Here is a 65097-nt window from a genome sequence, read left to right as displayed (position 1 = left end):
GCGGGTGGCGTCTTCGTTTTCACTTTGTGCCACCAGCGCTACAATTATCGTAGTGAATAAGACAAGGAAACCGTTATTTGAGAACGCTGCACTACTCTCCTTACGGTAAGCGCCGCCTATAACGGGCGTTTACATTCACTTTATGTGGATTGCGATTAGTATCTGCTGCCATATGGTCAAAGGGGGCGTTCGAGCATCGTTTCCATCATGATACCATTCTGTTTGAATTTGGCCACCTCCATTGGCACTTTACATACATATATTTTTTTATCACAAAGCGATGGTTGTAGACGGCAAGAGGTTCAGCTGTGTAGTGGCGTTTGAGAATAGTTATTGACAAAAAAAGGCAATTTTTCCCAGTGAAGACTGCTCTTTTCATTGTATGTTACGAAATGAGCAAGCATAAATGTGGTTCACAGCCCGTGTTTATTCAGCATCCGAGGAAATTCATTCCTTGCTAGCCTTATCTTCCGCCCTCCCCAGAGCCTTGCTGATAGCATCTATAACGAATGGAGCCGCCTCTGCTCCATTGGGCGCCATAGTCAGCAGAGCTGAAAAAAAGACCACAGATATGGTGAGGAAGTTTGCATGGACGTGTTTTAAACATAGCTGCTGTGTTCTGGCCGTTCATAGGAGCGCACTTGCGTCATAAGTTTAATGAGAGTCTTCCTTAGGATGAAATGCATGCATTTGAAATGATCCGCGATGAAAATGTGACTGTGTTGGGAACAATGTTAAATAGGAAAATTTTCAGGACGCAGTTGCTTCCAATAATTTTGATTTTGAACCTATCAGTATACACACTTCTAGTATAGAAGGCCATGAAACAAAGTGTCGAAAGTTGAAACTAATGAGAGGACCCTGATTAGTCCTGCGATTAGGCTAATCGGGGCCACTCTCAATAATTTCAACTTTCGACAGTTTACTAGATAATCTTCTAATCCGGATATGCTGATAGGTTTATAATCGACTTTGTAGAAGTATTTTCGTGGTGAAAATTTTCTTTTTTATTTGATTGCTAGGGAAATCTGCATTCAAGCTTGTTGGTTAGTTGGATGCGAGTGTAGTTCACTGCCGCGCCGATATATAGAAAGGATATATCAGTAGCGGTGCGCTTTTTGAGAAAAAAAAATTAGCTGACGATTTCTCATGTGAAGTTTTTTCACGATGATAGGCCTGGGCAATGGGATTGGGTAAACTAGAGCAGTTAAGGCCTTTTCTTCCGCGACTGTGGCAATGATGGTCGTTTACTGACAGAAGGAGGAGAGACGGGTGGGAAAGAGTCGGAAACTCCTCCAACCTTGACTACTGTTCAGAAGGGTGCCGTTTTCGCCAAAGGCAGCTAACGTAACAACAGCGGCAGCGGGAACTGGTAATTTGAGAAAGCTTCGGTGAAGTTTTCGCCGCGGTTACACGATTGTGTGCCCCCTATCTTGCGAAAGTGATAGTACCACGTATTTCACATCTAAAATTTTAATTTCTTAAACTTACCCAGCATGGTGGCCACCAAAGCCAGAAGGTTGACTGCAAAGATGTTGGACATGTTGGCTTTACCTGCAAAATAATAATTTGACTGTAGCTTAAAGTGCGGAAAAATAATCTAGGCTTGTACACTCGTTCGCGACGATGACGATGAAGTAATTCATCTTTTGTAGTATTTTTTACAACCTCGCTGTTAGGAATAGTTGCTTCAGGGTCCATTGGACATTGGCCGTGGGTTTAATTCTACTCTGAACTTTCTGATGTACTGACATGAAAGGCAAAGTTTCGAAAGTTTCAACATGTGCCCCTGCGATTTGTTCGCTTTTGTTAAGTAATGAGAATGTCACTTGCAAGCCATTCGCATAATACATGTCATGGCTGAAATATAAATGAAATGAACAAACGCATATTAAATCCTACGCCCCATACCACATGCTTCAGCATCTGCGCTACTCACAGGCTGCAGTGCGCACAAACGCACTCCTTTGAAGTTTGAATGAAAAGGATAAGCACCAGGATAGAGGCTTAGATAAGAAGAACTGAAAAGGTTACAACTCAAGAATTCTAGACACAGTAGCATGCACGGTTTCCAATCAAATCCAAAGAGAAACGTGCGAATTGCTTTATGTAGTGTTGTGTCTAATTGCAAGAAATATTATATTTATGACTGCAAGGACGCTGCTTTATACTCTGCCTTAAATACAGCATATTAAGCAATCTAAGAGGCAAACAACAACCGCGGTCATCATGCAGCGAGCTATAGTTTTGGACGAAATGTTTTTGGGCTAGGTGTGGCGCTGCCTTTTTGATGGAACCTGCAGCCGTCGCTCATTGCTAAGGCGCTGAGTCGCTGAGTCCAGCCCACCGTAGTAAATCAAGCGCAATAGGCACTGCTGAGTATGAGGGCATATTTTGGAACAGAAGTTTGTAATAGGCCTGCAGACCGGTACTCTCGTTCTTTTACTCGCGGAGGGAGGACTATAGGAGCAGTTTCGCAACAATTGCTGAGGTTTTTCTTCTTTGCAAAAAATTTTTACATCGAGTTTGGAGTTAAAGTGAAAGATAATTTATTATCCTCGTGGTCGGTTCGGTCCTGTGGGCAGCTAGGAATCCCAGGCGTAGAGGAGAGTTTCTTTTTTTCAGTCGAGCTTGAAGTGTATCAAATACTACGATTACCGAAATAAAGATGTTGAGAAGTTTCCGGCGAGGAGATTTTCCTGGCCAGGATTTGGGTGCCAGCACATAGTGCACTGCTCTGTCGGCATATCGCTGTAGGCTTGTTTGCTTAGAAGTCGCACTTTGCGGCCGCGACCTTTACCAAATGTAGCTTTACAAGTAGGAATGAGCCTTAAACGTCGGGGCTGCTCTCTGAAGCCCAATTACGCAACAGCCTTAGCGCAACCCCAACATTCATCTCAGATATGAGAAATGTAAGAAATAAAACTCCGAATTGAGAAAGTACAGAATGTGCAGTGAATGTGCAGTGAAGGTTGGCATTGTTTTACATACCACTCTATAGTCTTCAGGTAAGATAGAAAGAAGCTGTGCCAGTTGTACCAGTTATGAATCAGAAGCCTGCCGTTTATAGCTTATATAGTGCGAGAAAAATGCAGCGGAGGAATTATCGAGCGAGTGTGAAGCGAAACAACTAGCAAAGAACAACTACAGTGACGAGCTGTTTGGCCTTGTCATAGATGCCTGAGAAGATGGAAGACAGAAATGTCGAACAAATTGTTTTTCGAACATTTCAAAAACATCGCATCGCTGAGATATATTGCAGGAGACATAGGTGAGCGTAATTTTTACTGCAGTGATATGAAATACCACAAACGACGTTTTGGACGCCATGGGAAATGGAGTTCGTCATGTCGTGCAGATTCCTTGTTGTGATGGACACTTTGGTTTGTCTTGAACGAAAACACGTTGTGCCCTTGTCGATCTGCCAATCCCGTGATTCGAAAAGAGGACAAGGCTATCCCATTGACCTGAGCGAAATTCCTCGTGCTGCTCCCATTTGCAAGAGTATTATCGGTGGCATTTCTAGGTCGCTATAGGAAATAAGCCTCATGACGCGATGCATTCCAATTCCAGACCCAGCGTATGTGCTCAAGAGCTGATGCTTTGTTTGCGTATTCGTATCTAATTAGCTGCGAGAATGGTGGTTATTTGAAGAGATTTATTTACCACTTTTATTAGAGTCTAGACGATAGTTCTTTAAAAACACGAGTAATGAAACTATTAGGTAGGTTTAGATTCCAGGATTTCGACGTTGTGTCTTTAAAATATTACTACGTATAAAAACAAAAAAAGTAGCACACAGGTAGAGGCTGCACAAAACGCCAGCAGACGATAAAAATAGATCCGTTACTATCAGAAACTGGTACCAAAAAGAGCACACACGAGCATTGGTTGCCTTTTTAACCTCGTTTTCGCTTCGTGTTATGGCGTGAACACATTTCCGTTGTAGTGGAAGCTCTTCACACGTGGCTTTCCGCTGACAACGTGGCAACAAGGAGAAGGTGTCATTACAGTGCCACCTAAAATTGAAAAGTCGCGCAGGGTAACAGCAGTCTCCAAACCTGTTAGCCCGTCGGGACTTATAAATGTACGAAAATAATTTTCGAAGTTGGAGAGGCAGAGTAATTATGCTACCCAAATAGCAACGAATACGGCCTTTAGGGGGCCGAAGAAAAGCCGCCATCAAGAACTGGGGTGAGAATTGGCTGAAATTGTGAAATCGCAGCCTCTAACACACACACACACACACACACACACACACACACACACACACACACACACACACACACACACACACACACACACACACACACACACACACACACACACACACACACACACACACACACACACACACACACACACACACACACACACACACACACACACACACACACACACATATATATATATATATATATATATATATATATATATATATATATATATATATATATATATATATATATACTTGTTTTGAGAAGTGCGCAGACAGAGCTCCGGCTGTTGCCTTTGTCCCTTTATACGATTTATGGGCATAATAACCCGTCTCTTTGTATGGAATTTATGTATGTGAAAGCGTTTTTGCACGCTCTGCTTGTACGAGTATCTGAAAACCAGCCCAGGAGGGCTTCCTTCAAAAAAAAAATTAAATTACTCTAATTTCATGCACCTTTTAAATTATAAAAAGCGCTTTTTTGCTTCACTCTAGAGAATTCACTGCCACACTACGCAGTGGGTGTCTGCTTAATGGAGATCCTAAATCAAGCGTACTTAGTGCAAGTGCTTTCCCTAAGCCGACATTGTGAGCAATTTTTGCAAGGTGCAGAAACAAAGCATTGGCCTCGTAATTTACAATTATAAGTTGCGCAAGCGTGAAATATTAGGCCGCCGCTACATACACGCACGCGATCACGCGGTAAGAGATTCGTACGCTTCCATACGTTGTTCCCTGCGATCGCACCTTCCCCTGTGTTTTCCGATTTGCTTTTTCCTTCCCTTTCTGCAGATCGTGATGTTTCAAAATGTTGTTTTTTGGGCATGTTATTGTTTTGTTGCGTAATTTGCACTGAGGGCCTTAGCTCTTGCTGACTTTACCTATTTGCTCGCAAATTATTTTTTTTTGCTTTCGAACATTACCTTTATTGATGAAAGGCATCGGAAATACTTGTGAGCTACAATTCAACACGGTTTTGTTTGTTTTAGCTTTTTGCATGAAACTTCCACACCAACAAAAAGTTGGAAGATTCTTCGACGACCAGCGAATTAATCTACTGACGAATGGTGTTAGACGGATGTTAACCTAGCTTGTGTGCCACATGTTCCGTATGTAATACTATGATAGTGCGCGAATTTGCTTGCATATCATTTTATTCATTGTTTTATGCTTTCGTTATTTCATCATATCATTTTAAGGCATCATGAACTGAAGTCGTTTTGGTGAAATTCATCTCTAAGCTCCACGTCTTTCGCTGCAAAGTTTTCGGTCGCCGGATATGATGCTTTGCAAGAGTACTTTGACGCTTCCGCGTTTTCCACGCCCTTGCCTTCAAAACTGCTTATGACTCATTCTCTAAGAATTCCTAACCTCTTTAACATGTTTCGGCCCCATCGCCTCTCTTTTTTGAAGTCTCGTATCTCCCCAACTCATCTCCCAGACGTGCCATTTTCAGGGCAGCACGCTAACCCACTGCCCCGCGAAGCACTCTTTTTTTGCTCGCTTTCTCCTAGCTGTTTCTTCCGTGCGCCTTTCGTGCTCTTCCCTTACCTCTCCCCCCAAGATCTTTCTTTCTCTACCTTGCCGCTAGAAACTATTTTTCCGACCACAAAAAATGTGTAAAAAATAATGACTCTAACCCCTGCCGCCATCACCTCTCCCTAACCTACCATCGTCGGGTCCCCTGCCACTCCTCACAGCGCTATGCGTCGCCATGACACATTCTTGACTGGACGAGCCCTGCCTTGCCTGGCACAGTGGCGCCCAACCGAAGAACGAACGCCACGAAAGAGCATGAAAGAGGACCTGGCCTGCAATACTTTATTCGTAAAAAACGACAAATATTTTATCTTGAGATACGTTCGAAAACAAATGTAATTTTGGGAGTAAGTGTTGCTTTGACTACATGCAGCTTTAATTTTTCCTGCAGGAAAAGAGAACGAGTCAAAGCACGAGGACTCTTCAAAGTACGTACTCTTATTGCCAAATGTTTGGCTTGACGTCGTGCGCAGTGCGGATCTGCCCGAATGGTAAGAATTTCATTTTTCGTGTTTGGTGCAATGAATTCAGCAAACATTCACAACTTCCTCGAACACCGGGTTTGAGTTCAAGTGACCTGGCATACGATGCATTCAAGGATACGTTTGTCATGTACAGCTTATGGAGGATAGGAATCGGAACTGCTTTGTGTACCACTACAGACCAGTCGGTAAGGAGATGTGTACTACTTCCGCGTTGTTTTTTTTTGGATAACACACTTGCAGGTGCAATAGAAAATCCGCAATTTATGGTTAAAGCTTTTGCCAAGTTATCTCTCAATGAAAAAAAAGGCAATCCATCTGGATTGTCAGGCGGATGTTTTGTGTGGTCTTCAAGTCAGTTTCGAATCTGTATTGCATCCATTGGAAGCGACTCTGATAAACTGTTAAATTTCAAAAAAGAATTAAGTTCTTCTGAGTTTTTTTTCGTCTAGAATATTTATTTCTATCTCCATCCAAAAAAACAAGCTTTGCTCAAAACTGTTGTTTTCACGTTCATATAGAAGAGATGCTTCAACCTCTGCATATTTACCTGAATAAAAAATGCGCTCTCAATTTGGAGTTACATAGATATGATATTAAAACAAAATAACACATTATTTCCTTTCAATATCACATTGATTTGTTATTTTCACATTGAATATCTTCACTGGATGTGCGAAACGGCTCATTAAATTAAAAATAACCAATTTGGTACAATGCAATATAAATTTCACTTTATGCAAAAATTCTGTGTTGCTTGTTAGAAATTATCCTGTAAAATGTGTGTCGAGTGTTTTCACGCCGACTGTGCCTAACAAAATTCAGTGTTATTTATTCATTTCTCTTTCTCCTGCGACGGCCATATTTATGTTGATCATAAGAACATGTCTCTCTTTGCAGGCTCGACGCATTGTGAGGTCATCGCGCAAGAGCTGGGCGAGGAATTTGACTGGAGTTCAAGAATCCTCTCGCAAGAGGAATGCAACGATCACTTCAAATATGACTGATCAGCTCACAGGAGGACAGCTCCGTTAAGAACTTTATAGATGTTTTAACTGTGCTACAACAGCTTGCCGAGCGGCGTTGTCCAACCGAATCGTCGACACGCAGCAAACTTGAAAATAAATGATTATCCCAGAGCCTCTGGCACCATGGTCTTGGGTCCTTCTTTCCTTTAATTCCCAGGATGACTGGTAGCAGCGTTAGCCATTCTGCGTGCACTAGAAGTGTGATCTTTGTAACTCGATGCAATAAACCGGACGTTTTTCTGAATTTTTAGGCATCGTCATTCATGAATATTAGCTAGGTTCAATGATACATGCACAGTTCCAGTCATTGGGCAGTGGGTTATGTTGCATATGCCAAATTTCGAAAGCAGGATTCCAGCGTTTGAACGCTGGCTATTAATGATTGAAAGCTGGATACCAATCTTCGAAAGCTGGATGACAGTTTTCGAAAGCTGAAAAGCTAATCTGAGGCCTTTACTGGCCATGTCGCAGAACGAACCCCAGGCCTGCGTTGGCCGCTCGATCGGCCGAACGTTAACCCAAAACTGGCCTGAAAGTGGGGACAATGTGTCAAAGTGGTAGCGCTTAGCCTAAATGCCAATGTAGGACCACCGTTCATGCAACTTTTTTCCAATGATCGCCCAGTGTTCGCCCAATACTGTTGTGCTGCCTGGGTAGCCGTCTGTTCTGAGACAACACGACTTTCTTAGCTCCTTAGATCTTTCCTTCGCTATAATCTCATAAGCCACAAAACTTTTGTCTCTCACTCCACTCCGATTCATCGTCTGCTTACGGGCATATTACCGACTAATTATGAAAGAAAAACGAGTCTTATGATAGAAATTTGTCTGCGTCGATTATCACAGTGAAGCTTAAGTGGTGAAGGTGAGAGGAAATTGGTTTACCTGGGTTTTTTCTCCTTGAAGCCCACGCAGAACCATGAGTGGTAAAGGTATTCACAGCTTGTGCTTAGATATAATTTTTTTAATGCCGGACTTCCGATTCTTGTATACCTCAGCGCCTTTGCCAAGCTCCTGTTGTTGTAATTCGAATATTGCACTGACTGTCTTCCTACACGAATACTCTCTAGTGCTTGCTACTGATGAAAAGCGTCCAGTTTTGCAATAGGTCGACTCAAAACATATCAGGCCGCTGTGGCAGCAAAGCATGAATTCAAAAAACTAGTGCCCACAAGCAAAAGAATGTTAAAGATTATGAAAGTTAATGTCTTAGCACCTAGCGAAGAGATTTACTATTGTTTGGGTCATTTTGGTACAAAATACGATAGCATGCCAACCGAGCATGTATTAGTTGCCTGCAATGAAATCGTACTAATAGGTGGAAAAATCGAATCGAGCTAGTATCATCCATGGCGTGTTGCAGCACGTACTGGTTGGTTTGAAAAACCCTGCAATTCTTGATGCAGCATAATTTCAATGCGATGAGTCTCTCTATTTTCGAATTTACTTGCCTCTTGCTGACAGACTTCAGCCTCTGGTCATGCCTGTTGCAGCGTACTTCGCTCATTTCTCAGACACAGCTCAGTTTCGGTTTTAAGAATAGTTTGCTTCATCTCCAAACACTATGTTTTGTTTCTGGCTCCAGACTGGAGAGTGAACGCTCATAGTTAACGAGTTTTTTTCCTAGACTCGTTCTGTTGTTGTTAACCTCGCCTTGGAAGCTTTTTATTTCTGGTACAGTAAGAAAGGTATCGCCGCTCTCTCTGATGACACATTCTAATTTCTAATTTTGAAAGCAGTGCTCAAAAATTTTGCTTAGCCCGAGCGAAGTGACCTCTCTATAGCTGAAAGGATTTTGTGCTCTTCTTTTATGCTATCTTAAATGTTTGTTGAGAGAAACGCAACTTTACCCGGACCTCGCAAAGATGTGCACAATTTATGTCATCTTTTCAAGCTCCTGTGCATCCGACGCGATTCCGTACATTGCACTGAGCTCTTGACCGTCCGTCCAGAAGGAAATATTTTTTGACATTTCACATGGCTAAGATTCTATTTCGTTTTCTTAATACACAAATTCAGAGAGAATAATAGAGGTGTACATTTGTGTGAAGCAACGGCTAAGGTGGCGTCATGATTCACAGTAAAGGGTTGGAAATGGCTTTACATTAGACACTGCTCTAAAGCTGGTAAACTTCATGAAACCTATTTTTTTAAGGAACGTAGGACAACTTTTTTGGGTGAAAAAAGGCGGACACTGTGTTCGTTGATTGCTAACGGGTGCTTCAATGCCGCACGAATGTGCACGTAATAAAGGTGTGTTCGTAATGCAATTCTGGCGTGTTTTTTTCTCGCTTTAATTGCTTCGTTTTTATACAACAGTTCATGTTCTCTTTAATACAGAAAAAAATATGTCCGCAACAATAAGTATTAGGATATCAAGAAAATGCAACTAGGAGTAGAGAAACTTCTGCCTTTGACTTTCAGAAAATTCCCAAGTGAAACTGAAACCTGTGGTTTCGGTTAAGACCAATGCAAAAGCAACTGACGTAAGGGATGTTGGATGTTAAGGTGCAATTTTAACCAGCACGATATTCAACTTTAATTGTGAAAATATAAGTTTTATTTAAATAGTATACTTGGAATAATCTAAGGTGTATTCATACAATTAACCTCTTTTATATGTTATAAATCAACTTATGGTGACAAATACACACTTGTAGTTAACATAATCAATGGTTCGACGAAAATTCGTCTGGTCAGGCATTGTGTTAAAGAAAAAGGAATGCGGGCACTGACCATGTCATGAAATTCAAAGACGTTTCGGAACCTCGTACGAGGTTCCGAAACGTCTTTGAATTTCATGACATGGTCAGTGACCGCATTCCTTTTTCTTTAAATACACACTTGTAAAAAACAGAAAACTTTGATGAAAGCATGGCTTCCCGCCTGCTGAGCACCTGGCTTATGGACGCCACTACCGCGCTTTCACAGGTGCTTCAGAAGGGCTGGTACAAATAAAGAGCTTCGAATACTTAATTGGAGGCAGAGTACACAGCACAGAGAAAAAGCTCGAGCGGGAAACTTAAACGGCTGTCTTCTGAAAATGAGCCACGATGCTTTTTTTCTTTATTTCCTTGTCTATCCGCTGTGGTTACTCAGTGCTTATGATGCCCGTGTGCTGAAGGGAAAGGCGTGAGTTGGACGCCGGCCACGGCGTTGCATTTCGATGGAGGGGCGCGTTACGGTGCGATGTTAGCTCACTTTAAAAACCTCAGGTGCTCAGAATTAAACGGGGCCCTCCACTACTGTTTCCTTCAAAATCTGAGTCAACTTGGGACCTTAAATCCCTAAAATAATCTTCATTCTCATGGCAACGAAAGAGAAATCATAACGCCACATCAAAAGGCTGCCAAGAAATGCTAGCAAATTCTCTGTGGTATTATTTCTTTGAATGAAATATTGTAAAACATTTGATATCCTTCCACTCTCGTTACAAGCTTTAAATTTTTAATTGACCTACGCGGAGACGATTACCCAATTGTGAATGATTTTATGGAAGGCATCTAGTCCAAAAAATAATGCTATTTTTAACATGACAAAAAATATCTGTCCACAGAATGTCTTTTGAGACATAGGCCCAAATACCCAGATTGCTCTTTCCAAGGAAAACCACGTCGCGACGCATATAGTGGCGAAATCAATTAGGTTGATCTTTGCACAAGCGCGAAATAAAACCAGTGTGGCGAAGCATGCATGTAATAGAGAGTACAGGACCTCTATAGTCACCTGTTACCAGAAAAAATATGCCTTGAACTTTGTATTTGAGCGTAATTTATTACTTTGCTATATGATTGCTGGTGACTGTGAACTGTGAAATAGGCTGTCGTACAAGTGTCTGCAGCTGGGTTTCTCATCAGTTTTATTATAATCTTCTATTTGGCTTTTTCGTCATCTTTGTCTAAGCTTTTGCTACTCTAGAATTATTTTTGTTCTTAGAAACTGTGTACATACAGGTTTTGTTGCTAGTGCCACTGAAGCAACGTTCGAACCCTGGACATTGTGTATCAAGCGAACATTAGAGCCCTTAAGTCGATTTTTAGTACCCCCTGGAGTTCATAAGATCACTATAATATTACAATGCAGACAAGACCTTCTGCTAATTGTACTACTGAGATAAAATGGTGTCTACTTAATACTTTCGTGTTCGAATACATGAGGGGTTTTTTTTGTTTTCTACCCTACCAAATCTGAAGCTCTGTAGAAAAAAAATGTCATTTTTTCGAGATGAGCTAAATGAGAAAGAAAGTGAGGATATATAATAGCTCGTATTAGTTTTCAAGTTATCTTGCTGGATCGCAGCGACCGGACATTCAAAACGGAGATTTGTGTGCGGTACACTTTGAAGAGCCACGCAAAGAGGTATTCAACCCACTTGTCGCGCACTGTCGAAAACGAATCCGCATATTATGGGGAACTCACGGCTCTTTTGTTCTTACTGTGAAATGCGAAAGAGCAAGAAGTCCAAGCTTTTCTGCTCCCGATGGTGATACAGCAGCAAATGCATCCAGATGGGGTATATAAACTTGTAGCAGGGACATTGTGCCCTACATGTCTGCTATTAATGTCACAACAAACGACGATAAAGCAGCGCATTTCTGACAGTCAATATATTCAGTAGCGGTTTCCATTAGGACGCAAAGCTGAAATAACAAGAAAAAAGGCAGCCAACTACGAGGAAAGAAGGAGTGAAGAGCAGGATAGATCAGAATGTCGGAAAGCCTGTGAGCCAGTGCTTGACTGACAGGGATTCTATTGCTCGTCAGATTGTAATTAGCACACAAAGCTGAAGCATATAAGCAAAGTCGAGCAGTGTGGGCTTAAAAGACGCTAGCACTACCCGCCGAGCGCAATAATATACGAAATTTTAATAGAAGATACGAAAGATTGAAACTCTGAATAAACGGCTAAACTCGCAAGAAACTGCACATATGATCTGCTGCTTTTCTCTATTCTTAAACTCCGCATAATTCCCGCTTTAGAGTTTTAAACATAAAGGCATATATATTGAATATTTTCCTGCAAATAGAAAATAAAATTGAATTAAAAGCTATTTTGCTATCTTTGAGTACATCATGACAAAATAATGTCCGCTTGAACCGAGAAGTTGTTGGAGCATATATATTTGCCTGCAGTTCATCTTTCACTTGTGTTTTTTCGTGGAAGCTTTCAGTTACGTAAATTCCGCGTCTTTTCACGATTATTATCAACTTGGAGTCATTTTCAAGTGAAGTATTGTGAGGTTGCATATTTTTATAGCAATGGGTAGGCTGTGAGGTTAACCTATTGCCAACAGGACTGCCTAAATGGCAATAAACCACGGGCTCAACTACGGGATTAAACCCCCATCTGTTTCATTTCATTTCCTGCTTGCACAAATCACACCTTCACAGTATTTAAACAGATGTGGGCTTATAGTTGGTTTTGCCTTTCAATCGTCTCAGGAGAACGCCAAATTGTCGAGGAAGACTTAGTTCACGTGAGCCTTAAAAACCATAAATGCGGACACTTGTCAACTAGCCCAAATTTCCGCTTTACTCGATGTCTTCTACAGACATTTCGAAAATTGGGGCTCCTATAAATCTATAGAATCCCTCGAAGGGCTGTGAGGCGTAATGTGAAATAAGCTGAGCTAAACCACAGGAGTCGAGATCTAAACCAGCATATGTGTGAACTTAATTTGGCTTCTAGGATGATGTAAGTTTTTCAGAACCTGGTTTGAATGGGTGGCGAGCAGAAACGAGTGCTTCGACTAGACTAATCGAAGTTGTTTTCGTAAGGCATTCATGAGATTTCTTCAATATGTCGCCCGAAACGTAAATATTATAGATCTCATCAACTTTGCTTTGGAAACCAGGGCCTATTCACCAATTCTGGTGTTTGGCTCTGTGAATTTATCTAAGGTAATATGAGCTAAGAGGTTTATCAGGCCATTCTTGAAAAGAGTGTGCTCCTATATGTGTACAGGAATCTGTGTTCTGCATATGCGTATGGACAGAATTATGCGTGAAAGACCTGAGAGCGCGAAAATGGCAACACGGCAGAGTGAGAGAACAGGACGAGCGCTGCACTTTCAACAGGCTTTATTCAAGAAAGAGCGTTTATATAACACCTTCCCTTATCCATGCTCTTAATCGCAGTTGACAAACAATCGCCTCTCACAGATGTGCATCAGGAAACAGCATTTCCCTGTGGCGAAGAACAACTGACGTCTCACTGATGCAATAATCACCTCGCTTCTTGATATAGAAGGCTTCTACGAGCTCGCGTTCTGTCTTATCTCGGCTTTTCAAGTGCACGTTTCATTCCGTTTGTCGAGGCTTGCAGGCTATACGCTTCTCTTTCGAGCAGGCTCGGCTGTGGTCAGACAGATAGGCACCTTTCTTGTTAAATGAATTCTTGTGTTCAAGCAGGCGCTCGTTAAGACACCGTGCGGTTTGTCCAACGTACACTTTTCTGCCTGTAAGCGCGAACTCGTATACCAAACCTTTCTTGCAACCAACATGTGGAGTTCGGTGTCTGATGGCGCTCTCTTGCACTTTATTTCTCCCAATGCGAGAACACAATCCAGCGAATATTTGAGGCGCTGAAAATACCACGTTGACGCCGTATTTATTGCCCACCTTCTTGAGGTTATAAGATTTGAGGGGCAAGTAAGTAAAACTTCCGGCCTTGCCAGCTTTTTATCTTGAGGTCGGTTGTTTTCATTGCTGCCCTTCAGCTTTTCAGCAAGGTCTGCGTCACGGAGAGAACCAGGGAAGCCGGAAAGCCTGCTTTCTGCAGTCTGGACACCTGAGATGCAAAGGCGGCGTCCATGGCATGGTGACAGGAATTCTTTAGCGCGGACGCTAAGACTGTTAAGAGGGCTATCGCTTACCAGTGCATAGCGTCCGCACTAAAGAAGTTTTACTTTACTGCGCACTGACATCGCACTAACATTTCATGAGTAAAAACATTTTTGCCTGAAACTGAGAATCCCGGTTGGCACTTTTTAAGAGAACTGTCAGTAATTCTTGAGAAGCTTGAAGATTCTAAAGAGCGGCTTGTAGCGTTAAGGCTCACACATTGGGGTTCGCTCGCGCCTTTTGTTTCATAACGGCTAGTGCCTTCTAAGAAAAATTTAAAATTGGTATAGATTCGATGAAATGAAAGGCGCCGTGTCTAATCATGACAAGATGGAGCCCTTTAACCTGTCTGCGGAAAATGAAGTATGGTGGGAGTGAAATAAAAGCGGGGGAAAAAGGAGTAGAGTATAAAAGAGCCGAGGAATGATTTCGATTGCCTAGGGATCTTAAGCATGTACTTAATTTGCAGAGCACATGGGCGCCTTCTAGGAACACAGATACATATCTGGTGCTGTGTCAACACCTTACTTGGTTGTCCATGCCAGTTACCGAGTTTTCACCACAAGATACAAGGGAAGCCGCTATAAATAGACTTTGCGACGCAGCAACATAGCCGAATGATTGCGGCGTCAATAGAAAATCTCATATTCTCCGCTACATCGTACACGCATGCTTACTCTCCTTTCAGTGTCAGAATAGGCTCTTTGTTTTAACAATTATAAGTGAAAGCATTTCTATTCCCATTACAAATAAAGCCGGCGGCGTGTGTGCCTGTAAAATCGCAGATGGTGCAGAAAACCCGTGCGATGGCCAAAACAAAATAAAGTTACCTCATCAAGCGGCCGTATGGCGCGCAGAGAAAGCCGTGCACCACCACTACAATAATACTATACATGTCATTTGTCCATACGCACTCGACACTGGTCCTCTTTCGTGTGGTGGCATTATTCTCCACATTTGTACACAAACTGCGACACAAAAATTTGTTGTACAAAGTTCCTCGTGACGTCGCACGAATTCTCGTTACTTACAGCTTACATGTGCTAGTTAAGTTTGGGGTTATTTTTCTACAGGGATTCGAATCAACCACATATGCTATTTCTGTTGTATGCATTCGTAGAGATTCGCATCTAAAGTGTATTGTACCCGTTCACCACACAGCGTTCCGGGTGGTGCCATACAGCTCCATACCAACACGAGAACACAAACTCGTAGAAAAAACCTAATTTCTATGTATCGTGAACCAGTATGAGGCCGGGAAGAAACAAATATCGGCTGATTTATAGGCTGTTGGGCCAGGGTTCGATCTACCCCTTTCAGCTAGCCGGACCGACTCACGCGAGGGTCCTAGGCGAGGAGGTTGGCAAACCATGATGTTCCTCGGTGTCGTCTTCATCACCGCCAGCTGCCGCCTGTGGTGGGTAAGACAGGTTGTGTTGCTGCAGCAGACCCCCCCCCCCCCCGCCCTCGCCCCCCCCCCCCCCCCCGCTTGTGAAGAAGCAACTGCATAGCAAGAGGTACTGGGGCAGTACGACCTGTATAAAAGCTGGCTTAGGGCTGTAGATAGAAATAGAGTCAGGTCGGTCGGGAACGTCCACGATGAAAATCTTCGACTGTCCTCCGAATACGCGGAAAGGGCCATTGTAAAGTTGCTGAATTGGTTTGCGGACAGTCTCGCTGAACGAAAACGTGAGTTAACTTCTAAAGCTCAGGAGGAACGTGCGAAGGTGGACGACTCTGGTGTCGAGTTGCAGGAGCTCGGAGATGTCGGCTAAATCTGCGAAGCTGGACCCCATAATGGTTGGATTAATGGAGGCTTGGAGCGGAAATAGTTATGTCTAAAAATTCGAGACGAAGACTGAGGGGCATGCCGACGACAAATTCTGCCGGGGCGCAGCGGAGATCTTGTGTCAATGTAACCGACAGGCTAAGCAGAACAAGTGGTAGGGATATAGTCCAGTGAGTGCCATTGAGTTGTGCTTTGAGGGTTGCCTTTACCGAAATTCGGAACCTTTCAATCCTGCCTTTGAAGAAGGGATGGTAAGTGGTACTGCGAGTTCGAGAACTTCCAAGCAGAGTCATACGATTCTTGAACAGTGAATATTCAATCTGAGGGGAACTGTCGGTGGTGACAGTAGATGGAGCCCCGTATCTTGACACCTATCCGGCGACCAAAATTCTGGCGATGGTGTCACTAGTTGCATCGGAGAGACTGAAAGCTTCCGGCCAGCGAATAAAACGGTCGATGCACGTAATCAGATAGCAATATACTGCAGACGGGGGCCAAGGGATCATGACATCGCTGTGGACAGTGTCGAAGCGTGCTGATCTCGAATGGACCAAGCCGAAAAGTGATTTCGTGATCGCTGTGTTTTATACTGCCGACATGCCAGGCACTTTTGGGGCCAGGCGCGACTATCCTTGCTGATACCAGGCCGTACGTAACGCTGCGAAATGAGGTAATGCGTGGTGCAAATTCCAGGACGAGAGAGACCATGGAGGGCGTTGAAAACTAGGCAACGAAACGCAGAGGGGAACAAAGGGCAGGAAGTGCCTGCCGCAGTATTGCAAATTATGAGGACGGAGCACGAATAGAGAACTTCACGGACCAATGATCAACCTCACGGTCCAGTGAGTGGCCTCCAGTTGTGCTTTGAGGGTTGTCTTTACCGAACGGCTTCAATCATGCCGTTGACGAAGGTAAGCGGTAGTGTGAGTTCGAGAACTTCCAAGCAGAGCCATAGGATTCTTGAACAGAGACTATTCAAACTGAGGGGAACTATCGGTGGTGACAGTTGAGGTAGCCCCGTATCTTGACACCTACTCTGCGACCAAAATATTGGTTGGCGATGGTGTCACTAGATGCATCAGGGAGAGGGAAATAGGCGGGCCAGTGAATGAAATGGTCGATGCACGTACGCAGATAGCAGTATACTGCATACGGGGTATAAGGGGCGATGACATCGCTGTGGACATTGTCGAAGCGTGCTGATCGCGGATAGACCAAGCCGAAAGGAGATGTGATCGAAGTGTTTTATACTGCCGGCAGGCCAGGCAGGCTTGGGCCCAGGAGTGAATGTCTTTGTTCATACCATGCCATACGTAACGCTGCGAAAGAGATACTGCGTGGTGCGAATTCCAGGACGATAGACACCGTGGAGGGCGTTGAAAACTAGGCAACGAAACGAAGAGGGGACCAAAGAGCAGGGAGTGCCTGTCGCAGTATTGCAAATGATGAGGACGGGGCACGATTAGAGGAAACCTTAACGGAGGACTAATGAGCCGGGGACCTTAGGATGGTCATTATATCCGCGCCTTGGTTCTGTGCTCTGGCGAGGGCGCCCAAGTCGAGGTTAGCTTACCAGGCGCCAGTAGTAGGGAAGAGGTGCCACGTGGGTGTGCAGCAGCTGGGGCGTTGTCAAGGTCCTGTACATGTCTATTACCTGCAGTGAAATCCGTCACGTACTAGAGGTGACGGATTTCACATGGCAAGAATTTACTGCTCCTAGACTTGATGGCAAGAGAGTGTATTATGGTCGTCGGCAACGAGCAGCTGCCGACTTTCGAGGAGGTGCTTGAAATAGCGAACCAACGTCAACGTCATCAGCATGACTACGCCCACTTCAGGGCAAAGGCTTTTTCTATGTCTCTCTAATAAGCTCAGTACTTTGGTAGCTGCGGCCGCCGTAACCCCGCGAACTTCTAATATCATCCGCTTTCCAGGCTTTCTGTCATTCACTGCTACGCTCGCGTTCTCTTGGAATCCACTCCGTTACCCTTAATGAACAACGGTTACCGTGCCTTCACCCTGCGTGTCCTGCCCAAGACCATTATTTCCTCTTGGAGTTAGAATAGGATGCCATACCCTCGTTTATTCTCTCATCAATTCCACCCGCTTCCGTTCTGTTACGTACACCTGTATTTTTTCCCATAGTTTGCAGCTTTGTCCTTAAGCTGAACTTATTTCGTTAGCATCCACCCTTCTCCCCATAGGTGAATACCGGTAACATGAATGTAGATGTCTAAAAGTTCACGGCCAGATGTACTGTAGCGGCTTTCTGCGGAGTAAAAGTTTCGTTACTAAGAAGACAGAAGGCTCCTGGCACCTTCTATGAGCTCGTCGGGTACATTTCCAACACGGTGTCAGAACTGTCATTCATGAGGCGTATAGGTGCATCATGACGGGGGTGGGCCAGGAGAAGGACATCGAATAGCTTGATTCTGGCGGATTCGGAACACTCTAGAGCGGCGGAAGACCATGTAAATTGTGTACAGTTGGCTTTCTCGCTTTGAATGGTTGGAGGGGGGGCTGCACAGTCAGCAGTAAAGCGGCGGCAAAATTTTCAAGGTCAAGAATATTGTGGATGGTGCGGAGTAAAGTATGCTGCAAAAATTCTTGAATGACCTTGACTTTAGATAGAAGAGGAGGATACCCGAATGGTCAACACGGTGGCCGAAAACGTCCAGCTTCGAATTTCCCAAGCCACACTTGGCACCAGTGATGAAGAGACAATAGTTGGAGAGGCGCTGGAAAAACTAGCGGAGGTGTTTCAAGCGCTGGTCAGCATCGCCGCTGAAGACGAGGAGATCATCGGTGTACGCCGTGCCAAAGAGTGCACCCCGAAAGAGGATCTCCACAAAGCGTTGAATTGTTTGTATAAAGTTACAGAGGCCAACTGGCATGCGGATGTATTCGAAGAGTCCGAATTGTGTAATGATGGCAGTGTTGGTTTATCCGATGGTTCCAAGAAGATTTGGTGGGCTGGTGATGAGCTTATAACAAGGACGGGTAATACGGCGTGGAACTGTTCACGGACGCTCTGGAGTTCCAATCGGGAGGGAAGAGATGACGGCTGGGAGGAGGCGCGACACAGCGCCGAGAAAAACCGGCGTACAGCATATGCCCATGACGGAATGCGCAAGCTCAGCGCGCTAGTGCAAAGACAAACCAAGTGCGGTGATGACCACCGTGCGGATTAACGAGAGTATGCGTTCAAGAAACAGTCCACTCAGGAAGGCTCGGGTGATGGTGGCAGTCTTGCCGCCTGAGCTTTGGGAGCCGCTGCAGCAACTGGGTAGGTTTGCGGTCCCGCAGTTCTTCAGAAGACATTACTTGTTGTGGGAGGCGATGGTCTGTCTGTCTTATTCGCTTCATGAGTGCTGCAGCCAACGTTTAAAACAGTCCCGAGGCGGGTGGCGTTAAAAGAACATCGAGTATCTCGGCGGTAACCTCGGGAGTAAGCGACGCAGCGACGAGGTGAAACTTCTTGTCTGCGAGGTGATGCGCACCTGAGAACTGGCTGCTTACTTAGGCGAGCCACAGCTGAGGATCGGGAGCCGAGAACGGGTTAAGGCGCAGAGAGAGCGTAGAGGCATCGCTAGAGGCGTCTTCACCGGAGAAGGCGGAGGCGTTGCCGTCGGCGTTGGCCATGCAGGGTTAGTGATTTCTAGCTGATGTCCGGAGTCACCATTTTGTTGCACCATCGAGAACGAGGCCGGGGTGTGGCAAACATCGGCTGAGTTATAGACAGTAGTAGCAGGGTTTGATGCGCTGCATGAAGCCAGCTGGAACAGACTCGCGTGAGGCTCCAGCGGAAGGAGGAGGTCCAACCGGGATGCTGACAATCATGATTTCCTCAGGCTTAGTGACCAACGCCCTTGATGGAGGATTGGATGCTCCTTGGTGTCGTCTTCATCGGCGCCCACTGCCACGTGTGCTGGGTGAGACGGCTTGTGCTGCCACACATGTACACACACAGTAGCATAAAAAAGACACCCAGGAACAATACTGCTTTCGAATTCCCACACGTAAGCAGTTCAAGCGTCTCTGCCAACATTTGGTTTCTATTAGCAGGCTATTGCGACGCCCAGTGCAGCTTACTGGCCTGGCTCTCGAGACATCCTCTTAATTCTGAGTGACTGTGGTACACGTCTCTCAGACATGCAGCGATTAGAGATGCATTATTAGGCGATTAGGCGATAGCGTTAAGGACTCCGTTTTTCAGAAAATCTGGCGTCGGCATTGTCGGCGTTCGCATTGTGAGCGAAACATCGCGGGCATGGAAAGCAGCCAATTCGAGTTTCTTTGTAAGTAAATAGAGTTGTCTGCAGGACCTCCATACTGCAGCCCCAATGACCCGTATTTTGAGAAAGCCGCAACTTTTGCATCCTCAGGAAATGGCAGCAGTGGTTTGTGCAATTGCAAGCTCAATAAATTTAATTTTGGCTGCCAAAAATAATTTATTCTAAGCACATTGCTGTTTCATCTCGTGAAAAAGGATCATAATAATGAGTATGCTGCACCAAGGACTATCTGAATGCGTTACGAACGAAATATCTGTCTTGTGGTTGGTTGGCGATGGCTGTTGTGAGCGTCACCAATCAAAAAGGTTTTCTCTTAATAGTCGGCGAAGACTTATGAAAAATTCCGTGTTATTATTAAGAAAACATCGCTTACAGTGAATATATCCTCTGGGACAAAATAAAATGCCGCAAAACACGAGAGTAGCAGGTGTACGAATGGACCGACAGAAACGATCTAGTGATAAACTGTGCAAACGAGTTGGCTTCGCCGCAATGCATGGAGGCTTTTCAACCATGTGATCGCGTTCATCCAATAGACTCGTGAGCGGCGTAGGGACAGCATACCTGCAGCTCTTCTAGAGTTTCTATACAGTAACTCTTCAACCTAGGAGTCAGGTTGGCTACGTGGCCTTGCGGCGTCATCACGTGTTCACAGGATAGTTAGCAAACTCGCTACCGTGGCAGGTGGCAGTTAATTTAATGATTGGTCTCGAAGGAAGAGGAAACTAGAACGCACAAAGCTAAGCACTCGGAGCACCTGCAATCGCAGGTGAAGCATCACCCAACCGCTGCACCAGTGCGTCAGCAAGGGTATGAGGAGGACTACGAGTGATCTATGAATGTCGAGTACATCTGGGAATATATGGGATACATGAGAATTCGCTCGTTACACTATCGCATTGTAGCAGTAATAAGTAGCTGCCCAGAGATATATTCGCCAGAGATTTTAGCTGAAATCTTAACAGTATGCAGAGATGTAGGCGCTGCCGGAAATATACCTAAGAAAGAAAATCGCTTTTGCTGCATCTAAGAGGAACATATAATAGTTTGTAAGCAACATGACTTCTTTGAGGGGCTAGAATGCGTTATCGCTCTTTTTATGTAGCATGAAGCAAGTCGTTAATAACGACTTTTTTGAGATACGTACGATCCTTATTGTTACTTTCAAAACACCGGTGTTTACTTTTATGAATTTCTAGAAGCATGGTAACTGAGCAAAATTTTGGTGCTGTGAAGAATTTTATACGATTGCAGTTCGAGAAGAATTGAACTGATGCTCCATGCACTTGGAGTATTTTTCTGAAACACCAAAATCGACCTGGAAGCGAATTGGCGTCATATTTTTCTTTTCCTTATGTAAAACGTCATATCAGAATTCTCAGGTTAGTTTTGAGCTCTCAGTGTATTCTCTTTTTTCAATTAGACACACAAAACTTTCAGGATAATTTTGAGCTGAAAGTGCATTCTCTTTTTCAATTAGACAAACCAAACTTTAGTCAGTATAGCAGTCATTTTAATGCATTTAGGGTTGGAAGCATGACTGACAGGAAGCGCTATAAGAGCGTCTCTTCGAAACGACTGACCGCAAAAACTGCCACAAAATTTATCTTTTATTTTTGCAGTCTTATTTTGTCTAATTAGGAGCTCATGTCATTGACGGCAAACTGAAACAAAACTTCAGCCGTACTCGTAATGACCTAATCATCATGAGGCAATCATGCTTCACCGGGACAGATCCGTGCAAATTTAAATAGGCAAGCCCTATCCATTTCCTCTCTTTATGACATTTTTTCTCGATCATAGGCTTCAAAAAACAGTCTTTTGACATGGAATTATTTTCCTCCGTGACATATCAGAACAGCAAGGAAATATGGCCATCAACCGAATTATTTTGTTATTGTTTTCAAAATTAAAGCAATAATAACTAACTGATACCCTTCCAAGCGCGGCCTCAGGCTACAAGGAAATGAGTAGAGCTATCTCTGGAAGATTGCAGTTAACGATAGTTTTGTTCTGGTCTGTGACACACACTCACGGTTATCGCCTACCAGAAGATGGAGAGAGGTTTAAACGGGCGAGGCCTCTTTAGTAATAAACTGACCACTAGCGAAACGGCACTTTTGAATTTGATTAGAGAAAACGAGTTTAAAATAATAATCGTACCAGGATATCACACAAATGGGAAAGTAAGTACTTTATATTATATTAGGGGCTCCATCTACTGTTCAAAACTACTAAAAATGATTATTAAAATAGATTATATGAATACTTATCGGGCGGCGTTTAAGCACGGCAATAAATCTATCTGGTCGAAGATAATGTTTTTTATTTATATTTATTTATATTCACACTGTCAACGAATACCAACACCGAAGTTCGCTTTATATACGTAAGAAAATACAAAGAAACAATGCAAACAGTCATAAACGACATTGAAGTTAGGCACAAACCAAGCAAATGATTAAGCAGCTCATTACACATCAATCAGTATCAAAACACAATGTATCAAAGCACACACAGCGTAATTCACTATAGTGAAAAATATCAAATCGGTGAACTTTACTATAGTACTCTAAATACACAATGTTATTTAAAACAATTATAACAAGAGAAGTAACAAGCGACAAAGAAGACAAAATATCAGTACATGCGAAGCAATAAGAAGACAAATCCAATAAGTTATAGATATTTGATCGGGGCTTTTTGAAGATTTTCGCTATCAGAGCACTGTACGATGTCTTTTGTAAAGGTGATCTACTCATCTGTCAGTCGGACTAAAGAGACTCTGTTATAAAATTCAGTGGGGTTGTTTCGTATGTTTCCCTATGATAGTAGCACAATTCTGTAATGCAATTTATGTTTATAGATTGAATTTATAATCAACTTTTAATAAGGAAAAAGGATTTGCAGACTCTAAAGTCACGATTTCTGTTTCACGAAGCGTATAGATTGAAAAGAAAGTTGAAAACCATTCACAGATTTCGTGCTAAATGGTTCAGTGCTGCTTTTTCTTTATAAATTGCATGATATTTCAACTGCCCGTGTAGGAGGTAGGCTGCTGCTACAAATATTTTTGCTGAGTCGAACAGAGGTTTAGAGCCATCTCTAAGAAAAGGAGCCGTTAATCTTTTCCTTTGCATATATTGCATTGTCCAATATAAATTTTGCAATTAGGATATTGGCGCCTTAATTTTTCATCTAACTAGCCATAAAATATTTACATAAACAGTATCTTGAGCACGGTGTCAAAAGCGCTTTGTTTCGTGAGGCGCAAGGTTCATTAGTCAGTAGAAGAACTAGACATGCGCCTCGCACTAAATTATTTCACTCCGTAATATTATACGCATATGTTATATGGAATCTGTATCAGGCGTATCTAATAAATGAAGCTCAATTAGTTGTAAACAATGTTGACCGGCTCATTTCAAACATCTCTCCCGTGCATCTATAGTAATTGGAATAAAAATTTATTAATATAACCTTCTGAGAATCGTAGGTTGCCTAAATTCGTGTCGTTGTTTCAAAAGCTTTGCCATACTCGTTCATGCTCTTCGACACGGTTGTTTAAAAAAGCCAATCAAAACGTTTTGCGTTTGCATCTTCAGCACGACGTAAACAGCCCATTTTCGCACCTGAAATTTTTTTTCTCACACCGACTGTTCTTGCCATCTATTACCACTAGCCATGAATCATTTCTTGGCAGTCTTGTGTGATCCCTGAGGATGTGAATGCTTCAGAAGTCAAACGCTTTTCCCTGTAAAGGCGTTCATCTTCATGTTCTGATTCACATTGCTTGCGGGCTTCAATCTTCTCAAATTTCTTTTTATGTTCCGCCATTACAACCTGTCACCGCTTTCAACCAGTGCAGCGTCCACCTCCCGGTACCCTTCTACTAATTTCTGTCTGTTATGCTACTTTATACTGTGAAACTAATTGCACCAGTCTATGTAGCGCACATGTGGGCCTCTAGGCTAGTTGAATAGAAGAGCGATTTCTAATTTCCCGGAGCTCAAATGTTTGTCAACACCTTTAATGACCAGCCGATATCTCTCATTTCTTGAATTATTCCTGGCTCTTATCCATATTCATCAGAGTAATTTTAAATTTAGGGCAAATGAGCTGAACATGCCGTTTGCGTTGTCTCGGTAGCCGCATGTTTAGAACGAGTTTTTCTGCGAACAACAACGAATGCATTTAATTTCAATATGTTTTGAGCAAGATTGTTCATGGGAATGACACCCTAGCAAGTTCTAGCTTAAGAGGTTACCTGTGCAGAAGTCACCGCTACATGGCGGCCTACGCCACAGATAGGACTCGTGCGTAAAACTCCGAAATGGCTTGTTAACTGCTAAATGAACGGAAGGAGCGAACGCTGAAGTCTGGGCACCTTTAAAAAATAAGGTCCTTTCGACAACCGTAATACTTGATAAACTACTCAAACGAGCCAACAAAGAACAGTACCAACTGACAGTTGTCTCAAATAACCAGCGACAATGCCGGAACGTAATGGACACACGCTGTTAAATTGATGCACCAGTTATTTGGTAACTTTATAAAAAAAAATGGCACAGTTGTTAATTTTGTAATATCGCGTAAACGAATGTCTCGATATTACAAAATTACAGACCAAACAATTCATGCGACGCTCTTCATGCAATCGTCAACAAAAGATATCATATAAAGATCCCTGGAATTTAACTTTTTGTATCGGGGTAAAAAATGCGCACGGCGGTGGTGGTACTGCGATTTCTGTTTTTTGTGCACAAAAGAAGCTAATAGCCTACTAAGGAGCAATTTCTTTTGAGGTCAATTGTAATGTAGAAGTCCTTTCTGCGCTCCTTGAAAGACTGACTAATATAAGTTTCGTTATTAAAGGTACGGAGTAACAATTTAAAGAATAACGCAAAGCCAAAGCGTGGTGCCCATGAAGCTTTCAAAAATGTCTAGATTATGTGTGCCCACTTTCGCAGCATTTGTTCGACTTTCTGCGTGCCAAAAATTACTTCTGTTTTCTCTGACGACGTGCGATGCTCATCCAACGATGTTCAATTGAAATCATATCATCAGCCATGCCTCTCCACTTCATAAGAACCACCGGTCCACTTTTTGCCTTCAATTTTCCACAAGCCTAGAACGATACCTCAGAACTTAATTCTGTCCATACGCATATACACAACACAGAAGATTGCGTGAATATAGAAGCATATTTTTTTCAAGAATGCCTCGAAAAACATATTTGCTTATAGCACATTGAATCTAGTCAAAGTGACAAACTCCACGAGTGCAGACCCAACCTTGGCCTACAAAGAAAACATCATGATGAGATAAATATCTGCGTTTGGGGCAACATATTGAAGAAATCCTATCAATTCCTTGAAAAGACGACTTCAGTTCGTCTAGTCACATTACTCGCTTCTGTTCGCCACCTATTCATACCAGGTGTTGATGACCTTACGTCATTTTAGAAGCCCAATTATCCATGAGGGACAAAAAAATCCAATGGTGTTTTTATATTTTTGCACATAAAGACTCTTATTGCGCAAAACAGATTTCTGAAATTTCGAAAAAATTCCTTTACTGGTTTCGAAGTTAGAGGCGTAACACCGCTGTTGTTTCTCTAATTTGAGCACGAAAATTTCTCTTTTGTGAAAAAAATCTTGAGAGACGAGTGAGCCTGCGAACGCCTGGTTGCGGCATCTCGAGACGTAGATAATGAAGAGTAGCCCTTCTGTTGGTACATTATCTAGGCGCCCACATCGACTCCTGTCATGCCAGTATAGTAAAGAGAAAAAAAAAATTTACCGTCAAAAGTGCATTTTCGTGCGCTGTGGGCGACCACCGCTTTTCTAAACATGTTGTCTCAATGCTGTGATAATTGCAAATCATAGTTACCGCCCTGTGGTACTCAGACTTCACGGAAAACGGGTGACCTACGCGATTGATAGAAAAGCTAAATTCTCCTCGCTGTTTTCATACCATATTTTTCTTTAAGGCCCCGTGGACACTTCCTAAGTCGGTTTTCGCGAACGGTTCCTGTAGCCCGCAATCCCTGCCAGCAGTGTGTTAAAATGTCTTGACTGGTAAAAACAAAAAGTTTCCCAAAATGAAGATATGGTCACTAGGGGTTGAAAACATCTCAGGAAATGATAAGAAAACACGCGCTTCCAAAGGTTTCTTTACTGAACTGGAGGAATCTCTGCTGTTTTACAGTATGTGCCAAATGCATAACCGCATCCGATTGCACTACTCCGCATGCAGTTCTTATAACCAAATATTCATTACAAGTGATTAAAGCCACATCCACATGTTATTCAGGATAGCTAGCTACTGGCGAAACAAGCTTTAAGGCCTCCTTGTTCGAAAAAAGAACGGTTTCTTTACACGAAAATGCGAAAACTATAAGATCTATGACCTGGAACAGATATACGGCACTGTGCACGAAGGAAGACACATCCCACTATAAAAAGTACAGCAGCAGGTACTTCATCATAGTGCAAGAGAATTGAAAGATGAGGGGAATTCAAAGCATCCACTATTCACTTTTGTCTTTCGCGCTGCTGTATACTTAATACTATGATGATATGTACATGATCGCGGATGCAAGAAAAATGTAAGCAAGCGACTACCGCTGTAGTTGGTGCAAAACAACTTTCCTGAACTTGCTCCACGGAGGGATGACACACTGAGGGCAAGAAACACACATTCATAGTTGAGGGGCTTCATCCTACCTCTGGTGGCAAACGCTTGAGCCACTTGAAAAGCAACTATTAATCGTTGGCCTGAAATCTTTCAAAACTAAACTGTACATTAAAAAGTACGATCGTCTCTAATAGGTTAAGTTCACAGATGTGCTGGTCTTCAGCTCGAATCCTGAGGATTAGTTCAGCATATTTCACATTACGTCTCACAATCCTTCGAGTAATGATAGAGACTGATAGGAGGCCCAATTATCGCAAACGTCCATATAAAACATCAAGTAAAGCGCAAATTTGGGGGAGTTGGTAAGTGTTCATTTTTGCTCAGAGCATACAGTTTTCAAGGCTTACGCGAAATACGTCTTCCTCGAGAACCGGGTTGGGCGTTCTGCCGTTCTCCTGAGATGATTGAAAACAAACTAACTCTAAAGCTATATCTGTTCAGATCGTGTGAAGGTGTGGATTGTGCAAGTATGAAATCAAGTGAAACCTGATGGTGAATATATCCATATTTGAGGCACGGCTTATTGCCAGTTGAGCAGTCCTGATGACATTATGATAACCTTGCACTCGATCAATTGCTTCGAGAAATATAGAGTAATACATGCAAGCGCAAAATATCCCGGCTGAAAATGGCAGTAAGTTGAAAATAATTCAACACAGACGATAAATGAGCGCAGTGGAAAGCGTCCATGCAAGAACACAAATGAAAGACGAACTGCAGGCGAACATTATTCCCCAACAAGAGCTCTGGGGAAAAGGACATCATTGCGTCATAATATACTCATAAATTGTACAAGTTTTTTAAATCAACTGTAATTTCAGATCACACAAAAACATTGGAAATAATAAATCTTTATGTTTGCTACTGCGCTTCTCAATAAATAAGAGAAAGACAGAGCAAGAAGAAGTGCGAATCGTGCGAACACCAGAAATGAATAGAAAGTGCAGACCATATGCGCAGTTTCTTGCGAGTCTGCATGTTTAATTAGATGTTAAAATTTTCGTATCTTAATTAAATATTTTTATATTGTTGCGGTCCGTGTGTAGAGCTGACGTCATTTACGGCCAAATTGTCCGACTGTGCTGTTTTCTTCAGCTTTGTGTGGTAATTAAAATCTGGCGAGCAATAAAACTCCTGTCATTCAAACACTGCTTTCATTAATGGCTTTCCGACATTCTGGTCAGTACTGCTCTTCACTTGGTCCTTCCTCGGAGTTAACAGCTTTTTTTCTTTTTATTTCAGCTGTGCGTGCTAATGGAAATCCGCCGCTGATTAAATTGCCTGTCATGAATGGGCTGCTTTATCGTGAAAATTTGTGACATTCGAAGCAAAAAAATAGGGCACTTCGTCCCTGCTACAAGTATATATACCCCATCTGGATGCATTTGCTGCTATCACCATCGGGAGCAGAAAAGCTTTGACTGTATTCTGAGGCATTTAACGGTAAGTACCCGAAGGCCATGAGTTCCCCGTAATATGTGAATTCTTTTTCGACACGGCACAATAAGTGGATTTAATGCTTATTTGCGTGGCTGATCAAAGTGTACCGCATACAAATCCCCGTTTTGAATGTCCGGTAGCAGCGATGCTCCTAGATAACGTTAATCATTTTACGAGCGATTATAACTGTCGAATTTGTTCTCATTTAGCGACTCATTTCGAAAAGCTCTTTTTTTTTCTACAGTGATTTAGATTTGGTAGGGTAGATAACAAACCGAAAAATCTCTTCATGCATTCGAACACGAAAGTAACAAGTAGACACAGCATATTTTTCTCAGTAGTATAATAGCAATACTAGCTGTTGATCTTATGAACTTAAGGGGATACCGAAATTGCCTCAACGGCTATAATGTTTGGTCGATGCACAATGTCAAGGATCCGATCGTTGCCGCAGAGGCACTTGCAAGCAAACACGAATGTACATCAGTTTATATGAACAAAAATAAATCGACAGTAGTGAAGGCTTAGAAAAATTCAGAGGAAAATAAATAGAAAATATAATAAAACTTATGAGAATCCCAGCTGCAGAGCCTTCTACGACAGCCTTTCTCAGAGTGCACAGTGACAAGTAATCATATCGCGAGCCATTAAATTACGTTGAAATAGAAAGTTGAAGGCATCAGGTTTTCAGTAAAAGCTATCCATAGAGGTCCTGTACTGTTATTTCTATGCATGCTTCGCCAGGCTACTTTTCTTTTGTGCTTCTGCGAAGACCACCCTAACCGATTTCACCACTATCTGTGTCGCGACGCGGTATTCCTTGGGGTGAACAATATGGGTTTTTGGGTCTAGGGCTCAAAAGACATTCTGTGGACATACATTTTCTGTCAAGTTTAAAAAAGCAATAATCATTCTGGGCTACACGCCTTCCTTAAAGTCAGCGACAATTTTATAATCATGTCCTCGTAGGCCTATTGAAACTTAAAAGCATGTAACAGAAGTGTACTTATATAAAATGTTTTACGATGTTTCCCTTCAAAGAAATATTAGCACAAAAAGTTTGCAACTTTCATTGGCATCCTGTCAATGTGACGCTATGATTTTTTTCTTCCTTTCCATTAAAATGAAGCTCATTTTGGATTCTTTAGGAGGTTTAGCACGCCACCATAGCCGTTGCGTTCGCACAAATGAAGGCCTTCGCTATTTTTTGTGATTTTTTGCATTGAGAAAACTAAATGAAATTTTAGGCGTGTGAATTATCAAAAAATATTTCCTGCCGGACGGACGGCCAGGAGATCAGTGCAATGTCCGGAATCGCGTCGGATGCGCTGGACCTAGACAAGGTGACATATATTGTGCACATCTTTGCGAAGTCTGGGTAAAGTAGTGATTATCTCAAGAAACATTCAAGATGGCGTAAATGAAGTGCACGAAATCTTCTCATTAATAAAGAGGCTACTTAGTCTGGGGTAAGCAAAATTTTTGAGCACAGCCTTCTAATTTAGAACTTAGAATATTTCGCCAGAGAGAGCGACGATACCTTTTTTACTGTACCAGAAATAAAAAGCTTGCAAGGCGAGGCTAACAGGAACAGAAAGAGGTCTAGCAAAAATATCCTGAGAGATAAGCGTTCAGTGTCCAGTCTGGAGCTAGAAACAAAAGACAGTGTTCGGAGATGAAGCAAGCTATGCTTAAAAACCGGAACTGGGGTCTCTGAAAAATTATCGAAGGCCGATGCGACAGGCATGTGCATAGGCTGAACGCTGTCAGCAACAGGAAAGAATATTCCAGAATAGAGAGATCATCGCATTAAAATTACGCCGCATGAAGAGTGCCATGCTTGTTCAATACCAACCAGTACCTGCTGCAAAACGCCAGGGTTGATAATACCTCAATTCACTTTTGGCACTCAATGTATGGTTTGATTGAAAGCAAGTAATTATTGTTTGGTTCACATGCTCTCGTGTTCTGTACGCAAAAAGCCCAAATAACAGCAAATCTCGTCGTTGTTGTTAAGACATCAACTTTACTTATTTTTAATATTCGTTTCCTTGTGGGCACTAATTTTGGAATTCATTCTTTGCTGCCACAGCGGCCTGATATGTTCTGGGTTGAACAATTGGCCAGTTGTCTCAGAGCATGCCGCTATAAAATAGACTCGTTCAGTCCCGCTCTAAAATACAAGCAAGACGTTTGAGTGTCTCTTGGTCTTGGATCCAGGTTTGCTTTCTAACGAAGTTGATAATTGATTCACAGCTCCTAATGAGCGCGGAATTGACTTGGAGTGTAAGGCTGCGAACAAAAATTGATGCGAATCTTGTCCCGCCAAGATTTTAAGGCCAGAACGGAAAGTTAATTGCCAAAGAGAAAACATTTCTCGAGCACAAGCCGGACGAATTTTCAAGTGAGAGCGACAGCAGAGACAACACGCTAAAGAAACATCGCTGACCTCATTATCACTGCCCTCTTCATACAGTTCCCAATCTTCTGCGCCATCAAACACACTCTAAATGTTGAAGTTTCGGAGCAAGCGCTCAACCAAGTTTTGAGGCATGTCATCTCAGGCTGCAGCAATCTGACTGTTAGCGACGCGCGCTTAATACGGCGTGTTGGAATTAGCTCGAGGGTTCCACTGGTACGGTTGAATGTCTGACTCTCTTGCCAGCGCTCTCCCTTGGGACTGTAGCACTTCTCTGGTGACTGGATGTGACGCTGACCTCCGCGATTTCACGAACACAGCCACTTCTGAGTCCAGTTCTGAATGGCTGCTTTTCTTTGGGCCCCTGAAGGCCATCCTAGTTGCTACTCGGTGACCATAATTTCCATGCCCCTCCAACGGCGAAAATTCTTTACCTGCATTTATATGTCCCAACGGGCTAACAGATTTCGAAACTGCTGTTACCCTTCGCGACGTTTCACTTGAACGCGGCAGTGTAATGACACCGTCTCTTTGTTGCCATGTTGTCAGCGGAAAACGACGCGTGAAGAGCTTGCACTAAAAGGAAATGTGTTCATGCCACCACAAGAAGCTAAAAGGAGGTCAAAAAAGCAGCCAATTCTCGTGTGTGCTTTTCTAAGCATCAGTTACTGATAGTAACGGATATATTGCTGTCGTCTGCTGGCGTTTGGTGCTGCCTCTGCCTGTGTGCTATTGTTATTGTTTTTATGCGTTGTCTTAATATTTTAAAGACACAACGTCAAAATCCTGGAATCTAAGCCTACCTAATAGTTTCATTACTTTTTTTTTAAAGAACTATCGTCTAGATTCCAATAAATGTGATAAATAAATCTTTCCAAATAACCATTCTCACAGCTAATTACATACTAATACGCAAACTAATCATCAGCTCCTGCGCACATACGCTGGGTCTGGAATCTGAAATATCGCGTCATGCGGCGTATTTGCTATCGCGACCTAAAAACGCCACCGATAATACTCTGGCAGATGAGAAGAGCGCGAGGAATTTCGCTGAAGTGACTGGGATAGCCTTGTTTCATTTCGAATCACGAGATTAGCAGGTCGACAGAGGCCCAACATATTTTCGTCCAAGACAAATGTGTCCATCACAACAAGGAATATGCCACGACATGACGAACTTCATTTCAGATGGCGTCCAACACGTCGTTTGTGGCATTTCATATCACTGCAGTTAACATTGCTCTCATCTATGTGTCCTGTAAGGTATCTCAGTGATGCGATGTTTTCGAAATGTCCAAAAAACAGAATTTGTTCGGCATTTCTGTCTTCTATCTTCACAGACATCTATGAAAAGGCCATACAGCTCGTCTTGTATTTTTTGTTATTTCTTTTGCTTCATACTCGATCAATAATTGATCCGCTGTTTTTTTCGCGCACTATATAAGCTATACACCACTGGAATTTGTTTCATAACGGGTACAACTTACACACCTGCTGTGACTTCTTACCTGCAGACTATAGAGGGGTGAGTAAAACAATGCTACCGTCTACTGCACATTTTGTAGTTTCTGAATTCGGAGGTTTATTTCTTACATTTCTCATATCTCAGATGAATGTTAGGGCTGCGCTAAGGGTGTTGCGTAACTCGATTTCACAGACCAACCCTGACGTGAAAAGCTCATTGCTACTTTTCAAAGCTGGATTTGGTAAATATCGCTAACGGAAAATGCGACCTCTAAGCAAACAAGCTTGCAGCGACGTGCCGACAGTGCAGTGCACTCTGTGCTGACACCAAAATCATATGGTCAGGATAATGTCACCACTGGGAAGTTGTTAACATCTGTATTTTGGTAATCGTAGTATTTGATACACTTCTAGCTGGACTGAAAAAAGAAACTCCCCTCTACGCCTGGGATTCTTAGCTGCCCACAGGACAGACCTGACCGGGAGGATAATAAATATCTTTTACTTTAACTCCAAACGTGATGTCGAAATGTTTTTCTAAAGAAGAAAAACATCAGAAATTGTTTCCTAACTGTTCCTATAGCCCTCCGTCGGCGATTAAATGAACAAAAGTATCGGTGTGCACGCTCATTACCAACACCTGTTCCAAAATATGCCCTCAGATGCAGCAGTGCCTATTGCGCTTGATTTACGACGGTGGGCTGGGCCGAGCTGCTCAGAGCCTTACCACTGAGCCACGGCTGCAGGTTCCATCAAAAACGCAGCGCCACACCCTGCCAAAAAACAATTTTTCTAAAACTATAACTCGCTGCATGATGACCGCGGTAATTGATTTGCCTGCTGGATTGCTTAATATGCTATAATTCAGGCACAGTGTTTAGCAGCGTCCTTTCACTCATTAGGATAACATTTGTTGCAATAAAACTTGTTATTTAAAGCAATTCGCACGTTTTTTTTTTGTGGATTTGATTGAACACCGTACATTTACTGTGTCTACTTTAGAATTCTTGAATTGTAACCTTTTCTGTTCCCGTTATCTCAGCCTCTATCCTGGTGCGTATTCTTTTCATTCTGGCTTCAAAGATGTGCGTTTGTGCGCACTTCAGCCTGTGAGTAGCGCAGATGCTGAAACCTGTGGTGTGGGGCGTAGGATTTATTATGTGTTCGCTCATTTGATTTATATTTCAGCCATTATATGTTTTATGCGAATGACTTGAAGTGACATTCCCATTACTTAACAAAAGCGAAGAAATCGCAGGGGCACATGTTGAAACTTTCGAAACTTTGCCTTTCATTTCACTACATCAGAAAGCTCAGAGTAAAATTAAACCCAGAACCAATGTCAAATGGACCCTGAAGCAACTATTCCTAACGGCGAGGTTGTATAAAATACTACAAAAGACGCACTACTTCATCTTTATAGTCGCGAACTAGTGTACAAGCCTAGATTATTTTTTCTGCACTTTAAGCCAGAGACAAATTATTATTTTGCAGGCCAAGCCAACATGTCCAACAACTTCGCAGTCAGTCTCCTGTGTCTGGTGGCCGCCATGCTTGGTAAGTGTACGAAATAAAAATTTTGGATGCGAAATATTTTTCACTTTCATTTTTCCTAAGTTGGGGGTGGGGGGCACAAAGTTATAACCGCGGCAAGAAGAACACCGAAACTTTCTCAAATTATCAGTCCCCGCTGCAGCCGTAGATATATTTGCTCCCTTTGGCGTAAAAGCCGCACCTTCTAAACAGTAGTTTAGAGGAGTTTCTGCCCCTTTCCCACCCGTCTGTCTTCCTTCTGTCAGCAATCTTAAATGCCGCTGTCATGGGAGAAAAGACTAACTGCTCTGGTTAACTTAATCCTATTGCCCAAGCCTATCACCGTGAAAAAACTTCGCACGGGAAATTTTTAACTAATTTTTTTTACCAGAAAGCGCACTGCTGCTTATATATCGCTCTTATATATCGGCGAAGCAGTGAACTACGCTCGCATTCAACTAACAAACAAATATGAATGCAGATTTTCCTAAAAGACCAAATTAAAAAGGAAAATTCTCACCACGAAAATGTTTTAAATAAAGTCGATTATAAATCTATCAGCATATCCGGATTAGAAGACTATCTAATACACTGTGGAAAGTTAAAATTGTTGAGATTGGCCGAGATTAGTCTAATCACAGGAGTAATCAGGGTCCTGTCATTAGTTTCAACTTTCGACAGTTTATTTGATCGCCTTCTAGACCGGACATAGTGATAGGTTCAAAATGAAACTTATTGGAAGCAACTGCTTTCTGAAAATTTTCTTATTTAACATTGTTCTCCACTCAGTCAAGTTTTCATTGCGAATATTTGTAAATACACGCGTTTCCTCTTAAAGAAACATTCTCATAAATATTATGACGCAATTGCGCCCCTATGAACGGCTAGAATAGAGCCGCAATGTTTAAAACACTTCAATGCAAACTTCCTAACACGTTTCTCTGCTCATTTGCTTTCAGCGCTGCTAACAATGGCACCCAATGGAGCAGAGGCCATTCCTCTATACATTATGGATGAGATGAACAAGGGGAGGGCGGAAGACATGGCTAGCAAGGAATGAAGTTCCCCTGTTGCTGAATAAATACGAGCAGTGAACGACATTTGTATTTGCTCATTTCGTAACATACAATCAAAAGAACAAAGTCTTCCCTGTCAAACATTGCCTTTTTTGTCAATAACTATTCTAAAATGCCACTACTTAGCTTAATATTTCGCAGTCTACAGCCATCGCTTTGTGATTTAAAAATTTTCTGGTTGTAAAGTGCCACATGGCGGTGGCCAAATTCAGGCAGAAGGGTTTCACATTGAAAACGATGCTCACACCCCCTCTTTGATCAGATGGCAGTAGATAATAATCACAATCTATATACATTGAATGGATACGGTCAATATAGGCGGGGCTTATTCTGAGGAAGGTAGTGCAGCGTTCTGAAATCAGGCTTCCTTCTCTTATTCATTACGATAAAAGTAACGCTGGCAGCACAAAGTGAAAACGATGACGCCACCCGCCGTTTGACACCATGCAAAACGTTCGGCTTCGCTCTTTGTGACGCTGCTCTCTCAGACATCACAGGCTCGTTGTACTGATAAAACATCAGGAGAAATGTTCATCACGATGAGTTCTCGGGTAAGTTTATTCATCGGGAAAAGAAGGTGCGCTTGTCCCGTCCTCTTTCATGCGATTGTCCTATTTGCGCAGCTCATCTTTCCACTATGATGAGAAATCAGCTGATCCCGCAACGGTCTGAAAATATTTCGTGTAAGGGAACGAATCTTTAATCACTGCAAATCTAGATCTCGTCTCTTCAAATAAGTAATACTTTTATACTCTTAAAATTGAGATATAAAAATTATACTTTTCGGGCAAACATGAAACACAGATGTTAATTTTAAATATTGCATAGATTCTAAACGGCCCAGATTCTGCTTTGGCGCCACTGAGGTTTCAAAATGAGTGAGCTATTAAAAAAAATTTTCCGTTCTGATTAGCTTCAATAGCCTGAATAGATCCTTAATGATTTCTTAAGTACAGGACACCCTGCCCGCTTTGTGGTAAAAACTCTCCAGGTTTCTAAATTTTCAAGATAATTAATTGACTGAAGAGGCCAGTTAATGAAGAGGCATCTTCAATTGCTGCTAAATGTCTGGTCTTAACGTACACCACTCGCCAAATGCGCGTCAGAAAAATGTTCGTTTTAAAAGTCTGTTCATCAAAAGAACTGTTATTTATCTTATGTTTCCCCCTAGAAGTGGTTCTAATTCAGCTATTTTGAATGTACTAGATATATCCTCCCCCCCATCTCATTTTTTCTGTTTTGGACAAGATTGTCGCCTACACTCTACACGCGAATCCCTTTCTTTCTCGCTTAATATGTGCTGAGCATCCTCTCTATAACCTAGATCGTGACTAGATCGGGTATTTCTCTCATTTTTCATGAACGTGTGACAAATTACCCTATGATTTCTCCATCTAAAACAAGTCCCTTATATGTTCACCCCCGCATCACACCATTGATTTAGTAATTCCTCACTAACAGCGCTCTGTTTTTAGCAGCCGATGGTTGTATTTCGTATGCATGTCTTTAACATGCGGTTGACCACAATCTACCATGTGGGGCACTTTTTTGTTAATATACACAATGCTGGCAATAATGGTGATCGCATTTCCTCATGTATTGAGCATTTCGCCGACGATTTCGTTCATTATCTTTAAATAAATAGCCAGTATGCAAAACTGTTTTTGCAATGTGATTTGATGCATCTGAAATTCACATAACAACTCGCTCATTTCTAGGCACTAAAAAGTAAACAGGTATGACAATCTCGCCCCCTTCGAACGCACCATTGCTGCACATGTACAGTTATATTTCTGCGTACTTAGAAAATTTCATTTCCTATTAATATCTTAATTATCCCTTCATAACTTTCCATGCCATGCTGAAAATATACATCACCTCCTAACTGATCACACACTCTGTTAACTGCGTAGCAACGTTTCGCAACCCCAAGGAATTGAAAATTATGATTGAGCCAATAAATAATCCGACATTGCGCACGTGGCTGAATGCAACTGGAGGTGGATTGAGGTGAATCATATAGTAAGTCTTAATGGTGAAACTTCATGCAAATACACAACAGCTAATACCCCGGCGCGGTAGCTCAGTGGATATGGCGCTTGGCTGCTGACCCAAAAATTACGGGTTGGATGATCCCGGCCGCGGCGGTCGAATTTCGATGGAGGTAAAATTCTGGAGGCTTGTGTACTGTGCGGTAGTGCACGTTAAAAAACGAAACGTTGTCGAAATTTTCGGACCTTTACTACTCCGACCCTCATTACATTTGTCGTTTTGGGGCGTTAAACCCCCACAAACAAAACCAACCTAAACATCTGCTAAGATCCAAGAGTGACTGAATGGATCTGTTAAGATGCAGGACACTTTTATCTCACACATTGTTAAGTCAGTAAGCTTTATCGAGCTGCTATTTTTAAAAAGCGCGGGTTGCATATTTCGAATTTTTTAAAGTTAAATACGACACTAGTTTGCATGGAAGTACTTATCATGCAGAAACCAGAACAGTTGCGCTTTCCAGAGCAGTTGTGTCTTTTCTGGTGTTCTCTCGTTGGGCTTCGCACATAGGATTTTACGGCAGGTAAGCACGACTGAAACGCACGTCATCACACCGAAAACGCGCTGTGCGGTTAAGGAATACGCTCTTCTCTGGCATCAGCTGTACTCAAAGCGTCACGCTGGGCATCTGCAACCGTTCGACGCCCGGGCTTCACCATAGCCTGCAAAGCAACTTCCCCTTGTTCCTTGCGACGTGTCTACGCCGCTACAGCTGTCCCCGCAAGCACTTCGATGCCTTGCAACCACTCGTAGCGGAGCTATTTTCAACTGCACCACCTATAGTCGCAACACTTTTTTCAAAAGCCCACACAGCGGCTCGTTCCAAAGCAGACGACGGTCCTCTCACAATTTAAAGCGGCGGCGTGCGAGGGACACGGTTGCTGCTTATGCCTCACGCTCCCTCTACTGCTTTTGCTGCGGCTCAATGTCGGCCATTGCCATCCATGCACGCGCCCTCACCCATACCAACCGCATGCTTAGCAATGCCATCCAGTGCGCAGCGCGCGCAGAAGCTGCCCTCCCGAAGTAGTTGGGCTCGTCAGGCATGAGATGGCGCTGCTGCGCGTAATTTCAAGAGGTACGAGACGCTTCATTGAGGTCACGGTCACCACTACAGATTTTGCTACTGTCGCTAAAGTGTGGCATGAAGAGAAATCCTGTATTTCTTATATAAATTGCTGGAGTGGGCAGCAGAGACTGATATCACGAAATGAAGGACAAATTGACCAAGTCTTCGTGGACGCACGTTCATGCGATAAACAAAACAAACACGTTATTTCAGCAATTATGAGGAAGAGTATATATGATGTAAAAAAATATTTTTCGGAGTTTCAAGGTGACAGTGAGAGAGCTGTAGTTAAAATAACACTATTGTAAGTGTGCATGCACTCAATTCCACACTTCTTCATCTGCCTTGTGTCTGGCTACACATACATCCACACATCATAGCAGAGTACTTATAGTACTTGGTCTACATTATTATATACACCATTCTCGCAATTTTGAGCAAAGTAAATGACGTTCGCGTTGAAATGATACCGGACAGCTCAAGAGGGACTCTTTCAACAAAAACTTATTGCATAGCGCTGATAAATCCCAACGGCCGACATAAAATTTATGATACAAATATAAAGCTTACAAAATTTATCTCAGGGCCGTTTATGCATGCTGCCGAAGGTAGATATGCAGCTCCGAGGATCAGTTTCGTTTCATCAATGTCTGTTTAGTTGCTGGGTAATGAATTGAAAGAAAGGTGGGCTATTCCGTCCTTGGGCACCTATAAAGTATAAAGGAATGACTTAGACAATTTATTCACGTTAAGAGAACATTTCTGATTGTCATGCTCCACGTGCTTACAAAGTGCAGAATTAAGTCCTAAAAACAGATTGAGTCATCTTCACTCAACATCAGTATAGTTTCTACGCTTAATACCTTTAAGTTGTATCCAGCAAAAATAGTGTTTATCCAGTGCTCGCTCCTTTCATGAATTTTGTCGTAATAGAGGGTGTAATCTTAAGAAAAAATCATCGTTATTCTAGATTGTCTTAACCAAGACATTTAAACTCCTGCGCATCAACCAGAGAACAGAGCTGTTAATAACTGCGGGACAAACAAATCATGTTTGCACCGCTGTAGCCTTGAAAGGCAAGCAATGCACTCGAATAAAACATCCTGTCGTATAAAAATAAGCGCATCAGGCTATGTTAAAGGCAAAGAATTTAAACGTTCGCCAATGTACATAAACACATTGAACGCGCAATACACAGAGTGGGCGCTCTTCAGCAGCAATGAATCTGCGATATTTTGCGCAAACACTCTCATCTAGGAGGAATTTTAAAGTATTTTACGTACAAACCCAAGCTACTTGAAACATTCTTGATACCCCGTATCCGAAGCGAAACATAAAAAATCCGGGTTTTTTCTCCGAAAGATGGCGTTCACTGCCACCAGCAATCCCTACCAGCACATCGTAACCACTCGACATCGACATCATCTGTGTGCTCAGCTGCGGGGCGCGTTCACTTTCTTTTCAGTTTCGCAAAGTCAACAGCAAGCCCCTCAAGCATGTTCATAAACAAATGGCAGAGGTCGTGACTCGCCCTAATCACGTAATGCCATTGACGCATATTAACATTCTTGTAACTCACAGGTGACAGTCGTACGTCTCTGCCGAAGCATTAGCATTCGATAATAGCAGCATTAAGTGGCGGCTAAAAGTAGATTGAAAAATACACTGTTCGGATATAGAAATCGCAAAGCCACTCATAGATTAAAGTGGCGTAAGAAAAACACCTAACATGCGAAAATCTCTAGCGCTGTATCCACAAAGAATGCATGATAAGTTGAAGGGAGATTTACTTGGGCTAGGCGATAGAATGCATTCTTGCTCCTTTTGATGTTTCGGCTCTTTTGAATTATTCAAGATGTGCGCTGTAATATTGAACATACCAGTGTTGGCAGCTATGAAAACTAATGCGCTTGGGAAGAGCGCGGATTTATTGATGCTGTGAAGAGTTTATTTCATTACAGTTATAGACTGGACCAACTGACTCTCTAAGGGACATAAATATGTGCCTGAAATATAGATAAGGCCTAAAATCGCAACGAAGCTATATTATTCCTGCGAATAGGATGAACTCCACTGCAGAACTCTAAGAGTGGTTTTCTACGTGCAGTTATTATTTTTCTCTTCCAATTAAAAATCAGACAGGAAGAGTTTCTCCCAGTATTGCGTCATTTTACCCTGCCGCTGCCCAATTATGAAGTGGAAGAATGACAGGAGACATAAAAAGACCATCTGTTCAAAGTCAGCTTAACATCTGTTCAGTCCGACTGTGCTGACTTAGACCACCAAAATACAGTGTTCTGTGATTTTACTTTGTTTATTGTCGATTTGCTTTTATTGATCAGGTCATCATGTCTGGCTTTCGGTGCGTAGGCATGCACCATTAGGAGCTTGTATCTCTTATTAGCATAATTACGATAGCTTCCAAATTTTCGTTAATACAATAGAACTCCTCTATGTTCCAAGCCATATCCTGTTTGATGAGGAATCCCACAAATAGTTCTTGTTTGTCTTCTAATCAATGATAGCACAGTATATGCCAGCCCCTTAGTACTGCATACGTTTCATCTGTCCTAATTGACCGTACTAAGCCCTATGGCAGCCAATTTAATACTCTCTAGTTCCTCGAAGAGAACATTTAGGCTATCCTTACTGGATAACGTTCCAGCGTTAAACATGTCCAGGTTCAGTTTCCAGTGGCGGCTGGTCCGCAGCAAGAGATTCTAAGCACCTTCCGGTGCGTCAACGGTATGACCACCGTCTTGGCCAATTGGTCCTCAGCTGCTTGGAACTTAGGGCCGGCGCTGAATACGCGTGCTAACGCCTTAGTTTCAGGACTCCGGGAATGGAAAGGCGGGCACCAAGGTCCTTGCCACCCGTAATGGCACCAGTTCAGGTTTAGTGACCCGCCGGGGCGGTTAATCGGTCGCCTCGAAGTCTGGCAGGACGTGGCCGGCAAGAGCACAAAAAAAGCTGTCCGTCCTCCATGCATCTGCTCCGTTATCCATTTCTTACGCTCGGCGCGCTGTGGTTGTTTCCACGCCCCATGCGGGCGCCGTCAACTTCATCGTTGAGAGCGCTGGTTGACGGAGTATGTCGATAGTTTCTTAAACTAGTTTTTCAAAAACTGGAATTAATTGCCATTTGCAATCGTGACCAGTTGATTACTAATCCCACCTCGACCGCCAGCTCTCAACTTTTTGAAGGCGATCGTCTTGGGTTTGTAGTTTGAACCAGACCTAATTTATAGTTAACGGTAACCTTTCTATGATAGCTGTAATGTTTTATTTGTAGTTGAGTTGATGTGAATAAATGGTCGGAAATCAATGATTGCTTTATTTCCCAAGACAAGGCATTATGTAGGATAATGGCTACATTTACTATGCCTCCGGAAGCATCAAAAAGCACTTCCCTTTCACAACAGTATTATATTTTTTGATGCAGACACAAAAAAAGGACACTATGTCATACAAGACCCAAACGCAAAACATTTGCACGTAAAAAAAGTTCATGATGGTTTCCACAACTTAAAGATATTTAGCGTAGAAAAAAAACTGATAATTAGTGAAGATGACTCAATCAGTTTTTAGGACCTATTTCTGCACTTTGTAGGCTCGTGGAGCATGGCAACCACAAAAGTTCACTTAGCGTGATTAACTTGTCTAAGTCATTCCTTTCTACTTTATAGGTGGCCCAGGACTGAACAGTCCACCTTTCTTTCCATTAATTACCCAGCAACTAAAAAGACATTGCTGGAACTAAAATGATTCTCGACGCTTAATATCTGCATTCTGCAGCATGCATAAACAGCCCTGAGATGATTTTTATAAGGTTTTTATTTTTATCATAAATTCGGTCACTGCTGTTGGGATTTATCAGCGCATTACAATAAGTTTTGGTTAAAAGAGTCCCTCTTGAGCTGCCCAATATCATTTCAACGCGAACATCATTTACCTGCCTCAAGATTGCGAGAATTGTGTATATAATAATGTACGCCAATTACTATGAGTACGCTGCTGTGAAGTGTGGATGTATGTGTAGCTAGACACAAGGCATAGGAAGAAGGCTGGAATTGAGTGCATGCACGCTTACAATAGTGTTATTTTAACTACAGCTCTCTCACTGTCATCTTGAAACTCCGAAAAATATTTTTTTACATCATATATACTCTTCCTCATAATTGCTGAAATAACGTGTTTGTTTTGTTTATCGCATGAACGTGCGTCCACGAAGACTTGGTCAATTTTTCCTTCACTTCGTGATATCAGTCTCTGCTGCCCAATCCAGCAATTTATATAAGAAATACCGATTTTCTCTTCCAGCCACAGTTTCACGAGAGCAGCCAAAGCTGTAATGGCTACCGTGCCTTAAAAGAAGCGTATAGTCGCGCTTGGAATTACGCGCAGCAGCGCCATCTCATGCCTGACGAGCCCAACTACTTCGGGGAGGGCCGCTTCTACGCGCGCTGCGCACTGGATGGCATTGCTAGGCATGCGGATGGTGAGGGTGAGCGCGCGTGCATGGATTGCAATGGCCGACATAGAGCCGCAGCAAAAGCAGTTGAGGGAGCGTGAGGCATCAGCAGCAACCACGTCCCTCGCGCGCCGCCGCTTTAAATTGTGAGAGGACCGTCGTCTGCTTTGGTACTTGGCGCTGTGTGGGCTTTTGAAAAAGTGTTCCAACTATGGGTGGTGCAGTTTGAGAAAGCTCCGCCACGAGTGGTTGCAAGGCATCGAAGTGCTGTAAGCAGCAAGGGGAAGCTGCTTTGCAGGCTATGTCTAATCCCGGGCATCTAACCGTCGGCGATGCCCAGCGTGACGCTTGGAGTACAGCTGATACCAGAGAAGAGCGTATTCCTTAACCGCACGGCGTGTTTTCGGCTCGATGACGTGCGTTTCGGGCGTGCTTGCTTGCCGTAAAATCCAATGCGCGAAGCCAAACGAGAGAACACTGCAAAAGAGAAAACTGCTCTACGGGTCGAGATTGTCATACCTGTTTACTTGTTAGTGCCTAGTAACAAGCGAATTGTTATGCTAATTTCAGATGCATCAAATCACATTGCAAAAACAGTTTTGCATACTGGCTTTTTATTTATGGATAATGAACGCAATCGTCGGTGAAAACCTCAATAGATCAGGAAATGCGATCACCATTATTGCGATCATTGTGTATATTAGCAATAAAAAAGTGCCCCTTATGGTATTTTGTGGTCCACCGCATGTTAAAACACATGCACACGAAATATAACCATCGGCTGCTAAGAACAGAGCGCTGTTAGTGAGGAATCACTAAATCAATGATGTGATGCGGGGGTGAACGTATAAGGGACTTGTTTCATACGGAGCAGTCATGGGCCAATTTGCCACAGGTTCATGAAAAATTTAAGAAATTCCCGATCTAGTCCCGATGTAGGGTATAGAGAGGATGATCAGCAGATATTAAAAGAAAAAGAAAGGGCTTCGCTTGTAGGGTGTAGGCGAAAATCTTGTCGTCCGGAACGAAGAAAATCAAGGTCCAGTTGGTGAAGGTTACGAAGGTTGAAAATAAGATATGTGAACTAATGATTTGCAAATAATGCTAATAATCCATTAGCGCTGCAAATAAGGACAGAACGAGCGTTACATTATTTGAAAAGCGTATCCGTGTTACTCACATTGCCCACTAGCGGCAGGACGCTGTCCGGCAGGAATTGTGTACAAACGATGGCCGAGTCACTGCTGACTTTAGGTCCGTGATTTAAAAAAAAAAATTAAACTATTTTCATCGCTACCACAACCGAAGGAAATCTTCAATCTTGGAATATATTTCGCCAGTTCAGTTTAATATATTACTGTAAGATGCATCGGAATCAATGTGTGAGTGCGCATTTTGTGTATTACAACAGCAGCGGCGTCTATAAACACTGCAACGATTTGATAAGACCATTCGTCAACGGAAGCCTCCTTGATGGTTTTTGGTTATCGTGTTCGGCTGGTGACCCTCAAGACGTTATTTCGATACCGGTCATGGTGGTTGCATTTTGATGGATGCAAAATTGTAGAGGCCCGTGTACTGTACGCTGGCAAGGCGAACTTAAAGAAACCTATGTGGTAGAAATTATCCGGAACCTTCGGCTACGGCGTCCCTCATAGCCTGAGTCGATTTTGGACAGTAAACACCGTAAAAAAAAACAAGGATATTCGTAATCAGGGATGACATTACTGCTTATATCAGCAAGTGATAAAGCTTTCCCATAAGGAGCCTTCATACCTGACTAAGATTTGAAAGAAGGATCGAAAGAAGGATCGAAGAAAGAAGGATCGAAAGAGTGTCGTATTATGGAATCACGATCCGGCGCGTTGAAACAGACGTGCATAACTTCGAAAGGCCTATGTAGAACTCAAGGATTAGGAACGGGTTGTTGACTTGCTACCGTTTGCGGAACAGCTTTTTTCTTTCTGAAGAGCTTCTGGAAAGATAATGTGACTAAAGACGCGGTTTTCTACTCGAATTGATATAGAAGAGGAGAATTATGCTCACTAATTTCAATTACTTCTTATTAAAACTCATTATTCATTGACTGTAGGGTCAATGAAATCGTGCATCTATGTACTGAGGTAATTTCACGTGATTAGTTAATTGCAGTACTGTTACCGAATCTGTACTCTCCAATTCATTTTATTGTAGGATTTGAACATGGTGTGCAGTTATTTGACATCGTAAAGTGAATAAAGGAGTGGTCTCTTGGCCTCGGCTGTGTTTCATGGAGTGTACGAGATGGGGGAGGATATATCTGGTACAATTAAAATAGCTGAATTGGAACCAGTTCTTCTAGGGTGAAATATAAGATAAATAACAGTTTATTTTGAGGAACAGACATTTAAAATACACATTTTTCTGACGCGCATTTGGCGAGTGGTGTACGTTAAGACAAGGCATTTAGCAGGAATTGAAGATGCCGAGCTAGATCAGGGGTACTTGGGAGCATCAACATTAAATGAACACTTCAGTCAATTAATAATCTTGAACATTTAGAAACCTAGAGAGTTTCTACCTCAAAGCGGGCAGGGTGTCGCGTTCTTAAGAAATAATTATGAACCTATTGGGGCTTTTGTAGCTAATCAGGACGGAAAAAACTTTTAATAGCTCACTCATTTGGAAGCCTCAGAGGCGCCAAAGAGAAATCGCGGCCGATTAGAATCTATGCTATATTCAAAATTAACATCTGTGGTTCAAGTTAGCCAGAAAAGTATAAATTTTGTATCTCAATTTTAAGAGACTAACAGTATTACTTATTTGAAGAGACGATATCTAGGTTTGCAGTGATTACAGAGTCGTTCCCTTACACGTAATATTTTCATACCGTTGCGGGAACAGCAGATTTCTCATCATAGTGGAAAGATGAGCTGCACAAAAGGGACAATCGCATGAAAGAGGACGGGACAAGCGCACCTTCTTTTCCCGCTGAATAAACTTACCCGAGAACTGATCGTGATGAAAATTTCTCCTGATGTTATATCAGTACAACGAGCCTGTGATGTCTGACAGAGCAGCGTCACAAAGAGCGAAGCCGAATATCTTTCAGTGTGTCGAACAGCGGGTGTTGTCATCTTCGTTTTCACTTTATGTTACCAGCGATACATCTATCGTAATGAATAAGACAAGGAAACCTGATTTGAGAACACTGCACTACTTTCCATACGATAAACGCCGCCTATAACGACGGTGTCCATCCACTTTATATGGATTGCGGTTAGTATCTGCTGCCATCTGATCTACGCGGGTGTGCGAGCGTCGTTTCCATCATGATACCATTCTGTTTGAATTTGGCCGCCACCATTGGCACTTTACATACAATTTTTTTTTTAAAATCGCAAAGCAATTGTTGCAGATTGCGAAATATTCAGGTTAGTAGTGGCATTTGAAAAAAGTTATTGACAAAAAAGGCAATGTTTGACATTTAAGACTTTGTTCTTTTGTTTGTATGTTACGAAATGAGCAAATGCGCATGTTGTTCACTGCCCGTGTTTATTCAGCAACAGATGAACTTCATTCCTTGCTAGCCATGTCTTCTGCCCTCCCCTTGTTCATCTCATCCATAATGTATAGAGGAATCGCCTCAGCTCCATTGGGTGCCATAGACAGCAGCGCTGAAAACAAAATATCAGAGAATTGTGTTAGGAAGTTTGAATTGAAGTGTTTTAAACATTACTGCTCTAATCTAGCCGTTCATAGCGGCGCACTTGCGTCATAATTTTCATGACACTGTTTATATAAGAGGAACCGCGTGTATTTACAAATATCCGCGATGAAAGTTTTACTTAGTGGGGAACAATGTTATATAGCAACATTTTCATAACGCAGTTGCTTCCAATAAACTTGATTTTGAACCTATCAGTATATCCTAGAAGCCCATCACATATACTGTCGAAAGTTGAAACTAATGACAGGACCCTGATTAGTCCTTTGAACAGACTAATTAAGGCCATTCTCAACAATTTCAACTTTCAACAGTTTACTAGAAAGTCTTGTAATCCGGATATGCTGATTGGTTGATAATCGACTTTATTGAAAGGATTTTCGTGCTGAAAATGTTCCTTATCAGTTTGGTTGCTAGAGAGATCTGCACTCAAGCTTGTTGGTTAGTTGAATGCAAGCGTAGTTCATTGCTTCGCCGATATATAAAAGGGATATATAAGCAGCAGTGCGCTTTCTGGAAAAGAAATTTAGTTAATGATTTCACGTGTGAAGTTTTTTCACAGTGATAGGCTTGGGGAATATGATTAAGTTTACCAGAGCAGTTAAAGTCTTTTTCTTCCATGACTGTGGCATTTAAGATTGTTTGCTGACAGAAGGAAGAGAGACGGGTGGGAAAGGGGAGGAAACTCCTCCAACATTGACCACTGCTTATATGGTGCGGCGTTTCCGCCAAAGGAAGCAAATGTAACTACGGCTGCAGCGGGGACTGATAATTTGAGAATGTTTCAGTGTTCTATTTGCCGCGGTTACCATATCTTGTTCCCCCTATTTTGGCGAAAATGATAGTAAAACGTACTGCACATTTAAAATTTTAATTTCGTAAACATACCCAGCATGGCAGCCACCAAAGACAGCAGACGCACTGCGAAGGTGTTGGACATGTTGGCTTGACCTGCAAAATTATAATTTGTCTCTAGCTTAAAGTGCAGAAGAAATAATCTACTCTTGTACACTCGTTCGCGATGATGATGGCGAAATAGTGCGTGTTTTGTAGCATTTTATGAAGCCTCTTCTTTAGGGATAGTTGCTTCAGGGTCCATTTGACATTGGTTCTGGGTTTACATCTACTCTGAGCTTTCTGATGTAGTGACATGAAAGCCAAAGTTTCGAAAGTTTCAACATGTGCCCCTGCGATTTGTTCGCTTTTGTTAAGTAATGGGAATGTCACTTGCAAGCCATTCCCATAACACATATAATGGCAGGGATATAAATCAAATGAACGAACATATAATAAATCGTACTCCGCACATCACATTTTTCAGCATCTGCGCTACTCACAGGCTGCATGAAGTCTGAATGAAAAGGATGCGCACCAGGATAGAGGCTGAGGTAACAGGAACAGAAAAGGTTACTATTCAAGAATACTATACTAGACGCAGTAGCATGTACGGTTTTCAATCAAATCCACAAAAAAACATGCGAATTGCATTTAATAGTGGTGAGTTTTATTGGAAGATATGTTATCTTAATGAGTGCAAGGACACTGCTTAGCACTGTGCCTGAAAAACAGCATATTAAGCAATCCATGAGCGAAATCAGTGACCGCTGTCACCATGCAGGAAGTTATAGTTTTCGAAAAAATGTTTTTCGGCAGGGTGTGGCACTGCCTTTTTGATGGAACCTGCAGCCGTGGCTCAATGGTAAGGCGCTGAGCCGCTGGGCCCAGCCGACCGTCGTAAATCGAGCGCAATAGGCGCTGCTGCATCTGAGGGCATATTTGGGAACAGGTGTTGGTAATGGGCTTACATACGGATAGTTTTGCTCTTTTAATCGCGGACGGAGGACTATAGGAGCCGCATCGGTAAAAATTGAGATTTTACTTTCTACAAAAAAAAAAATTGACATCGCGTTTGGAATTAATGTGAAAAATATTTATTATCCTCGCGGTCAGGTCTTTCCTGCGGGCAGCTATGAATCCCAGGCGTAGGCGGGAGTTTCTTTTTTAATTTTCAGTCCAGCTTGAAGCGTATCAAATACTACGATTACCAAAATACAGATGTTAAGAACTTCCCGGCGGTGAGATTTTCCTGAGCACGATTTGGGTGTCAGCACACAGTGCACTGCTCTGTCGGCATGTCGCTGTAACCTTGTTTGCTTAGAGGTCGCATTTTCCGTTAGCCAGATTTACCAAATCCAGCTTGGAAAGTAGCAACGACCTTTACACGTCAGGGTTGCTCTGTCAAACCGAATTACGCGACATTCTTAACGCAGCCCCAACATTCATCTCAAATATGAGAAATGTAAGAAATAAACCTCCGAATTCAGAAACTACAGAATGTGCAGTGTATGTGCAGTGGACGGTGGCATAGTTTTACTCACCACTCCTTAGTCTGCAGGTAGGAAGTCACAGCAGCTGTGTAAATTGTACCCGTTATGAAACAAATGCCAGTGGTGTATTGCTTATATCTTGCTCGAAAAACACAGCGGAGCAATTTTTGATCGTGTATGGAGCAATAAAACTAGCAAAGAAAAAGTACAACACAAGCTGTTTGGCCTTTTCATAGATGTCTGTAAAGATGGAAGACAGAAATATCGAACAAATCCTGTTTTTCGGAAACTTCGAAAACATCACATCACTGAAATACTTTACAGGAGACATAGGTGACAGGTATGTTAACTGCAGTGATATGAAAGGCCATAAACGACGTGTCGGACGCCATGTGAAATGGAATTCGTCATGTCGTGGCAGGTTCTCTGTAGTGATGGACACATTTTTCGTGGACGAAAACACCTTGTGCCTTTGGCGATCTGTCAATATCGCGATTCGAAAAGAGAACAAGGCTATGCCAGTCACTTCAGCGAAATTCCTCGCGCTGTTCTCATCTGCCAGAGTATTATCGGTGGCATTTTTCGTTCGCTATAGCAATAAAGCCGCATGACGCGATATATTCAAATTCCAGACCCAGCGTATGTGCGCAAGAGTTGATTAGTTTGCGTATTCTTATCTAATTAGCGATGAGAATGGTTGTTGTTTGGAAAGATTTATTTACCACATTTATTCGAATCTAGACATTAGTTCTTAAAAAACACGAGTTATGAAACAATTATGTAGGATTATATTCCAAGATTTAGACGTTGTGTTTTTAAAATATGAATACAACGCATAAAAACAAAAAAGTAGCACACGGGTAGAGGCTGCATGAAACGCCAAAAGAGAAAAGCAATATATCCGTTACTATCAGGAACTGATAACAAAAAGAGCACACACGACCGTTGGCTGCTTTTTTGACCTCGTTTTAGCTTCGTGTGGTGGCGTGAACAGATTTCCGTTGTAGTGGAAGCTGTTCACACGTGGTTTTCCGCTGACAACATGGCAACAAGGAGACGGTGTCTTTACACTGCCGCCTTCAATTGAAAAGTCGCGAAGGGTAACAACAGTCTCGAAATCTGTTAGCCCGTCGGAACGTGTAAATGTATGAATAGAATTTTCACCGATGGAGGGGCAGAGAAATTATGCTCACCGACTAGCAACGAGGATGGCCTTCAGGGGCCGGAAGAAAAGTCGCCATCCACAACTGAATTGAGAACTGGCTGTGTTCATAAAATCGCGGAGGTCAGTGTCACTTCCACTGACCAGAGAAGTCCAACAGGCCTAAAGGAGAGCGCTGGCAAGAGAGCCGGGCATTCCAGCGGACCAGTGGAACACTCGAGCTAACTCCAACATGCCCTATGAAGCGCGTGTCGCTAACAGTTTGATTGCTGCAGCCTGAGATGACATCCCTCAAAACTTGGTTGCGCGCTTGCTGCGCAACTTTAGCATTTAGAGTGCGCTTAATGGCGCAGAAGATTGTGAACTCTATGAAGAGGGCAGTGATAATGAGGTCAGCGATTTTTCTTTTGCGTGTTTTTTCCGCTGTCGTTCTCACTTGCAAATTCGCCCGGCTTGTACTCGAGAAACGTTTTTTTTTGGCAGTTAACTTTCTCTTCTGGCCTTAAAATATTGGCTGGACAAGATTCGAATCAATGTATTTCCGCAGCCTTACACTCCAAGTGAATTCCGCGCTCATAGGTGCTGTGAATCAGGAATCATCTTCGCTACAAAGCAAACCTGGATCCAAGACCAAGAGAAACTCAGACGTCTTGCTTGTAGTTTAGAGCGGGACTGAACGAGTCTATTTTCTAGCGGCATGCTCTGAGAACACACGCTCTTCATCGCTCCTTAGATCTTTCATTCGCTATTATCTCATAGGCCACTCAAGGTTCGTTTCTCACTCGACTTCGATTTATCGTCTACCTACGGGCATGTTACCGAACAACTATGAAAGAAAAACGAAGCTCTTATGATGGAAATTTGTCTGTGTCGATTGTGTCACAGGATAAGGGGTCAGTTCGTCTGTTTCTCTTTGAAGCTCATGCAGAGCCATGAGGGGTAGGGGTATTCACTGCTTATGTTCACAATCATTTTTTCGAATGCCGGACTTCCGATGCCTCTATATCTCAACGCCTTTGTCGAGCTGCAGTTGTTGTAATTCGAGTATTCCACTAACTACCTGCCGACACGGATATTCCCTTGTTCTTGTTACTGTTAACAAGCGTCAGCTGGCCAATTCTTCAACCCAAAACATATCAGGCCGCAGTGATAGCAAAGCATAAATTCCAAAATTAGTGCGCGCAATGAAACGAAAGTTGAATATTAGTAAAGTGAATGTCTTAACAACCATCGACGAGATTTACGGTTAATTGGGCCTTTTTTGTACAAAACACGAGAGCATGTAAACCAAAGCAGGAATTGGTTGCTTTGTATCAAACCATGCTTATAGGTGGCAAAAGTGAATCGAGGTATTATCAACCCTGGTGTGTTGCTGCACGTACTGGTCAATAATAATCAAGCCTGGCACTCTTGATGTAGCGTAATTTTAATGCGATGAGTCTCTCTATTGTCGAATTTCCTTTCCTGTTGCTGACAGGGTTCAGCCTCTGCTCATGCTTGTTGCTTCGTCCTTCGATAATTTTTCAGAGACAACTAAGTTCCGGCTTTTTAAGAATAGCTTGCTTGATCTCCGAACACTGTCTTTTGTTTCTAGCTCCAGATTGGACACTGAAAGCTTATATTTCAGGATTTTTTTGCTAGACCTCTTTCTGTTCCTGTTAGCCCCACCTTGGAAGCTTTTTATTTCAGGTACAGTAAGAATATTATCGTAACTCGGTCTGGCGAAACATTCTAAGTTCTAAATTAGAAGGCTGTGCTCAAAAATTTTGCTTTCCCCATACTAAGTGGCCTCTTTATTAATGAGAAGATTTCGTGCACTTCTTTTACGCCTTAATGAATGTTTCTTGAGATAATCACTACTTTACTCAGACCTCCCAAAGATGTGCACAATATATGTCATCTTGTCAAGGTCCTGTGCATCCGACGCGATTCCGGACATTGCACTGAGCTCTTGGCCGTCCGTCCGGCAGCAAATCTTTTTTGACATTTCACATGCCTAAGATTCTATTTAGTTTTTAAATACATAAATTCACAGAAAATAACAATAGCCAACATTTGTGTGAACGCAACGGCTATGGCGGCGTCTTAAACCTCCTAAAACTTCCATAAAATAAGCTTCATTCTCATGTCAGGGAACAAAAAATTCATAGCATAACATCTACAGGGTGCCAATGAAGGTTGCTGAATCGAAATGCTATTATTTGTTTCAAGGAAAGAGTAAAACATTTGTTATAGGTCTACTTCTGTTACATGCTTTAAAGTTTCAATTGGCCTACGAGGACACGATTATAAATTGTGACTGACTTTAAGGAAGGCGTCTGGCCCAGAATAATTATTGCTTTTCCTTACTTGAGAAAAATATCTGTCCACAGAATATCTTTTGAGCCTAGACCCAAATACCCAAAAACCCTTATTGTTCGTCCCAAGGAATACAGCGTCGCGACACAGATAGTGGTGAAATCGGTTAGGGTAGTCTACGCAGAAGCATAAAAGAAAGGTAGCCTGGCGAAGCATGCATATAAATAAGAGTACAGGACCAATATAGATCGCTTTTACCAGAAAACATATGCCTTAAGCTTTCTATTTGAACGTAATTTAATGGCTCGCTATATGATTACGTGTCACTGCGAAGTCTGAGAGAGGTTGTCGTAGAAGGCTCTGGAGCTGGGATTCTCATCAGTTTTATTCTATTTCCTATTTGGTTTTTCGTCATTTTTCTCTGAGCTTTTACTACTCTACATTTATTTTTGTTCATATAAACCGGTCTACATACAGGTTTTCTTGCAAGTGCCGCTGAGGCAATGATCGGATCATGTACATTGTGCATCGACCAAACATTATAGCCTTTGAGGCAATTTTGGTATCCCCTTAAGTTTCTCAGATCAACTGCTAGTATTACTATTTTACTACGGAGACGAAAACGCTGTGTCTATTTGTTAGTTTCCTGTTCGAATGCATGAAGAGATTTCTTGGTTTGTTGTCTACCCTACCAAATCTAAAGCACTGTAGAAAGTAAAAATGAGCTTTTCCGAGATCAGTCGCTATGTGAGAACAAACTCGGCAATTGTAATCGCTCGTATTAGTATTAATGTTATCTTGCAGCATCGCAGCGACCCGACATTCAAAACTGGGATTGGTATGCGGTACACTTTGAAGAGCCACGAAAATAGGCATTCAGTCCAATTGTTGTGCAGTGTCGACAATGAATTCGCATATTACGGGGAACTCATGGCTTTCGCGTACTTACCGTTAAATGCCTCAGAATACAAAGTCTAAGATTTTCTGCCTCCTGATGGTGATACAGCATTAAATGCATCCAGATCGGGTATATATACTTGTAGCTGGGACGAAGCGTCCTATATCTTTGCTTCGAATGTCAGAAATTTTGACGATAAAGCAGCGCATTCATGACAGGCAATTTAATCAGCAGCGGAGTTCCATTCGCACGGACAGCTGAAGTAACGAGAAAAAAAGCTGTTAACTCCGAGGAAGGATGAAGTGAAGAGCAGTACTGACCGGAATGTTGGAAAGTCTGTAATGAAAGCAGTGTTTGAATGACAGCCATTTTATTGCTCGCCAGATTTTAATTACCACACAAAGCTGAAAAACAACAGCATAGTCGGACAATTTGGGCGTAATAGACGCTAGCTCTACACACAGACCGCAGCAATATAAGAATACTTAAGATAAGAAAATTTGAAGATCTGATTAAACAAACCAACGCGCAGGAAACTGCGCATATGGTCTGCACTTTCTATTCATTTTTGATGTTCGCACGATTCGCATTTTTCCTTGCTCTGTCTTTCTCTTATTTATTGAGAAACACAGTAGCAAACATAGATTTAATATTTCCAATGTTTTTGTGTAATCTGAAATTACAATTGATGTAAGAAACCTGCTGGGCTATTTATGAGTATAATATGACGCAATGATGTCCTTTTCCCCAGAGCTCTTGTTGGGACATTAATGTCCGCCTGCAGTTCGTCTTTCATTTTTGTTCTTGCATGGACGCTTTCCATTGCGTTAATTTATCATATCTTGTGAATTATTAATAAATTTGCTGCCGTTTTCTGCTGGGAGATTTCTGCGGTTGCATGTAATACTCCCTATTTTTATAAGCAATGGGTGGAGTGCAAGGTTAACATAATGTCATTAGTACTGCCCAAGTGGCAATAAGCCGTGCCTCAAATATGGAAATATTCACCATCCGGTTTCCCTTGATTTCATACTTGCACAATCCACACCTTGAGAAGACTTGAACAGATATAGCTCTAGAGTTAGTTTGTCCTTTCAATCATGTGAGGTGAACGCCAGAACGGCCAACCAGGTTGCCGAGGAAGACTTGTTTCACGTAAGCTTTGAAAACTGCATGCTGGAGGAAAAATGAACACTTACCAACTCCAACAAATTTGCTCTTTGCTCGATGTCTTATATGGACATTGGCGAAAATTGGGCCTCTCATCAGTCTATACCAACCCTCGAAGGATTGTGAGACGTCATGAGAAATATGCTGAACAAAACCGCAGGACTTGAGCTGAAGACCAGCACATGTGAGAACTTAACCTATTAGGGACAATCGCAATTTTGAAAGTACAGTTCAGTTTGGAAAGGTTTCAGGCCAACGATTGAATGTTGCTTTTCAAGTGGCTCAAGCTTTTGCCACCAGAGGTAGGGTGAAGCCCCTTAACTATGAAGGCGCGTTTCTTGTCCTGTGTGTCATATCTCCATGCAGCAAGTTCAGGATAGTTGCTTTGCACCAACTACAGCGGTAGTCGCTTGCTTACATTATTCTTGCAGCAGCGTTTATGTACATATCTTCATAGTATTAAGTATACAGCAGCGCGAAAGACCAATAGTGTATGCTTTGAAATTCCTCTCATCTTTCAATTCTTATACGCTGCGATGAAGTATATGCTGTTGTACGTTTTATAGTAGGCTTGGTCTTCCAGTGTGCACGATGCTGCCTATCTTTTCCAGGTCACAGATTTTATGGTTTTTGCAATTTTGTTCAAAGAAACTGTTTTGTTCGCACAAGGAGGCCTTAAAGCTTGTTTCGCCTGTCTCTTGCTATCCTGAATCTCATGTTGATGTGGTTTTAATTGCTTTTAATAAAGATATTTTTATAAGAACTCTTGTGGTGCAGTGTAAACCGATGCGGTTATGCATTTCACACATATTGTAGAACTGTAGAGATTCCTCCAGTTCAGTAAAGAAACCTCTAGAAGCGCGTGTATTCTTATCGTTTCCTGAGATGTTTTCAACGCCTAGTGACCATATCTTCTTTTTAGGCAACTTTTTATCTTACCAGTCCAAACATTTTAACACACTGCTGGAATGGATTGCCGGCTACAGGAACCGTTCCCAAAAACCGGCTTAGGAAGTGTCCACGTGTGCCTTAAATAAATTGATATAAAAACATCGAGGAGAAATTATCTGTTGTATCAATAGCGTAGGTCACCTGTTTTCGCGAAATTTGAGTACCACAAGGCGGTAGCTGTGATGTGCAAATATCTCAGCATTGAGCCAACATGTTTTGAAAAGCGGTGGTCAGCTAAAGCGCACGAAACTGGACTTTTAGCAGTCAAATATTTTTTCTTTTTACGTTACTGGCATGACAAGTGTCGCATTTGCAAATCAAGCGTTCAGCTGCTACTAGATTGACATCAGGACCGAATGTGGTGGCGGCTATTGTGGACACGAAAGCTCAACTTTGCAAATGTGGGCGCCTCGATAATATACCAAGAGAAGGGCTAGTTGTCATTATCTACGTCTCTCATTATTTTTTACCAAAGGAGAAAATTTCGTGCTCAGATTAGATAAACAACAGCGGTGCCCCGATAGAAAAAAAAGATTCATGAGGGCCTGCGAGAAATGTTATATCACGCTGCCCAAAAATAATGGACATTGAAAAAAAATCATACCGCGAAGCAGAAGTGCAGCCATGTAGCCGCTTGTGTTACAGGGAGGACCCACTGTACTATAAAAAGTAGCCCTCTATCTTCGAAACTATTAAAGGAATCTTGGCGAAATTTCAAGAATCTGTTTTGCGTTATAGGAAGCTTTATGTGCAAAAAAAAACACTGTTGGCATTTTCTTTGTCCCTAATAGGTTAATTGGGCTTCCAAGATGACGTAAGGTCATCAACAACTGGTATGAATAGGTGGCGAACAGAAACAAGTGATTTGACTAAACGAACTGAAGTCGTCTTTGTAAGAAATAGATGGGATATCTTCAATATGTCGCCCCAAACGCCGATCATATTGATCTCATAATGATGTTTGCTTTGTAGACTAGGGCTTAGTCTCCACTGGTGGCGTTTGTCACTTTGACCAGATTCAAGGTGCTATAAGCAACGATGTTTATCAGGGCATTCTTGTAAAGAGTATGCTTCTATATTCACGCAAAAATCTGTGTTTTGTATATGCGTATGGAATGAATTAAGTTCCGCGGTACCGTTCTAGGCTTGTGAAAAATTGAAGGGAAAAAGTGGACTGCGGGTTCTTATGGAATGGCGAGGCATGGCTGATGATATCATTTCAATTGAACATCTTTGCTTGAGCATCGCATGTCGTCAGAGACAACAGAAATAATTTTCGGCACACAGAAATTCAAACAAATGCTGCTAACTTGGGCACACATATTGTAGAACGTTTTTTGAAAGCTTCCTGAATACCATAATTTGGCTGTGCGATATTCTTGAATTTTGTACTCGATTCCTTTAATAACGAATCTTATAATAGTCAATACCTTCACGGAGCGCAGTAACGAGTTCTACAGTAAACTTGACTTCGAAACAAATTGTGCCTTAGTAGGATATTATCTCCTTATGTGCAAAAAGTCGGAGAGCGCAGTACCACTACCTAAATGCGCATTTTTTAACGCGGTACAAAAAGTTAAACTCCAGGGATCGTTTTATGGTACCTTTTGTTCACGATTATATGAAGAGCGTCGCATGTACTGTTCGGCCTGTAATTTTGTAATATGGAGACATTCTTTTTCTCGATATTACGAAATTACCAACTGTGTCAATTTTATATATAGTTATAATATAACAGGTGCATCAATTTAAGAGCGTGTCTCTCAGACGTAGCGGCATTGTCGCTGGTTATTTGAGGCTACTATCAGTTAGGACGGTTTTTGGTTAGCCTGTTTCAGGAGTTTATCACGTATTACGGTTGCCAAAAGGGCTCCATTTTTTAAAGGTGAGCAGACTATGGCCTCACTCTCCTGCCGTCCAATTGGCAGTAAACAAAACATTTCGGAGATTTGTGCACCTGTGTTATCTGTGTCATTCCTTTGGCGTGGGCGGCCATGTAGCGGTGACTTCTTCACAGTCAACCTATTTTGCTGGAACTTGTTAGGGTGTCATTCCTATGAACACTCTCGGGAAAATTTTTTTGAAGTTAAATGCATCGTTGTTGTTCGCAGAAACGCTCGTTCTAAACATGCAGCTATCGAGACTACGCAAACGACAAGTTCAGCTCATCTCATTTGCCCTGAATTGAAAATTACTCTGATGGATATAGATAAGAGCCAGGAATAATTCAAGAAATAAGACATATCGACTGCTCTATAAAGGTGTTGACAAACATTTGAGCCCAGAGCAATTAGAAATCACTCTTCTATTCTACTAACCTAAAGGCCCACATGGGCGTTACGTAGGCTGGCGCAATAATGTTCAGAGTAAAAAGTAGCATAACAGACAAAAATTAGTAGGAGGACACAAGGAGGTGGTCCGTGCACAGGTTCAAAGCAGTGAGGGGATGTAATGGCGAAGCATAAAAAGAAGTATGAGAATATTGAAGGCCGCAAGCAATATGAATCAGAACATGGAGAACGACGCCTTTACAGTGAAACAGATTTGACTTCTGCAGCATTCATATCTTCAAGGGAGCACATAAGGCTGTCAAGAAATGAATCATGGCTAGTGGTAACGGATGGATTTATGTCTTCTTATTGCTTCGCATATATTGTTATTTTCGTGTTCTCTGTCGCTTCTTACTTGTCTTGTTATATTTCTTTTTAAATAACTTCAAGTATTTAGAGTACTATAGTGATGTTCGCAGATTTGATAACTATAGTGATTTACGCTTTGTGGGCTTTGACACATTGTATTTTCATACTGAATGGTGTGTGATGAGCTGCTTAATCATTTGCTTGGTGTGTGGCTAACTGCAATGTCGTTTATTACTGTTCGCATTGTTGCTTTCTCTTCTGTTACGTTTAAAACCTGTGTTGGTATTCATTGACAATGTGAAAAAGTAAATATATAATAATAATAATAATAAACATTATCTTCGACCACATAGATTTAGTGCCGTGCTTAAACGTCGCCGGATAGATAATCATGCTAATCTGTTTTAATAATCTTTTTTAGTAGTTTAGAACAGTAGATGGAGCCCCTAATATGTCATTAAGTACTTACTTTCCCATTGTGAGATGTCCTAGTGTGATGATTATTTTAAACTCGTTTTTACTAAACGAATACAACAGTGCCGCTTTGCTAGTGGTCCATTTATTACTAGAGAGGCCTTGTCCGTTTAAGCTCCTCTCCACCTTCTGGTAGGCGATATCCGTGGGTTTGCGTCACGGCCCAGAACTAAACTGTCGTTAACTGCAATCTTCCTTGAGTAACGCTACTCTTTTCCTTTTAGCCTTGAGGCTGCGTTTGGAAGGGTACCAGTCAATTATTACTGCTTTAATTTTTAAAACAATAACAAAATAATTAGGTTGATGGCCGTATTTCCTTGCTGTTCTGATATGTCACGGAGAAAAAAAATTCCATATCAGAAGTCTATTTTTTGAAGCCTATGATCGAGAAAAAATGTCATAAAGAGAGGAAATGGATAGGGCTTGCCTGTCAAAATTTGCACGGAGCTGTCCCGGTGACGCATGATTGCCTCATGATGATTAGGTCATCTCGAGTACGACTGAAGTTTTGTTTCAGTTTGCCATCAATTGCATGTGGGCCTAATGAGACAAAGTAAAACTGCAAAAATAAAAGATGTGGTCAGTCGTTTCAAAGAGCCGCTCTTATTGCGCTTGCTGTCAGTCATGCTCCCAGTACTAAATGCTGTAAAATGACAGCTATACTGGGTAAAGTTCTCTTTGTCTAACTGAATAAGAGAATGCACTCTCAGCTCAAAATTATCCTGAAAGTTTTGTGTGTATAATTGAAAAAGAGATTGTACCTTCAGCTCAAAATTATCCTGAGAGTTCTGATAGGTCGTTTTACACAATGTAAAGAAAAATATGAAGCCATTTCGCCTCCAGGTCAATTTCTGCGTTTCAGAAATTTACTCCAGGTGCATGGAGCATCAGTTCAATGCGTCTCCAACTGCAATCATATAAAATTCTTCACAGCAATAAAAAATCGCTCTCTTACCATGCGTCTTGCTTTTCATAAAAGTAAACAGTGGTGTTTTGAATGTAGTAATAAGGATTCTATGTATATTTCTCATAAAGACTGCATTAACGACTTGCTCCATGCTGCATAAAAAAAAGCGATAACGCATTCTGGCCCCTTACGGAAGTCAGTTTGCTTACAAACTATTATATGTTCCTCTTAGATGCAGCAAAAGCAATTTCATTTATTATGTTTATTTCCGGCAACGCCTACATCTGTGCATGCTGTTAAGATTTCAGCTAAAACCTCTGGTGAACATTTCTCTGGACAGCTACTTATTACTGCTACAATGCGATGCTCATGCCCGAAAAAAAAATTGCACAGGACACTTTAGATCGTCCTCGAGTGTATGGCTCGATTGTGTAACGAGCAAATTATTTTATATCTAATATATTCCAATATGTACTTGACATTCATAGATCACTGGTAGTCCTCCTCATACCCTTGCTGACGCACTGGTGCAGCGGTTGGATGATGTAGCACTTCCCTGCGATCGCAAGTGCTCCGAGTGCTTCACCCTGTGCGTTCCAATTTGCTCCTCCTTCGAGACCAATCATTAATTTAACTACCACCTGTCAAAGTAGAGAGTTTGCTAACTATACTGTGAACACGTTGTGATGACACCGCAAGGTCACGTAGCCAACCTGAATCCTAGGTTGAAGAGTTACTGTATAGAAACTCAAGAAGAGCTGCAGGTTTCTTTTCTCTACGCCGCTCACGTCTTTATTGGATAAACGCGATGATATGGTTGAAAAGCATTCATGCATTGCAGCAAAGCCAACCCGTTTGCACGTTTATCAATAGATGGTTTCTGTCGGTCAATTCGTACATGTGCAGGCCTCGTGCTCTGCGGCATTTTATTTTGTCCCAGAGGATATGTTCACTGTAAGTGATGTTTTCTTATTAATAACACGAAATGTTTCACAAGTCTTTGGCAACTATTAAGAGAAAACGTTTGTGATTGGTGACGCTCTCAACAGCCGCCGCCAACCAACCACAAGACCGATATTTCGTTCGTAACGCATTAAGATAGTCCCTGGTGAAGCCTACTCATTATTAGGATCCTATTTAAAGAGATGAAACTGCAATGTGCCTAGAGTAAATTAACTTTGGGAGCCAAAATTAAATTCATTCAGCTAGCAACCGCACTAACCACTGCTGCAATTTCCTCTCCTGCATGCAAACGCTGCGGCATTCTCATGATATGGGTCTTTGGGGCAACAATATGGCGGTCCTGCAGGCAACTCTAGTTACTTACAGACTAACTCGACAAGACCGCTTTCCGTAGCTACCTGGCAAAGCCATGCTCTCTAGTTACTTACAGAGTACCCCAACTAGGCTGTTATCCGTAGCTTCCTCGCAAAGCCATGCCCACGGTTTTTCGCTCACAATGTGGACGCCGACAATGCCGAGGGCAGATTTTCTGAAAAACGGGGCCTTTAACGCTATCGCGTAAAAATTCATCTCTAATCGGTGCACGTCTGGGGGACGTGTACCACAATCACCTTAGAATTTCACGTGAGACAGACCAGTAGTCTGCACTGGGCTTCGCAAAAGCCTGCTGATACAAAAGAAAAGTTGGCAGAGACACTTGAAGTACTTACGTGTGGGAATGCGTAAAGAGTACTGTCCCCGAGTGTCTTTTTTTATGCTAATGTGTGTACATGTGTGCCAGCGCAAGCCAGCTCACCCAGCACACGTGGAAGCGGGCGCCGCCGAAGGCGACACCGAGGAGCATCCAATCCTCCACCGAGGTCGTTTGTCATTAAGCCTGAGTAAATCATGATAGTCATCATCCCGGTTGGGCCCCCTCCTTGCGCTGGAGCCTCACGCGAGACTGTTCCAGCTGGCTTCATGCAGCGCAACAAACCCTGCCTTTACTGTCTATAAATCAGCCGATGTTTGCCACATCTCGGCCTCGTATTTGACGCAACAAACTGGTAACTCCGGAAATCAGCTAGAAAAAACTAACGCAGCATGGCCAATGCCGACGGCAATGCCTCCGCCTTGTCCGGTGAAGACACCTCTGGCGATGTCTCTACGCTGTCTGTGCGCATTACCCCGTTCTCGGCTACCGATCCTCAGCTGTGGCTCGCATAACTAAGCAGCCAGTTCTCTCGTCGCTGCATCGCTCCCTCCCAAGTTTGCCGCCGAGATACTCGATGTTCTTATAAAGCCACCCGCCTCGGGGCTGTTTGAAACGTTGGCTGCAGAGCCCATCAAGCGAATAAGAGAGACAGAGCATCGCTGCCCGTAACAAGTAATGTCTTCTGAAGAACTGGGGCCGAAAACCTACCCAGTTGCTGCAGCGGCTCCCACAGCTCAGGCGACAAGACTGCCACCTTCGCCAGAGCCTTCCTGCGTGGACTGTTTCTTCAACGCATACTCTCCTCACTCCGAATCTTGGTCGTCACCGCTCAGGGCATGTCATTGAACAATCTCGCTGAGCTAGCTTGCAAGTTCCGTCATGGGCGTATGCTTTACGCTGGTCTTTCTCGGCGCTGTGTCGCGCCTCCTCCCCGCCGTCATGTCTTTTCTCCCGATTGGAACTCCAGAGCGTCGGTGAACAGTTCCACGCCGAATTACCCGTCTATGTGATAAACTCATCACGACCGCATCGAAGCTTCTTGGAATCTTCGGAAAAACCAACACTGACATTATTACACCCTTCGGCCTCTTCGAATACATCCCCAAGCCCTTTGGCCTCCGTAACTGAATACAAACATTTCAACGCTTTGTGCAGATCTTGTTTCGGGGTGCACTCTTCGGCGCGGATTACATCGATGATCTCCTCGTCTTCAGCGTCGATGCTGACCAGCGCTTGAAATACCCCCGCCAGTTTTTGCAGCGCCTCTCCGATTATTGTCTTTTCATCACTAGTGCCAAAGTGTGGCTTGAAAAACTCGGAGCTGGACTTTTTCGGCCACCGTGTTGTCTGTTCGGGTATCCGTCCTATTCTATCCAAAGTCAATGCCATTCAAAAATTTTTGCAGCACACTTCACTCTGCACTCTCTACAATATTCTTGGCCTTAAAAATTTTTATCGCCGCTCAACTTCTCTCTGTGCAGCTCCCTCAAACCATTCAAGGCGAGAAAGCCAACTGTGCACAACTTACATGGTCTTCCGCTATTTTAGAGTGTTCCGAACCCGCCAGAATGAAGCTATTCGATGTCCCTCTCTTGGTCTACCCGCGTCGTGATGCACCTCTGCGCCTCATGTATGACTGTTCTGACACCGTGTTGGAACTGTACTCTACGAGCTCAAGGAAGGTGCCAGAAATCTTCTGTCTTCTTTCTAGCGGAAATGTACTCTGCAGAAACCGCTACAGTACATTTGGCCGTGAACATTTAGCCACCTACATGAATGTTACCGGTATTCACCTATGGGGCAGAGGGGTGGAGGCTAACGAAAAGAGTTCAGCTTAAGCACAAAGGAGGAAGCTATGGAAAAAAAATAGGTTTACGTAAGAGAACGGAAGCAGGCGGAATTGGTGAGGGAATGAACGTGGGTATGGCATCCAATTCTAAATCAAGAGGAAGAAATGGTCTTGGGCAGGACATGCAGTGTGAAGGCAAGATAACCGTTGGTCATTAAGGGTAACGGAGTGGATTCCAAAAGAACGCAAGCGTAGCAGGGGAAGACATAAAGCCAGGTAACCGGATGATATAAGATGTTCGTGGGGATACGGTGGCCGCAGCTGCCAAAGGACGGAGTTCTTTAGAGAGACATGAAAAAATCATTTGCCCTGCAGTGGGCGTAGCCAGGCTGATGATGCTGATGTTGGTTCGCTATTTCAAGCACCTTCTCGAAGGTCAGCAGATGCTCATTGCCGATGACCATGATACACTCTCTTGCCATTAAGTCGAGGGGCAGTAATTTCTTGCCATGTGAAATCCGTCATCTCTTCCACGTGGCGGAATTCACGGCAGACATTAGACATCTGCAGGACCTTGACAACGCCCCGGTGTCTGCACATCCGCGTGGCACCTCTTTCCTCACTATCGGCGCCTGGTAAGCTAACCTCGACCTGGCCGCCCTCGCCAGAGCACAGAACCAAGGCGCGGAAATTAAGTACCATCGTAATGTCCCCGGCTCATTGGTCCTCTGTGAAGTTCTCCTCTATTCGAGCCCCGTCCCCATCATTTGCAATACTGCGACAGGCACTCCCTGCCCTTTGGTGCCCTCTGCGTTTCGTTACCCAGTTTTACACGCCCTTCATGATCTCTCTCGTCGCCTAATACGAAGCACGCAGTATCTCATTTGACAGCGTTACGTATGGCCTGGTATCAGCAAAAACATTAGCTCCTGGGCCCAAGCCTGCCTGGCCTGTCTACACTATAAAACACAGAGATCACGACATCTCCTTTCGTCTTGGCCCATCCGCGATCAGCACGCTTCGACAATGTCCAGAGCGATGTCACCGACCCTTGGCCCCAGTCCGCAGTATATTGCTATATGCTTACGTGTATCGACCGTTTCATTCGCTGGCCCGCCGCTTTCCCTCTCTGATGCAACTAGTGACACCATCGCCAGAATTTTGGTCGCAGGATAGGTGTCAAGATACGGGGCTAACTCTGCGGTCACCACCAACAGTTCCCCTCAGTTTGAATATTCTTTGTTCAAGAACCTTATGACTCTGCTTGGATGTTCTCGAACTCGCACGACCGCTTACCATCCCTTCATCAACGGCATGATTGAAAGGTTCCGCCTTTCGGTAAACGCAACCCTCAGAGCACAACTGGATGCCACTCACTGGACTACATCCCTACCACTTGTTCTGCTTAGCCTGCCGGTTACATTAAAACAAGATCTCCGCTGCGCTCCGCCATAATTTGTCTTCGGCACGCCCCTCTATCTTCGTGTCGAATTTTTAGATATTACTATTTCCGCTCCAAGCCTCGATTAATCCAACCGTTATGTCATTCAGCTTCGCAGATTTAGCCGTCATCTCCGAGCTCCTGCAACTCGACACCAGACTCGTCCTTCTTCGCACGTTCCTTCTGACCTTTTGACGTTCTCTCACGTTTTTGTTAGGTGAGACTCCGTCCGCAAACCATTTCAGCGACCCTACAATGGCCCGTTCCACGTAATCGGAGGACAGTAGAAGATTTTCATCGTGGACATTCACGAACGACCTGACTCCATTTCTATCTACAGCCTGAAGCCAGACTTATACAGGGCGTACTGCCACAGTAAAACTTGCTATGCAGTTGCTCGTTCACTAGCGGGGGAGGGGGGGGAGCTGCTTCAGCAACACAACCTGTCTTACCCACCACAGGCGACAGCTGGCCCTGATGTTGACGACACCGTGGAACTTCATGGTTGGCCAACCTCCTCGCGTTGGACCCTCGCTAGAGTCTGTCCGGCTAGCTCAAGGCAGTGGATTGAACCCAGGCCCTACAGCCTATAAATCACCCGATATTTGCATCTTCCCGCTTTATACAGGTTCACGTGACATATAAATTAGTTTTTTCAACCAGTTTGTGTTCGCGTGCTGGTATGGAGCAGTATGACACCAGCTGAAACGCTGTGAGGTGAACGGTTGCAATAGACGTTTGATGCGAGTCGCTAGGAATGCATAAAAAAGAAAGTGCATATGTTGTTGATTCGAATCCCTGTAGAAAAATAACCACCAACACAACTAGCGCATGTAAGCTGTAGCAACGAGAACTCGTGCGACGTCACCGGGAACGTTGTACGAAAAATGTTTGTGTCGCAGTTTTTGTACAAATGTCGAGAATAATTCCACCACACGGAAAAACGTCAGTGTCGAGTGCGTATAGGCAAGTGACATGTATAGTATTAACTGTAGTGGCGGTGCTCGGCTTGATCTGCACGTCATACGGGCGCTTTATGGCGTAACTCTATTTTGTTTTGGCCATCGCAAAGGGTTTTCCGCATGATCTGCAATTATACACACACACACGCCGCCGGCTTTTTTCGTAGTGGGAGTAGCAATACTTAGGCATAGAATTGTTATAATAGAGAGGCTATTCTGACACTGGAAGGAAATTAAGCATGCGTGTACGACGCAGCGGAGAATATGAGATTTTCTGTCGACGCCGTAATCCTTCGGGTACGTT

General features: G+C 42.8%; 2 long non-coding RNA genes across 2 annotated transcripts; one reads left to right on the top strand and one right to left on the bottom strand.

Moving 5' to 3' along the window:
- The first annotated feature begins 28288 nt into the window (after window positions 1-28288).
- Window positions 28289-34845, top strand: LOC144118680 (uncharacterized). The gene is made up of 3 exons (XR_013312108.1): window positions 28289-28332; window positions 33707-33769; window positions 34705-34845. It is a non-coding gene; the product is annotated as an uncharacterized LOC144118680 (long non-coding RNA).
- An 11099-nt stretch (window positions 34846-45944) lies between these two features.
- LOC144118679 (uncharacterized) lies at window positions 45945-52893 on the bottom strand. Its single transcript, XR_013312107.1, has 3 exons — window positions 52855-52893; window positions 47007-47069; window positions 45945-46068 (listed from the first exon to the last, which is right to left on the bottom strand). It is a non-coding gene; the product is annotated as an uncharacterized LOC144118679 (long non-coding RNA).
- Window positions 52894-65097: the final 12204 nt, after the last annotated feature.

Source organism: Amblyomma americanum, chromosome 2 (assembly GCF_052857255.1).
Source record: "Amblyomma americanum isolate KBUSLIRL-KWMA chromosome 2, ASM5285725v1, whole genome shotgun sequence".
Lineage (NCBI taxonomy): Eukaryota > Metazoa > Arthropoda > Arachnida > Ixodida > Ixodidae > Amblyomma > Amblyomma americanum.
Note: the sequence above shows the minus strand (reverse complement) of the source record. Positions and strands in the feature narration are given on the sequence as shown.